The 72,089-nt window shown below is 40.8% G+C and overlaps 2 protein-coding genes and 1 pseudogene across 6 annotated transcripts in view; all 3 read left to right on the plus strand.

The window, feature by feature from the left end:
* Positions 1–12,985, plus strand: part of Gmps (guanine monophosphate synthase) — a 65,134-nt gene extending 52,149 nt beyond the window's left edge. For all 5 annotated transcript variants that reach the window (XM_076574189.1, XM_015989665.3, XM_076574188.1 and 2 more), the window contains 5 exons: positions 372–497; positions 8,467–8,582; positions 10,556–10,686; positions 11,531–11,703; positions 12,862–12,985. In XM_076574189.1, coding sequence (XP_076430304.1) covers positions 372–497; positions 8,467–8,582; positions 10,556–10,686; positions 11,531–11,703; positions 12,862–12,963 — 648 coding nt within the window. In that variant the 3' untranslated portion in view covers positions 12,964–12,985. The remainder of the gene's footprint in view (positions 1–371; positions 498–8,466; positions 8,583–10,555; positions 10,687–11,530; positions 11,704–12,861) is intronic.
* Positions 12,986–32,779: 19,794 nt separating this feature from the next.
* LOC102913983 (vomeronasal type-2 receptor 1) lies at positions 32,780–58,319 on the plus strand. The gene is made up of 6 exons (XM_006972619.3): positions 32,780–33,287; positions 38,337–38,628; positions 40,786–41,658; positions 49,298–49,531; positions 55,612–55,735; positions 57,075–58,319. Exons 1-6 carry the CDS (start codon positions 33,052–33,054, stop codon positions 58,055–58,057), a joined length of 2,742 nt encoding a protein of 913 aa, XP_006972681.3. The 5' UTR covers positions 32,780–33,051; the 3' UTR covers positions 58,058–58,319.
* Positions 58,320–62,458: 4,139 nt separating this feature from the next.
* On the plus strand, positions 62,459–63,487 carry LOC102906258 (mitochondrial nicotinamide adenine dinucleotide transporter SLC25A51-like; annotated as a pseudogene).
* The last annotated feature ends 8,602 nt before the right edge of the window (positions 63,488–72,089 follow it).

Here is a 72,089-nt window from a genome sequence, read left to right on the forward strand (position 1 = left end):
TTGCCAAAAGGATAGAAAGGTTAATTCTTTTTCAGTCACCATGTTCATACTTAAAGGGAACTGTATGAATAGAAATCAAGTATTTAACTTCAAACCAATAATGAGAAATAAATGAGTTGGGAGAATCACCAGTTCAAAAGAGAACAAAGGGGGAAAATAATACAAAATGGGAAAAAATGGGTGATAGAAAAGTAAAAATCTCAGCGTATATAAATTTAATTTATATTTCTTATCCCAGAAATTTCTGGTGTAGTATGTAGCACACAGCACATACTGCATGGTATGCTGTTAAAATCTAATTGGTATAAGTACATAAGACTATGAAGGACTTATTTCTTACAACATGAAAAATGTCTGTTTGGTTTTCTCAGCCTCATACACTATTACAAAGAGTCAAAGCCTGCACGACAGAAGAGGACCAGGAGAAGCTAATGCAAATTACCAGTTTGCATTCGTTGAATGCTTTCTTGCTGCCAATTAAAACTGTGGGTGTGCAGGTGAGTTAAGTGAGTTCCCTCACTAGGATGGAACTTCCTGCTGCTTGTCTTCACAAAGTTTGAATTTGGAGTTACTTTGGAAAATTAATTGTGAAATTATATTCCAGGTTTAGAAAGATAAAAAAAGTTTTATATGTGGTTATGGAGTGAATGAGCTTTTAAGAACTGAATGCTTACGCCAAGATTTTGTAGTTTTAGAACTTTTTTTTCCCTTCCCACCTCTAACCAAAAGTAAAACTTTCAGAGAACCATTTACTTCATGGTTGGCTGGTTTATTTCTCTTTGAGAAGCAGGACCAAAAGGTCAGGTGCTTATTTATTATCTGTACACTTAGGAGATCTGCTGTGGCTTGAGAAGCCTTTCTTTAGCTGCAAGAAGGCATCAGATGGATATGTACATGTTTAGCTTGTGGTCTACAAGCCTATGTGATTAGACTGACTAAAACAACACAAAAACATAATCTTACTTAAAGCACTGAGATTTTACTATGTTTTTTTTTAAAGTTATTTTTAATTTTTGTGTATGTGTACACACTGATTTATTACAGTGTGTGTGTGTGTAGATGAACTTTTGGCTGTCAGTTCTCTCTTTCTGTATTGTGGAGCAGGGTCTGTTGTTTCTGCCACATTTCATACAGGACCGCGGACTGTGAGCCGAGTGATTCTCCTTTCTCTGCTTCCCATCCCCCATAGGAGTACTTAGATTGCACATGCATCCTGCCATATTTCTTCATGTGACATGGATTCCAGGGCTTGAGCTGAGGTGGTTAGGCTTGTGTGGTGACCTGTCTCAGCTGCCTGTGCTTTTGTTGTAATTTAATTGTCTGTAATTTGAATCTTTGTCGATGACTGCTCTTGTGCTGCAGTGTCAGAGGCTGGATATGCCTGAATGTTCTAAGGTGATCGAAGATTATATAGGCCCAATATCATCTCATCTTTGATGTGGCATCTCATTAGCAGTGATCCATAGCTTTTTAAGTTACTTTTCTGCCTTTCTAGTTGTAAAAGCATGTGAGAATAATTGTAGTTTGGTTTTAGAATGCTGTTCATGAAATGACCACATTAAGTCTGACATGACCCTTCAGGAAGTTTCTGGTCATAAGAAGCTAAAGAAGCCTTCTGTGCTGTAATTTGCTCAGTGAAAACTAGAAAAATAGCAGTAGCTCAAAATAGTGCTTTCCTCCTTTTAGTTTTCCATTGTGTGCAGAGGGCCATCCTCATCAGCAGGAATCACAGCAGAGGGTATGGTTTCATTCAAGATGGTTGCCATTGTGCTGACCAAGCTCTTAATAGTGTCCTTTTATAGTAGAATTATTTATAGGAACATATTATTTTACTGTTTTGTCTAATGCTAAAACACACGCTGTCTTAAATGCATTGGTCTGCATTTTAAATTCTTCTTCCTTTATTGAAATCCGTGTATAGTTGTTTTCATATTGAGCATGGTGGCTCAGGTAGAAAAGCGTATGCTGTCAAGTCTAATGATGAATTCAAACCCTGCAATCCAAATGGTCAAAGAGAAGAACCAACCCACTCCTGAGAGCTGTGTTCACATGCAGATAAACACGGACAGAGCTAACTTGTTAGAGCTGATGAGCCAGTTTGGGTTGCAGAACACTTGTCTAGTTTTCCTTTCTTTTAAAAGGCTGCACCTGTACCTTAATGTTTTTAAATGTCTATGAAGTATTCTTGGAAATTGTGTGACTGATTTTTTTTACCCCCAGTGGCTTATGGATAGATTTATCATACATAGGTTTATATTTGAGGTTTTCTCTGATATTTACAGGCAAATGCCTGAAATATACAAGTAAAAGTGTAGACAGGTTTTTCTTTAAACTTTTCTCAGTTCTTCTGTGACACGTGGTGTTCTTTCTCAACACAGTTAACAATAGTAGTAAAAATTTACATTTCTAAGCAAGTCTACTCAAGAACCTTAAGGATTTGCAACTCCTGCTAGATAGGGTATTGAGTTAAAATAGTTATCCATTATGATTTTTTCAAAGAAGTTTTTAATACTCATTTGAGGCATTTGCTTGATGACTGATTTCTTTTAAAAAATTATTTAATATGTGTGGGTGTTTTGCATGCATATATGTCTATACTGTTTGAAATCAGTATCCTCGAAGGTCGGTAGAGGGAGTTGGATTCCCCTGGAACTGGAGTTACAGATGGTTGTTAGCTACATGTGGGTGTGGAAACTGAACCTGGGTCCTTTGCAATAGCAGCCAGTGCTCTTTAACCACCGAACCGTCTCTCCAGTCCTTATTTCTGTTTTGAAATGAAACTTAACTGGGTATGATGGTTCATGCCTGAGATCCCAGCACTTGAAAAGCTGAGGCAGGAGGATTGCCATGAATTTGAAGCTCATCTGGGCTACAAATTTAGATTGTTTCAATAACAATCTCCCCCAACCCCCCCCTCAAAAAAAAAAAAAAAAGAAAAGAAAATTTACTCAGGTTCTTCCAATGTTTTGTTTTGGTTTTGTTTTTTTTCGAGACAGGGTTTTTCTGTGTAGTTTTGGTGCCTGCCTTGGATCTCGCTCTGTAGACCAGGCTGGCCTCGAATTCGCAGAGATCTGCTTGGCTCTGCCTCCTGAGTGCTGGAATTAAAGGTGTGCGCCACTGCCTGGCCTCTAATATTCTTGAAGTTAAGTTGCCTTAGTTATTAGCTACCCAGTGTTATTGTTCAAGTAACCTTACAGGCCCAGATAAGTCACATGTTATGATTATTCTGGCATAGGTCTAATTTTTTTCTAAATGCCAAAGTAAACTGTCCTTGTAAAAATGTAAATACATTTTAAAAAACTTGTGTATTTTGGCTACTGAGATATTGTGTATGTGCCTTAGTTTCATACATTCTGCAAAATGTCATTGTTTCATTCTTCGTTATAGTGGAATAAAATTCCATATTGTGTAAGTATCAATTATCTATCCTTTCATCATATGGGTTACTTCTGTACTTGGCTATTGTGCATTATAGAGCAGTAAATGTTGTGTGAATATCTCTGTGGTATTGTTGAGACACGGTTTCTCTGTGTAGTCCTGGAATTTACTTATAGATCAGGCTGGCCTTGAACTCATTTAGATCTCCCTTCCTCTGCCTCCTGAGTGCTGGGACTAAAGGTGTGCACCACTCACTCCAGGATCTTAATATAGTTTCAAAAGTTGGGTTTACCTGATAGCAGAGGATGTTGAACACCTTTTTGGATATTTACTAGTGATTGTAATTTTCTGAAAATTGAATTCAGTAACTCATTTATTTAATGGCTGATTTGTGTGTGTGTGTGTGTCGGGAGGGGGGGGTTGTACTTAAGATTTTCTACCCCATTCCATGTTATTCATACTACTTAATTGTTTCCTATACTGTATAAAAGCTTTTAAATGTAATGCAGTCCTATTTGTCATTTCGTGCGCATTATTGCTCATGTGTTGGAGTCCTATTCAGGAAGTTCTTTACTGTCCATGTAGCCACTTTGACAGGATTAATTTGCAAGCCTGTGCACATGGATGATCTTTCCACCTGTTAGTGTCATCTGTTTCTTTGTTCTCTTCATTCTCATTGTGGATGTCCTTTATATTCCTGCTTTGTTGTGTTCCTAGGTATTTATGCTCTTTTGGAGTTACTGTGAATGGGTCAGTATTGTCATCTCCATGGCCCAACTCCCTATCCCTGATTTTTTAGTCAAGAAGTTTATTATATATAAAAAAGCTACTGATTTAATGTGTTGGTTTTATATCCTATTACTCTGCTGAAAGTTATCAGATCTGATAGTATTCCAGTAATCTTATGGTCTTTTCAGTATTGGGTCATGTCATTTGCAGGTAAGGATAATTTGAGTTCTTCCTTTCATGTTTGTGTTCCTTTTATTTCTTTCTAGTGTCTTTGCTAGAGTTTTGCAATATGTCTTACTTTTCTATTGCTGTGAAGAGACACCAAGACCAAGGCAACTTATGTTAAAAAAAAAATGGACTTGCTTACAGTTTGAGGGAGTGAGTCCGTGACCATCACAGTGGAGAGCATGGTAGCAGGCATGGCCCTGGAGCAGTAACTAGCTAAAAGCTCACATTTCCTTCACATCCAGGAGGTAGAGAGAGACTGGGCCTGTCATGGGCTTTTGAAATCTATAAGCACATCTCTGTGGTGACACACCTCCTAGTCTTTTCCAAAACAGTTCCTTCAATTAGGAACCGAGCATTCAAATACATGAGTCTAGGGGTATGGGGGTTGTTCTCATTCAAACCACCGTATCATATATAAATTTTATTTCAATGAGGTATATTCCTTCTATTCCTAGTCTCTTTTCAGAGATCATGAAGGGATTCTTTGTTAAAAATTAAGATTTTTCTATATAAGTTTAAGATAATCATGTGATTTCTGTTCTTAGGTTTGTCTCTTGATCTTATGTCTAATAGTTGCTTAACATTGTCATGCTCTTTTTTATTTCTTTATTGGTGTTTGAATATAATACTTCTCAGGCTTGTCCACCTTCTCTCTTATTCTGCTTGGCTGAATCTGTTTGGAATACTTTGTGCTGTGTCTTTTATTTGATTGAGTTTGTCATTACCATCATTTCTAGTTTGTTTTCAGATCGTTTCCTTATTGAATATTTCTTCTTTACTGCTGACTTCTTCGTTCATTTTCCTGGCTTCTTCCTCTATGTTGAGCACTTTCCCCGCCTCGAGATGGAATTCAATCAGCATGTCTTGAGGTCATTGATCATTTATTAGTTGATTTTGAGATCTTCATCTGGCATTTCACCTCTTTCAGTACCTTTGTGTTCAGCAGGTGGGGAGTCTGGATCTTTTTGGAAGACTCGTGTGCCTTTCTCATATTTCTTGCCTCTCTGTGTTGTATTTATATATGTGTGTGTTGGTTTGGCATTTCTTCTTACTGGACAGCCTCATTTGTTTTTGTTTCATTTTGTCTTTTTTTTTTTTTTTCTTTTTTGGAGGTTGGGGGATGAAGAGATTCATAAAGTCCAGGCTGGCCTTAGACTCTATATGCAATGGAGGCTGTACTTGAACTTGCCATCTCTTACCTCTACTTGCAAATGCTGGGATTACAAGCAAGTGCCAGCACACTTGGTTGAGCAACCTACTCTTGAGGGCTTAGTACCACTTAGAGAAGAAAACAAACTGCTTTATGAGTTTTAACATCAAATGATACAGTACATAAAAGTATATTTAAAATTGAGTAAAGCCCATTAATATTTCACCAATGATGGTAAAAAGGAAAAAATGGCAAAACTACTGTATAGTATGCAATGGAATTAAAAATCATTTATGGTAAAGGAAAAATAGTGAATGAGATAAAAAGAGGAGGAAAGGAGGAAAACAGAAGAAGTATGGTTAAATAAAAGGAATAAGAAATGGAGAAGAATGCACAAGAGATTATTTCAAAAAACTAGCAGAGAAAAACCAAGAATAGATTTCCTAATAGTGAGGGAAAAGATGCGTGACCAATTTTATATAACTAGGAGGGGAATTAAAACAACAACAAAAAACAAGCAAACAAAAACAAAAGACAGCTGTGCTGGGATTATCCCCTCCTTTAATCCAAATCTCTTGAGTTTGAGGCCAGCCTGGTCCTCACACAGAGAGTCCCAGGACAGCCAAATCTACATTTGGAAGAAAAAGCATAAAAGCAAAGGAAAAACAAGCCCCGAACCACAGTGAAACAAGGTCAGAATAACTACTATAAAACGGGCAGCAAATATAGAAGAAACATCTCTCTTTTTGTGGTGCCTCCTACGCAGTTGGCTGTATCAAGATGAATGAAGCTGAATATCCTTCCCTGCCACTGGCTGTCAGAAACTCATTCAGGTGGAGATGAATGCAAACTTCATGCATTCTGTGAGAAGCACATGGCCATAGAGCAGCTGCTGATGCTCTGGGTGAAGAGCAGAAGGGTTCCGTGGACTGAATCCGTTGTGGGAGTGACAGATAAGGGACTTTCATGAAGCAGGTTGTCTTGACCCATAGCAGAGTGTGCCAGCTGTTGAGTAAGAGGCATTCTTGTTATAGACGAAGGAGAACTGGAGAGGAAGTGCAAGCCTGTTTGAGGATGCATTGTCGATGCTAGTCGAGAGAGAGAGAGAGAGAGAGAGAGAGAGAGAGAGAGAGAGAGAGAACACGAGTGAACGAGTGAAGGATATTCCTGGACTGACAGATACTATTGTGCCTTGGTGGTTAGGTCCCAAAAGAGCTAGCAGGATCCAAAAGTTCTTCAATCTCTCTAAAGATGATGTTTGCCAATATTTTGTCAGAAGACCTTTAAACAAAGAAGATAAAAAGCCCAGGACCAAAGCGCCTGAAATTTATCCTCTTATTACTGCGTGTGTCCTACAACATGACTGCTGATGTACTGCTCTGAAGAAACAGTGTACTAAGAAAAATGAGGAGGCTGCAGAATATGCTAAACTTTTCACTAAGAGTGAAGGAAGCCAAAGAAAAAGGCCAGGAACAGATTATAATAAGAGATGTAGCCTGTCCTTCACTGAAGATCTTCTACTTCTAAGACTGAGTCCAGTTAAAAACAAGTGTTTAAAAGGAACAAATAAATAATCACTCTTTGAAAAAAAATAGTACTAAAAAAAAAAAAAAACCTACTGAAATGTAGTAGAAAGAAAAGGGAAGCACCAGGGTGGGCAAACTTTAAAAAGAAAAAAAAAAGAAGCTGGGAAGATGACTCAGTGACCAAGAACACTTGCTGCTCTTGCAGGGGACCTCAGCAAATCCTATGTCAGGCTATTCAAAATGCCCTATAACTCTAGCTTCAGGGTATCTGTGGCCTCTGGACAACCCCCCCACCCCAAAGCAAATCATTTTAGAAAGATAAAGTATTGGATCCGTCTTATTTTCAGCTTGGAGAAGGGCAGTTGCACACAGGAGGTGGAGCATCGAAGCATGTGTTCTGTGTCTCCTGTTGTCAAGCAGGTGTGGTAGTCAAATATGCAATGTCAGCCAGAGCTGCCCCCCTTCAGGGGCTTCCTTTTGTAGTACCAACTAAACCTTGCAATTGGTGTAGGCCCCTCCCCCCAAACCCTCCTTAGATTCTTCATTGTACGTTCTAGGGTGTCCTTTGCTCTCTTTGGGGTTATTTCTCAAGTACAGATCTGTGCTGTGGAGTACTGCCTTCCTGCCACCAAACCCAGCTACTGCCAAGTTTTGATGCATGTACACATTGTATTACCACATTTAAGTCTGCTCTTGAAACATTTAAATTTACTACTGCTATGTATTCAAATTATTCAGCATTAACTTTGTAACTTTATATCCTTGATCTACCCATCCTCATCTGTCTTGCACCCCCTGAATCCCTTATTCAGTTTTTGATAACTACTCCCAATTCCATAAGATAAACATTTTAAGATTCATCAAGTGTCACCCTGTGATACTTATTATCTTTTTGTGCCCATCTTCATGTAAGTGGAGATCTCTAGTTCTACCCTTATTGTTACAAGGGAAAGGATTTCATCTTTTCAATGGCTGAATAGCATTTCATTGTACATATGTTATCTTCTTAATCAGTTTGATTGAATACTTAAGTTGTTTCCATTATGTTTATTTATAAGTCAATACTTTAAGTTTATTTTTTAGAAAAAGACTTATTTAGCCAATGGATAAATATAAATGTGGATGGTAGATCTATCTACCAAACTGAATGTACTTGTTTGCCTTAGTTGGGCAGCAATTTGGAATGACATCCAAGTGGACCTCTGGTGTGTTTCATATAAATTCTTGAAATGTCCATGAGAGTTCCTTTATTACTGAATTGATCCATATGGGTTTTAATAAAGGGTGTTTTAATTTGTGACTTAACTTGTATCACTAGATGAATACCTAGGATATACTTTTCAGATATATTTTAAAAAGAAGAAGACAAATTACTACTAATAGTGTCACTGAAGAAAATTTTCTGACCCATCTTTTGACTTAACTGTTAAAATTGATTACATTTCTTTTTTTCAGGGTGACTGTCGTTCCTACAGTTATGTGTGTGGAATTTCCAGTAAAGATGAACCTGACTGGGAATCTCTTATGTTCCTTGCCAAGCTTATACCCCGAATGTGTCATAACATTAACAGGTACATTCTACAGGTATTTTAAGGTCTTTGGTTAATGAAAGGCTACAGGGCTTAATTGTACATGTATATAAGAGATAATAGATGATTGATTCTGTAGTGAGCAGCTGTTTGTAATTATGTACCTTGGTTAATTTTCTTGGTTAGGGGAATACTTAATATTCCATATTTTGGTCCTTCATCACAGTACAATTATTTTGCTTATTTAAGAAAAATATTTAAAGAATAAACAATTTGGGGGGCTTGCTAGATGGCTCAGTGGGGAAAGGTACTCGCCACTAAGCAAATGACCTGAGTTTGATCCCTGGAACTCTCTTGGTAAAAGGAGAGAAGAAACTTTCACAGGTAATCCTCTAACTTCCATATGTGATATGACATATGTATCTGAAAAAATAATTCTTTTTAAAGATAGCTATGCTGGCTAGTTTATTATATCAATTTGACCCAAGTTAGTCATTTGGGAAGAGGGACTTTGAATTGGCAAGCCTATATTGATTTTTCTTAATTAGTGATTGATGTGGGAGGGCCCAGCCCATTGAGGGGCTGCCTTTGGGCTGGGGATCCTGGGTGCTGTAAAACAGGGGACTGAGCAAGCCAGAAAGTAATGTTCTTCCATGGCCTCTGCATCACTTACTGGATTCCAGGTTTCATCTCTGCTTGAGTTCTTGCCCTGCCTTCTTTTGATGATGGACTGTTGCCTGGTAGTATAAGAAATAAACCCTTTCCTCCCTAAGTTGTCATTAGTTACGGTGTTTTATCATAGTATTAGAAACACTAACAAGAACAGCAGCAGATTGGTGCATCTGTGGGCTAGAGAACGGCTTTGGGCCAGTATGGTTGTGGCTTTTGGAAAAGGTAATTAAAATTGAATAATGTTGAGAAAGGCGATAAAGTTTTTGTTTAGAATTGTGCCCAGTGCTGCACTGTGGGAAAGGGAGGGAAGCATAAGACTAGATGGAATCTCCATGGTCTGTGGTTAGGAGACACGTCAGGCCACGGGATTCTCTTACACAGATGAAGGATCTGGAATTCCAGCAGTGTATCCTTGGAACAGGAGAGGGAGAAAATGCAGATTTAACAGCTTATCTTTAAAAAGGCTACTAATGATTAATAAATACTGCCTGTTTATTACAAAACAAATATTGTGTGTCTTTTAATGTTTACCATAATGTTGTTGTTTCAGAGCTTAAAAAGCTTACAGAAAGTTTTTATTTGACAGTCTAGAGGTCAGTGAAATTGACTTGTAATAAAGTGAATGTGGTCTCTCAAAGTAGCAATCCTACTTCCATCACTCCAGTCGTTGCTTCTCTTTGTAAGATAGGGCTGGACTTAACTCCTGATGCTCACCTCCTCACAGTGGTGAGGGTGCTCCCTCAGAGATTGGGTAACACTTAGTTTTATGTCATGGGTTATGTCTGTATGCTTACTAATCCCTGGGGAAGTCTCACTGTTTCAGAACCAAGCAGGACTCCCCTGTGTGTCTGTCTGAGCATTAGCCTCTCACAGGCAGTGGTTCAAGGTGAAGTAGTGTCCATCTGTATTATTCTTAACTATGCCAATTAATTAGAATCCCCTGAATTCAAAGTGCTTCCTCTTACAGAAAGGCAGTTTAATGTGGTTTGTCAATAATATCAAATAAAGAATATTTAACATTTTTTACTAAAAAATTCATTTATTGTCAGAAGTGCTGATTAAATCTTATTGCAGAGTTGTCTCTTTCCAGTTATTTTCATGAATATTATTTGCTTAACCAACAATAGTTGATAAAGACTTCTTTTGTCTTTTGTTTACTATAGAAACTTGAAATGTACCCGTTAGTGTTAATTCAGAATGGTTGGTGTGTTCAAGCCCAGGAGAGAGTTGGGAAAGCCAGACTTCCAAATCTACAGGAACATGCCACCCTGAACTGTACTGAGGTGAACCAGAGTTCCAAGACAATTTTTCACCTATGTTTTCTCTGATGTGTTTCCATCTAGAGTTGTCTATATTTTTGGCCCACCAGTTAAAGAACCTCCTACAGATGTCACTCCCACTTTCTTGACAACGGGGGTGCTCAGTACTTTACGCCAAGCTGACTTTGAGGCCCATAACATTCTCAGGGAGTCTGGTAAGTGGCTCGTCCTCTTTATCACTGCACACTACAACAAGATTTTTCAGATGTTTGCCCTTAATTTCTAGCAGTAGGATGTAGCTCTTGCTTTTTGTTATAGGAGGTTCCATAATACTGCTTTTCAAATAAAATTAGTTTATCTTTGTGGCCATTTACAGACACCCAGAGTAGCAAAAAATGTGCGTAGCCATGCTTGTGTTGAGAGCGGCTGAGGTGGACTACAGCAGTACTCTTCTTGTTTCAGCTTGCAGACAAGTGTTCTTGTCACTGTCTTGCTGTTGTATTTTCAACATTTGCAGGGTTGTTTGTTAATGATTTTGCTATTGAGAAATCATCCTGCAGTGTAATACTGAAGAGCTAGCTGGACCCCTGAACACGAGGAAGCTGTGGTATGCCTCATCTAAAGAACTATGTGTTAAATAAGTCAAGGCAGGTGTCATAGTCATTGATTGTGAGTTCAGTGTTGATAGATATAAAATAAATCTTAAATTAGGTGTCTATAAACAGAAATACACTTAAAGCTTGGTTTTACAGAGAGTAAAATTTGACCCACGGTTTATAGCTACCTATCCTTATATTTCACCTGGGAAAGTGGGCTGTCCCATTCTCCCACGTGCCAAGAGTACAGATGTGAACTACCACATCTACATAATAAAAGTCCTGTTGCATCCACTGTCAGTGCTGTATTTGAATTAGGTGTGTGATGAGTGTGTCTCAATGTGTGCAAGTGGTAGGAGGAGAGAGAGAGATGCTGGAGATTCTTTGTAGGGTTTCCTTGAGCTAGGTTAGAGTATTTCTCCAGAGTGTGGTGATGATAAGCACTGTATGTTCCTTTCTCTAGGGTATGCTGGGAAAATCAGCCAGATGCCAGTGATTTTGACCCCACTACATTTCGATCGAGATCCACTTCAGAAGCAGCCTTCATGCCAGAGATCTGTGGTTATTCGAACCTTTATTACTAGTGACTTCATGACTGGTATACCTGCAACACCTGGCAATGAGATTCCTGTAGAGGTAATTTATGTTACTTCCAATATTTACATCAATGCCTCATACATTACGTAGTACAGTGATACAAATAGGCTGTGACAAAGTTTATGTTTTTAGGATTGATTTTTGTAAAATAGATTCTCTCATTTTTCCTTTCTGTCTCTACTTATTTATTTATTATTTAATACAGTGTAGCTGAAAGGGACTTTACATCTAATACAGCTTCCAGATGTATGCTTATTTTGGTTACTACATGGAAAGTAACCTAGTCCTGCTGACTTTTAGTTGCTATAAATAGTTTTCTTATATAAAGGACATAATCCTAGGAGTGGAGATGAGTTGGTTTTTTTAAGAAACAAGAATGAGATTTGATGGTATTAACAATTATTTTCTTTATTTAAAGATGGAGTCTTATGTATCTTGGGCTGTAAAGATGGGAGTCTTATGTATCTTGAGCTGTTCTTGAACTTCTAGCTGAGGATAACCTTGAACCTCTGAGGGATAACTTTGAACTTCTGATTCTCCTGCCTTCTCCTAAGTGCTGGGTTCTAGGAATGTGCTACCTTGTGGGTGATTGAATCCAGGGTCTTGTGCATGCTAGATAAACACTGTAGCAATTGAACCCTACGATTCTATTTTTTCACCACTTTCCTTGTCTTTCCACCAAAGTGTTCCAAGGGAGTTATTTATATAGCAGCAGTGAAAAGTTGAACTGAGACTTTAATTAGTTGAGCTGTTCTCTAGTGCTCTAGTGTGTTAGGCAGGGTCTTGCTGGATGGCTGGTTGGGGAATGTTTAGCATCTGTTTTTCTTATGGCCCATTTTGTCAGATCTTCAAGGCAGTCAAGGGATCAAGCTGTCTTTGACAAAGGATATTATAGAGTGCTTCGTGTGACATTTGGTAGTGTTGGAATTATTTGTTATACAGTGACATTGCTTGGATGCTGCTGCCATGTCAACACTTTGAGGAGTACTGACTTTAAGTCACTGTACCTATAGAGAGAAATAATCTACGTTTAATCAAAGCTGTCCCTCTTAAATGGAGAATGATAACCAAAATAGTTCCTTTAAATTTTAAGGTACAAGAATAAGCCCTTTAGGATTATTGAATCATATTATTATTATTATTATTATTATTATTATTATTAATCATTCTTTCTTGTAATCTTTGTTTTGTAAACAGGTGGTATTAAAGATGGTCACTGAGATAAAGAAGATTCCTGGAATTTCTAGAATTATGTATGACCTAACGTCAAAGCCCCCGGGAACCACTGAGTGGGAGTAATAAATGTGTTATTGTTGAAGAAGTGTGTGCAGTTGAGGCTCATTAGAAACCACTTGTTAATGACATGCAGTGCTGTGAACAATGTTGCTGAAGCAGCTCCTTCATATCTGAGTTCTCATAGCAGCGATACATGGCTTAAGTGCTGAGAGGGCATGATTAAAGGGAATGAAGAGTTTGTATGTGTGGGTAAATAATCAAGGCCCCATTGCACATGCAGACAGATTGCTTGCTTCTGCCTCACTCTCTTATGAACTCTTGATGTCTGTCTATGACGATAGGTGGCTGTGGCTTCTGTCTACTTGCTATTAGAAACATCCTTTAATTACCATTATGGCTTACTATGTGTGCCTTTTGGAGAATCCGAATTTTCCTGTAAGTAATTTTATTTCTCCAAAGGGCAAGGAAGAGCTGTACATACCATAGAAAGGAATAAGAAAGCTGTTTAGACACTTTTAGGCAGGATACTAGGGAAGTAAAATGTAAGATTCTTCCACGATGTAGAACACCAGGAATTTATCATGGAAGTTCTTAGAGTGTGACTATGTTGTCACAGCCATGGCAGGAAGGACCTGAGTGCTGTCAGCCTTTCAAACCATGTTTCATACAGATGCCATGCTTTTCACGTTCGTCTTGTTGATATAAACAAGGAGTTTATCCTCCAGCCTTGTGTCACTAGCTCCAGCAGCTGTGTAGAAGGAGTTTTTACTCTCTTCTCACAAGAGGCTTTCTCAAAAGGTTAAGATGAGAATGTGTTCTTTTTGTTTGCCTGGTCAGAGGACTCGGTCACAGAAGCCATGATCCATCCCTGCCACATCTAAGTGGGAGAGGAAATATTTCTATTACTTAGGAAAGAGCTGTAAATGACACCTAGATCTGCAGACAGGCTTATTGCTTCCTGCGCAGAAGTCTCAACTGATGTCAAGTATTTGCCAGCCCATTTTCTGCTGGCTTCTGGGGAGAGTTCAGGGCCAGTGCAGGACTTGGTGCCATTGCCAACAGTTCCTTACAGGTTCTTTATGACAGTCATGCAAGCCTGGGAAAGGCAGTAAAAAGACTCACTTTACCTCAGGTTGCTGTCTGTTGCCTAGTACCAATTTCTATTTGGGATTCAGTGTTAAATAAAACAAAAGGATATATAGCAGAAATCATCTTTCCTGGGTAGTCCAGAGGATAGCCAGAAACTACTGTTGAACCAAGAGGGAAAGGTCCCTCTGTAGCAGACATCCAGACCTGAACAAAGTATTTCCTTCTACAGAAGGTTAAGTGTTCCTTGTCTGTCCTGGTGAGGATGCTCTCCTGACGGACTTCTAAAAGGAGGATGTGATAGATTTAAGCAGATTGAGAGTTGTATTATTTCTGAATGGGAACTAACCTGTATAAAATGCTTACCAAGGTGTCAGTGCATGTTCGATACATAAAAACCCTTCCTGTTGTAGCAAAAATGTCTGTGGTATAAACAGCAGGAATTCGGAAGAATATATGAATGTTCTTTCCCTGAGGTCTGTTTTATGGCTCACTGTTTATTGCCATACTCTGTAAAACTGGTCATGTGGTTATATACATTTAGAAGTGCTGCTCACTTGTAGTCTTTGCATTCTGGACATTGCTGGTATATATGATCCTCAAATCTCAGACCTATTAGAATTAAAATGTATTTAGTGTTTTTCTAATGCATTCTCTTAAATGTCTTTTTATGTAATCCTTACTCTGGAAAAAATAACTTCTTCAAAACATACCTGCACATGACATAGAAACTTTCTGGGATTGAGAGATTATTTTCATCTTACTGTCTGTCTTCTTGTGTGGTCATTTTTGCCTTGTACTGTATTGCTTACTTGATAACGTCATAGTAGTTCATCTGAGCTGCTGAAAATCTTACAGTCAAGGAGACAGACTCATCTTGGAAATGGTTACCAGTGACTCTAAGAACCAACTGCCAGGTTTTCTTGGATGTTGCCATCCTTCTATTACATGTATTCCAGCCCTCAAATCATATGACCTTACAGGTTGCTCAGATAATCTATCTAAATGACAGGATTGTACTGTTTCTCCATCTTGGAGTAACTGTGTGCAACCATAAATCATAAAAGTTGATTTCCTTGCTTTGTTTGGATTTAGCTATTGATGGCCAGTTTCAATGAATAACTGAAGTCTACTTTATATTGAAAATAAGGATATTCAAGTGAAATAGGCAACACTGTCCATCTGGCTTTTTTGCCTTGCTGTTAAATAGATGGTGGACCTGGACAAGTCATGTTTAATCCATTTACCTCATCTTACGAAGTTCCAACATCAAACCAAACCCTGAATATTCATTCTTACTCTCCTTGAGACAGAATTTATGTAGCTCAGTCTCAGGTTCATCATGTATTAGAGGATGGCCTTGAATATCTGACCTTCCTCCACCTCCCTAGTGCTGGAATTAGAGGTATGTACTCCTGTGTCCAGTTTATGCTATACTGGTGATTGAACCCAGATCCATGTGTACGCTGGGCAAGCACCCTACCAACTGAGCCACATGCTTAGGTGCATTCTTAGTTATAAACAAGAAAGTGTAACAGGAGACAGTGGAGAAGCTGGATAGTTCTTATACTTTTAAAACCCACATTCACCGCCCCACCGCTGCCAGCTGAAGAACATACATACCATCAAGATTTGGTCGTGTCAGATACCTGAAAATGCTCATTACAGTGTTTGTGGACCAGTCTCTCTACTATGTTTTTAGAAGAGCTGCCAGAGTGTGTTTCAGCTTTGACAACAAATACTAGTCATAACTATTAGCTGTTGGCAGAGCAGGAGCTGGAATTCAGACTTTCTGATTCTGTGTTCAAGAGGTAGACTTTATCTCTGTACAGCTAATCGGATCAATGACTGTCATGGTATTGTCTCTCACAGGAGTTCTGGATGTCCCATTGCCTTTCAGAAATGTCACCATTTCTGACATTTCTCACTCCCAGTGTTCTGACTGCCTCTCACACTGTTCTCTCGCATGACACCCCCCCCCCCCACACACACACACAAACACACTCTTGTCTTTTCTCTGAGGATCTTCAGAGTGCTGTTGGAAGGCAAGCCTTCATGGTTACCCCAGTGGTATGTATTCTTTTAATTGGCCCAAGTCTAGATTTAACTGGAAACTGAGTACAGGTTCAGTGTTTTCGACCTGGGAATTCTCTCTTGTCTTGATTGAAGTAGCTGTACCAGATGGCAGAGGAAAACTCTTGTCACATGAGGCTTTCACCACAGTAATGGCTTTATGAACATTTAACAGCTAGATGAGGAGTTCCCAGAGTGTCAGGATGCTACCTTTCAACAGCAGACATGCTGTATACAGAAGTCATATCCCATGGAAATATTAACCTTAAGTGGATTCCATCCTCGGTTGCTGTTGCCTGAGGAATTAAAAAAACAGACAAAACTCAGATGTGACTAAATTAGAGTTGAATGGGGATGGTCCCCACCCCCAGTTTTAAGTTTCTCAGTGGGAAGACGTTACTTTAAGGGATATACCTGGCCTCTTGTTAGAGTTTAAACTCCTATTCAAGGTGAGGAATGAAGCCTGGAGAGTTTTGCTGATATCCACATTAACTAAGTTCAGGTCATGGGGCCACATTTTTTTGATTAATTGCATCCATGCTTCAGAAGTCAGCGTACTAGCCTGTGTAGGTAGGGAATCTGTCAGACAGCTGACATCTTGACCCACGTGAGAGTCGAACAACTGCATGGACTCACCCTCTGTTTTCCTACTCCTTTTCATTTTCTCTTGACAAGAAGGTGTCTACCCTGTGTTGTCGCCATCTCCGTTCCAAGACTCCTTTGTCATGAACTAAGACTGCTATTCCTGTGCCAGCTGAAGAAGCTTTAGGAGTGTGCCTTGTGATTAGCTGTTAGAACTAGAGATGCCTTCTCAGTTAGAGTCGTTTAACGGCACCGTCATAACTTATTTAAGGTCTTTGTTTCCTGTAAAACTTGTGGCAGCTTTGGGCCTTGTTTATAGTAAAGTCACAAGACTTTAGGGAGGCTGGTTATTTCTTTCATATGTTACATTCAGAAGCACCAAAATGAGTTGTTGAGAAACCTGAACCTCAGTAATCTAGTAGAGTCACATACCTTAAGTTAGTTTTGTCTTTACATTGACTGTGGTGACTATTACAACCTTGACATTTAGATGAAATGAATGTAAACATCCTCTGAACGTATTTTTTATAAAGCACTATTTTGTTAATTGAAATGAATAGTATAGTTTTTGTGAATCACTATGTAATTGTTAGTGACATGCTGCCATGTCTTTTATGTTGCAATGATTTGGCTATAAAATCAATTTGCTAAATTAATGTGAAATGACTAAAATTTCTTCTGTCTTCAGTGAAGTTCATAAAGGGGGAAATGATGATTTCATAATTTGTCACTAAGTCTTGGTGTTTATAAAAATGGGAAGCAAGAACAAAAAGAACAGGACATGTTCAGGTTGTCAAGAAATTGCATATATCATCAGGAGTTCTGGACAAGAAACTTAATCAACTTCCAATAAGTGTGTAGGGATATGTCAACATCTTGTTCAGTGTTAACAGTGGACACAAATCTTTGGGTAGCTTTTTAGTTAAATGAGCAGCTAAAGATGTATAGATGCATGTGTGCTTTTAAGATTCGCCATAAACATTGTGTTCTGAGTAGTCATGTAAGTCTTTAGTTTCTCAAAATATAGATTAGCCTTACTCATCTGTGTATTTATTTTGTAGTGCTGGGAGTCAGACCCAGTGTGTTTGGCCTGATAGACAAGCATTTGTCCACAGAGCTGCATCACCAATGCTGTGTTCTTTACTTGTCGGAACTGTGTTATGAGCGGTACAAACCCATGTCCTGTTAGAGATTAGAGGAAACCATGGGCAGAAACCATGAGCTCATGCTTGCTGCCAGCCACAGGGCTCTGCCTTGTTATTGCTCCAGTTAGTGACCTGGTATGGCCTTTTGTTGTCTCAGAAAATTAGTAAGTTCAACTATATTTTGGGAAGTTTTACTATTTTACTGCAGCTTAAAGTGAGAAATGTTTCTGAGTTTAAATTTGAACATTTCATAAATTAAAATTTGTCACTCTCCATTTTAAAAATACTGTGTTTAGTATCAGGGGTAAGTTTTTTGTTCATTTTGTAAATTACTTGTGACCAATATTAAAGAGTGTTTATAGATTAGGTCTTAAGAAGAATCCAGGGATCCTAATCTATCCTTGATACTATGTTAAGTCTTTAGAGTACTGTGCCTGTGTTTTAACACATCACTGCCAAATTGTTCTTTAAATTAAACAACGCCAATGACGACCATTTACAAATTCCCACTTAATGTGGCTATGTAAAATGGTAGAAAACCAAGAGCCCCCTGTCAAGGAGTCCTTGTCTAATTACATTACAATGATTGTCATTCACTCCAAGAAAAATGTTTGTGGAATAAAAAAGTGTTTAGCTAAGTGCAAGAAATTTCCATCTTGTGGTTCTTTCTGATACAGCTTCGGTTTGATTGTGAGTGGTGAAGACTTAATAAATTGAACTAGATTTTTATAGTGTTTTATTGGGGAAGTACCAAAAATGACATACATACATGGGTACACATATTTAGTGACTGTGTTAAACAAGCTTCTAAAAAATTGGAAGTTTTTAAACAAAAAGAAAATGTCTAACATCTAACAGTGCAATTCGGGTCAGTCTCCTCTTCCTGTCATCGGGCTCAAGAATGAGACACAATTGTCAACAGTGACTGCCCATAAGACGCACAGCTGCTTGTTCCCCAGCGTTGGTGATCAGTTTTCAGATGTTTAAACTGATTCAATGGGTTTGAGTATTTTTGTCTTACAGGTTCTGCTGCCTTCTAACCTGTTTTCGCTGTAATTTTTCTTAAAGTAAAACATGAACTATGAATTTGTTATTGAATAAGAAACTTTTGTTCTTGTAAGACAAGGTTCCCATGTAGCCTAGGCTGGCCTGCAAACTGGCTATGTAGCCTCAGGCTAGCCTTGAATTCCTGGTCCTCCTTCATGCCTGCCCCTTCTCAGTGCTAGAATCACAAGTCTGTGCACCTCACTGAAACATTTTGACTGATTTCGTTGCTTTCTCCTTTTCTGATCAGGCTCTTTCTACTTTGCCAATATGGTGTAGGGGTTTCCAGATACTCAAGGGCTCTAAGTGAGTAGGAGTTCTGCTTACTGGATGGCATTTGGTTTTTCTCTCACTGGGGTCGAGTGGGGAGTAGGGAGCAGTATTGAGTCACACCCAGTGCCTGTGTGTAAGGCAGGCAGTACTTCTGTGTGAACTTGGAGTGTGCATCCTAACTGTGGCTGTTTGAGAAGGGCTTTATGTACAGGAAAAGAAGAAAATGTTCCTCTTTTGTGTTCTCAACTGGGGTTGATTACTAGTTGGATGCGTGGTCTACAACCATTGCAATCTCATGCTGATGTTTGTAGTACTATTTCTGAGGCTCAGAATAGGAATATTTGTGTTTGGAGCTGCTGAGCAAAGTTAATTGAGGTATAGATGCTCATTAAAATGTGGCCTTTCCTTGTTAGAGTCCCAGGAAGATGAAGAGAAGCCTGAGTCCTAGTCCTCATGAACACAGTGAACTTAGGAGCAGCCTAGAGAAAAAACGAGAGAAGATGCCACTGAGAAGCAAAGTAGCTCTACCCACACCACTAATTGTGGGAATGAAAGACATTTCTTTTTACCCCCCCCCCCCTTCACATACACAAACTTTGGTTATAGGTTATATTAACATGTTTACAGAAGCCTTTCCATAGTCAGGGTCAAGTGCATACACAAATAATAGTGACTGAGGGTTCCATTTACGTTTTCATCTGGAAGTTGTGCAAATGTTTGATCCATTTATTGACAGTTCATAGATGTGCTAATTATAGTGTTTGCAAATAATGCTCTAAATAGAGTCTGCTTGAAGATACTCTTAATGCTATACCCTAAAAAGCTGTCTCCATATCATATTCTGTATTAAAAGAACTGAAACCCTTCCTTACATTCTTTGGCAATTGTGTCTTTATGTAACTCATCCAATAGTGCTCAGTTAAAAGCCGTATGGTCTCTTGAAGTGGCCTCTTTTTGAAGCTGTTACACGAGCAGGTTCAGAGGAAAAAGCAAAGGTTCCGAGTTAGTGACACAGGCTTTAATCCATAGACCCTGGAATGAGTTGTTAAAACTCATTCCAGGTAGTGATGAGGTAGTGATGGTGGCATTTGCATAGTTTCAGAGGGAGTAAGGGCCTGTGGGCTATAAGGCACTCAGTAATTAGGATATCTACTCAAGATTTGTATTTCGAATGTGCTCTGTTTAGTCACACAAACTTTACTTATAATACCATGTTAATATAAAAGTTAAATAGACATCTCACCAAGCGAGGAACAGTTGTTTGGGTAGAAAGGCTACTGCAGGGTTCCACTGGGGAGTTTTCTCTAGTGAGTATGCTTCTGAAGCTTGCAGACTCGACCCATGTAGGTTGTGAAGTCCTTCAACTGTGGCACCCTTGGAGGATGGCATTGGTAGAGGTCCTGGAGATCCTTGAGAGCATAGGCCAAGGGGCTAACACTGACAGGCAGGCCTGTGTGGGTCCAGTCCGTGATGATCATTGAGGCCAGGCCACGCACAGGTTCTCCAGTCCTCTCACCAGTGGGTATAAACACAGGCTAGCATTTTACTGGACCTGTAGCTTTGCTCACAGCTTATGGCTGGTTCTCTAGCATAACAGCACCACCTTGAGGTTAGTTCATTAACACATCAAGGCCTATCCCAGGCTACCTGAGCTGCCTGGTGGCAAACTTCTATCTCACATTCATTACATTACTCCAAGTCACATAATAGTCAATCATTTCTAAGCTACACTGGATGGTTTTTAAGCTATATTCTTTACAGTATTGGATTCAGAATCCTCTGGGGGTAAGAGATGGGAACCTTTTTCTTACTGTGTTGTTATTAGTATATCTCTGAAGCTGGAGGTGGTAGTTCACATCTGTAATCCCTGAACTATGGAGGCTGAAGCAGTAGGGACATGAATTTGAGGCCACTGTAGTTTAAGCTATACAAACCTGGAAGTCTGACCTCAAAAGAAAGAACAATTCCTCCTTCATCTCTGGTGATAGAAATTATCCCCAAATGGAGAAGCAGCTAAAAAAAGGGCAGTTGCTGGGAAGGCAGGCCCAGGCTTTAGCAATCTTGGGAAGGAGATGGTTCTGGACATCTGGTAGAAGTACACTTATTTTTAGCTGGAACCTCAAAGTTTATGCTTTGGTGGTGAGTCAAGTAATGCCATAGGGTCTGACAGTGACCTATTGTGTTGAAATCAAAGTCACAATCGTCACATCAGGACAGTGGCTTTGTAGGGGTTTTGATGTTTTACATGTGTGTGCGCATACATTTTTGCACTCCATTGAACTTGCAGTGAACTCCAGTGCTTGCAGAGGTGTTTCAGGCCGTGTGAGCTCCCTGAAGTGAGTGCTGGGAACCAAACTCAGCTCCGCTGCAAGAACAGCAAGTGCTTTTAGCTGTTGGACCATCTCCCTATTTCTACAGCTGCAGCTTCTTTGCCTTCTAGGAAGTGCTAGTGCTGTTGGGAAGCCTTGAGGTGATGCTGCAAACTTGACTTTCTTATGAGACTGAGCCAGTGTTTAGGGAATAAGGTAAATCCACACATGGTGACAGTGAGAGAAGGGGGCTGATTAGAAATGGTTTAAAGAGTCAGGGCCTGGGGGCCCACAGTCCTTTGCTGTGGAAAAGCAACTAAGCAATCAGTTGTAGCTGAGGAGGGACTTGACCCCAGGTCTTGTTTTGCCTGTTATGACTCTTTCACTCTGATCATCTCTAATTGAGTACATGCATGGATGGGCTTTAAAAAGACACAGATAGCTGACTTGGGCAGGCCTTCACTTCATGCAGGATTAATTATGTGTATGTTTGTGGACATGTACACTTGAGTGTGGGTGTCAGTGGAGGCCAGAGGTGTCAGATCCCTTAGAGCTGGATTTACAGGTGTTTGTGAGCCACCTGACATGGGGTGCTTGGAATTGAACACAGGCCTTTGAAGAGTGGTACACTCTTTTAACCACTGAGCCAGACTGGGGATGCTCTTAACTGTATGGCTCAAGGAATGTCAATTTCCTAGGAGCTCCTAAGTCCTTTAATATATACTTGGAGGAGAATAACTAAGCTTTTGGACCTTTCCTTGATCATTTTTCCTGTGGCAGGGTGTTCTTGGGGTGAAATTGAAGACATCTGTACAGCTCTTTAAACATTTTTTTTTAAAAATAAACTTGGGCAAGTCCCAACTTTACGTATTGGAGACAAAAACATTAATTTTAGTTGTTTTACAAGTTTGATGATAAAGTGGAAAAAAGATGTTACTTCACTGTATGAAATTCTTTATTGGGAATGGAAGAATACGAAGCATGTCATGACAAGCATTTTTAGGGGTTTCTGGAAGATCAGAGTACCATTTAATATTCTTCCTATGAAGTTAGTTTTCCCCGTGTGATCAAGATGCATCAGTGAACATCATCAGAAACACACTGTAGTACAAAAAAATTAGACATTTTCTTGCTTCAGCAAAACTAATGATACCCAAAGAATTGGATGGAGTTTTCATTTATTCATTCATGCATGCATTCTTTCATCTATTCCTATGTTGCTGGAGGTAAACCCAGAGCGATGTCATGCCTGTTAAATAAGCATTCTACCAATGAGACCAATCTCCTTCCCACACAAAGAAGCTTACTTAGGATTTGGGTGAGTGCTGGATACCAACTAAGGACGTGAGGACCTATTATTTGTATGTTTCAAGAAAGCAAGTGCTGGTTCTGTGTTTGTATATCTCAACCATCTTTGTAGGAGAGAGGTTTTCTGGGTTACATAAATGAGCAGAAGTCACTCATCCTGGATAGAAGAGAGGAATGTTTCATCATTCTGGGGTCATATAGTATCCTTGCCTCTGTCTTTGTCCAATTAAGGGCACAGAATAGGATGAACCTTCAGTGGTTTCTGTTCTATGAGAATGGTTTGATTCTTTGGGAACCTCTGGCCTGGGTTTCCTGCAGGGCTGTTTCACCTTCTTATCTGGTCTTAGGTTCCTTTATTCTCTTCTGGAAGCAATAGGGAGTCATTAAAAGAACATTAAGATAGAGGGCTCTAACTGGGTTTTAATGACTTTGTAAAGAACAAGAGATAAGTTGCATAACCAAATCAGGAAATACCACAAACATAAACCAAACCACCAATAACCATGTGAATGGTTGCTGTTCCTGTAGCATTTTATTTGGTGCATGCAGCTCCTCACACATGCAGGAATTTGCACAAGGGTAACTTGGAAGCCAAGGAGGGTGAAGAGAATTCCTATTTCCTGACTTCAAATCCTGCAACCAGATTTGCTCTCCATCATGAAGGCCCCCTGATTATCTTCTTAGGATGTCCCTGTACACATATGTTTTTAAATATGTGTAATATATGTATGTACGTGTGTGTGTGTGTGTGTGTGTGTGTGTGTGTGTATACATGTGCACATCAGATTTCTTCTACTCTTTACCATACTCTGGAGACAGGGACACTCACTGAACCCGGGGCTCGGTGATTCAGCTATAGTGCCTAGTTAGCAAGCCCCAAGGATGCTCCTGTCTCTGTCTCCCTAGTACTGGGAGCACCAGGCAAGTGCTGCCGTATCCAGCTTTTTACATAGATGCTGATGGCCAGAACTCAGTTCGCATGCTTGTACAGCAAGTACTAAAACGTTTTTTTCCAAATCCTTAACCTTCAGTTTATGTAGACAACAATGTGGAGTAACTATTGACCCTGGTTACTTCTGGGAAGTGAGACTTGAATTTAGAGAGAGGTCACCATTCACTATTTTTTTTTATAATTTAATTTAATTTTACATATCAGCCATGGATTCCCCTGTCCTCCCCACTCCCGCATCCGTTCACTATTTTCATACACTTATGTATAATTTAAACTTCATGGACTCACTCATTTTAAAAATTAGATTAGTACCTTCTACAGATACTTGTTTTTATATGTGCATAGATCCTTTTCCTGTTATGTTTTATCTAACTATGTACACCATGTATGTGCAGTACTTGTGGAGGCCAGAAGAGGGCATTGGGTCCTCTGGAACTGGAGTTAAAGACAGTTGTGAGCTGCCATTTGGGTGTTGGGAATTGAACACTGGTTCTTTGGAAGAGCAGCAATGATCCTAATAACCCCCGGATGAGTATCTTGGGGGAAAAAAGGCTAAGAGGCAACACAGACCCAGAAAGACAAATATGATATATACTCACTTATAAGTGTATATTGGCTGTTAAGTAAATGATAATCACACAACAGTCCACAGACCTAGAGAAGTTAGATAAAAAGGAGAGGTCTAGGGGGACACATGGATACCCTGGGAAGGGGAAATAGGATAGATTTTGTGGGTGGACTGGGGGCAGATGAGGATGGAAACAGGAGAGATCAGGTGGAAAAGGGAGGGATAGAGGGAAAGAGTACAGGGAGAGACAACTGGAATTGGGGGACTGTATTTAGAGAATGATGTGGAAACCTAGTGCAGTGGAAACTTCCTGGAACCTATGAGGTGACCCTAAGGAGGAGGACTCCTAGTAATGGAGGATTTGGAGCCTGAACCAGCCATGTTCTGTAACCAGACAAGGCTTCCAGTGATGGTACTGGGACATCAACCCAGCCACAAAACCCTTGACCCACAACCTGTTCTTCCTGAAAGATGTTCTGGGGCAATCGGGGCTCAGAGCTTGTGGGAGTGGACAACCAATGACTGGACTAACATGAGGCATAACCTATGAAAGGCAGCCTGTAGATGTAATTCTAAATGGTCTTATTAAATAAGAAACACAGAGCCAAATAAAGAGTTAAAAGCCCAGAGATCGAGCAGTAGCCGAGAGCTAAGACTACCTTATCTTACCACTCGATGCTGTCCTTCCTGAGAGAGAGAGAGAGAGAGAGAGAGAGAGAGAGAGAGAGAGAGAGAGAGAGACTTTCTTCCTTTGTCCTGTCTTTTTATTGCCTTTCTGTTCTGCCTTCTCATTGGCTGTAAATCCAACCACATGACTTCCTTGTCACTGCCTGTCTATACAGACCTCTAAGGTTGGTACTGAGATTAAAAGTTCGGTTACCGCTTGGCTGTGTCCTTGAACACACAGAGATTCTGCCTGCCATGTCATTGGATTAAGGGCATGTGCTACCACTACCAGACTTCTGCTTAATGGCTTGCTCTTGGCTCTGATCCCCAGGCAACTTTATTAACATACAAATAAAATCACATTTCAGCACAAATAAAATATCACCATAGGAGCCCATGCCAACACTGCCTGGATGGCCAGGAACCTGGGAAGAGCTAGGGTAGAACCAAACAGGACTGATAAAAGAAAAAAAAAAGTCAATGAAATGATTCCTAATGATATTCTTATATACTCATAGATCAATGCTTAGCCCAATTGTTATCAGAGAGGCTTCCTCTGGCACCTGATGGGAGCAGATGCAGAGACCCACAGCAAAACATTAGAAGGAGCTCAGGGAACTTTGCAGAAGAGGGGGAGGAAGGATTGCGAGAGTCAGAGGGTCCAGGACACTTGGAGAACACCAAGGACTCATAGGGGCTCACAGAGACTGAAGCAGCAACCACAGAACCTGCGTGAATGCATCAGGCCCTCTGCATACATACTGTGGTTGTTCAGCTTCGGGTTTTTGTGGGACTCCTAACAGTGGGAGTGGGGTGTCTCTGACTCTTATACCTGCTCTTGGGACCCTTTTCCTCCTATGGGGCTGCCTCATCCAGCCTTGATAGGAGGGCTTGTGCCTAGTCTTACTGTATCTTGATATTCAGTGTTCAGGTGATATCTCTGGGAGACCCGTTCTTTTCTGAAGGGAAGTGGAGGAGCAGTGGCTCTGGGGGAGAGGGAGGATGTGTGGGGGACAAGGGGGAATGGAAGGAAGGGAAACTGTGGTTGGGATGTACTGTATGAGAGAAGAATAAAGAAAAAAAATGGGGACTTCTTGTGATGGAGGGCTTCAACAGAAGAGGGAGGGGTATGAAAGAGGTATGGAGATGAAAAAGAGTAAAAATGCTGTATACATGTATGACATTTTCAAAGAATAAATTAAAAACAAAGAAAAAAAGCTAATATGGTGAATGGTGTGATTCACTGGTGATATCCTCTGATGGTTGACTTTAGAATGAGTATTTCCCTTTTTTTTGAGTGAAAATTCAAAATTCTTTTTTGAAGTTTGTCTCTTTTAAGATTTTATTTATTTTATTTTATGTGCATTGGTGCTTTGCCTACATGTAGCTCTGTGTGAGGGTGTCGATCCCTTGGAACTGGAGTTACAGATAGTTGTGAGCTTCCATGGGAATTGAACTCGGGTTCTTTGGATGAGCAACCAGTGCTCTTAACCACGGAGCCATCTCTCCAGCCCTTAAGATTTTATTTTCAAAAACTGTGTGTATGTGTGTGGTTACGTGCACATGAGTGCAGGAGCTCGTGCAGTTCAGGGGAGGGTCAGACACTCAAGCTAGAGTGACATGGAGTTGAGAGTCATCAGTAAGGGTGCATCAATAACCAAGCTCTGCAAGAGCCATGTGTGCAGAGTTACATAGTGAATAACTGACCAAAGCCGGGAAGCTACTAATGTCCCAGCCCAGGAGAGAACAGCATGCTTATTACTTTATTTTGAGATTATAATTATGATACTTTCCCTCCAAATCCTCCCATATACCCTCCCCTGCTCTCTTTCAAATTCATGGCCTCTTGTTTTACTAATTGGAATAACATTTTTAATAAAAATTGAAACAAGAAAAAAATGGCCGAATGTAACTCTGAATTGAAATTTTTAATGTTCCTGTCCATTCCCTTGAAGAAGCAAAATTAACCATTTCAATCTCCAGATAGTTTTTCAACTTTCTAATTTTACCATATTAATTACTTGTCTGATGCTGTGATAAAATACCGTGACTGGTAACAATATAGAGAAGAGAGAATTGATGTGGGCTTATAGTTCCAGAGGGATAAGAGTCCATGATGAGCCAGGCATGATAGTGCATTCCTTTAATCCCAACACACATGAGGCAGAGGTCGATGAACCTCTGTGCAGACAAGGACATCCAGAGTTGCTTAGTGAGTAGTAGGTCTATATAGTGAGTTTCAGGCCATCCAGAGCTACATAGTGAAACCCAGTCTCAAACAAACAAACAAACAAGCAAAAATAAATAAATGAATGAATGAATGAATGAATAAAAATAAAAAACAAATAGAAATCCATCGTGGTGGCAGAGCTGCAAGTTCACATCTTCAAATGAAAGCCCCCAGCAGAGAGCAAATGCAAAGTGGAGCTGGGCTTTAAATTCTCAAAGCCCACCCCCAGAGCTGTACTTCTTCCAGCAAGGCTGCGTCTGCTAAACCTCCGCCAAACAGCGCCACCAACTGGGAACCACACGTTTAAATGCCAGATCCTATGGGGACATTTCTCATTCAAAGCACCGTGATCATGTAGTTTATGTAGCACAAAGAGACTCATGCAGAATCATAGATTGTTTGGGGACAGATACACAAACACTACCACACTGATTTAGATGAAATAGCTCACAGAAATAAGTTAGAAGAAGTAAGATTTATTTTAGATCATTTCATAAGACCCTGTGTAGGGAAGCATGGTGACTTCAGCTCTTTACTGAGTTTGTAGCCTAGCCTATGGTTGGCTACGATGTGACAGCAGATGAGAAGCAAACAGAGGACAGAAAACAGAGCCAGGATGTAAGACCCTCCCCGAGTTACCTACTTCCTACAGTTAGGCCTCACTTCCTAAAGGGCCTCTAATCTCCCCAGTCAGCAGCCGCAGTTGGGAAATCAGGCGTGAGCTTAGAGGGGACGCTTCACACTCAAACCGTGGCAAACACTCAGCTTTTGTTAATGAGGTGGTTGGTTTTTTTAGAGCCTTAATGGGCTCAGGTGTTTTCGTTGCTTGGAGGCAAAGACAGGTCTAGACAGAACCTGTCACTATTTCTGGAAGAGGGCCTGACTGCCTGTGCCCTCAGAGAACTTCAAGGATCAAACCAGGCTGGGAGAGTACGGGGAAACAGTCACTGTCTTGGTCCAGGAGTCTTGTCTGTGGATGTGTGATCAAACCTTCAAGGTCATTTACACCAACATTTTTTTTCTGAATTAAGGGTTCTTGAAGTCAGAATTCTGTGGAAATTGTGCTTAGGCTCAAAGTACCATGAAAGAAATAATTCCATACTGCAGGTACTGGCAACATTACTATTAAAGTGCCATTCAGTTTGAGCCTTGGAAAGGTTTGCCCACAATCAGAATATCGCTGGTTCATTAAGCCCTCAGTTTCTGAGAGAAGGCTGCAACAATCCACCTCCTGGACCTGGCTTGCTTCCTTTCCACAAGGTCTAAAGTAGATGACAGGTTTTGATGTCTGCCAGAGCGTATTAACCATGTGAACTCATGTCTCTTCATTTGTGAAATAATGAAAACCAAAACAGTCACCTGAGGTGTTGTGTTGGGAAATGGGGCATTGAGCATCCATCCACGTGCATTTCACAAGACCCCTCCCTGTGACTGCAGAGGTGGCTTTTTGTTGCCTTTGCTTTATCTTTGTTGAATTCTATGGCACTTGGAGGATGCAGTCACTGTGGCCCTGATAAAAATATACCAGTGTTCTGAAGATTCCCAAACGGGATAGCAGATGGGAATCTGCTGCACAAATCAGGAACCTCCTCACCTAAATCCAATTCCTGAGCTAGAAGAAGACTAAGGAATGTGGAGACCATTTGAAAGTATAAAATACTAGTTTTAAAATACTAATATAAGGTCTGGGAAGTTGGCTTAGCAGTTAAGAGCATTTGCTGCACTTCAGAGAACCTGAGTTTGGTTCCCAGAACACATGTCAGGCTGCACACAACTATCTGTAACTTTAGCTCTAGGAGATCCATGTCTTTGTCTTCTGAGGACACCTGCACTCATGTGCACATAATTCCATGCAAACACACAACTACACATAATTAAAAATAAATCTTTGAAAATATTAAATATTAAGACAACAAAATATGCTAACCATGTTAAGGTCTCTAGTACAGCATTTCCTCAAATAATTAGGACCAATATTCCTGGGTGATAAACATACCTTCTCTAAGAGGTAGCCTTGGCAACCAAAGGTTAATTTCTCAGAAACAGTCGCTGAGATAAGAAAGGGAGGCCAGCTATACCCTTCCTGAGCATATACCCAAAGGAAATTCCACCATACCACAAGGACACTTGCATAACTATGCTCACAGCAGCCTTATTTGTAATAATCAGAAACTGGAAACAACCTAGATGTCCCTCAACCGAAGAATGGATTTAAGAAAAAATGTGTTATGTTTACACAACAGCTGTTAAAAACAGTAACATCTGGAAATTCACTGGCAATCCTGAGTGAGGTAACCCATAACCAGAAAGACAAACAAGATTGTTGCCTAGCCCAGCTGTCATCAGAGAGGCTTCATCCAGCAACTGATGGTAACAGATGCAGACTTACAGCCAAACATTAGGCAGAGCTTGGCGAATCCTGCAGAAGAGGGGGAAAGAGGATTGTAGGACCCAGACGTGTTAAGGATAACACAAAACCCCCACAGAATCAAATAACTTGGACTCACAGGTTCACAGAGACTGAACCGACAACCAGGGAGCCTGCATGGGATTCACCTAGGCTCTCTGCATGTATGTTACAGTTATGTAGCTTTGTCTTTATGTGAGACAGTAAGAATGGGGGCTGTCTCTGACTCTGTTGCCTGCTTTTGGAACCCTTCCCTCCTGCCAGATTGCCTTATCCAGCCTTAACAGGAGAAAAGGTGCCTAGTCTCACTGCCACTTGATATACCATAGCTGGCTGATATCCATGGGAGGTCCACCCTTTTCGGAGGAGAAACAGAAGAAGAGAAATGGGTGGGTGGGGAGCAGATGTAGGAGGAGGACTGGGAAGAAGAGAAGGAGGGGAAGCTTTGGTTAGGATGTAAAAACAAGAAAATAATAAATAAATGAAATGAAATGGAAGGGCCAAACATGAGTGACGAGTTATTCCCAGACATTCTGAGAAAGTCATGAACTAAGCCTTTATTAAGCTCAGGAGGGATTCTTACGCTGTTAGCAGTGAGGAGTGGTCATTTACCCAGTCTTTCATCCAACTTGGAAGCCATTCAGGGAGACTCTCTTGAGACTGTCAAGTCACTCAGTCTTGCCACTAACATGTGGAAGGTATGATGGAAGAATATGTAAAACTATCCACACTTCAGAAAAGAAGACCAGTGAGGCATGTGACAGACCAAGAGACAACTTGGTTAGGGTCAGGAAGTCACCCTTGGGGTCACTTGGGAAGGCCAAGCCAGCTGTGGGAAAATGAGCATGGCCCCATAGTTCACCAGTGAAATAGGAATGAGAGGCTCTCCCTGTGTCAGTGGGAGACTGCTTAGCTAACTACTGAGAAATCTTATGGTGGGGATGAAGTGTGGCCCAGATGACTGGTGATAATAATAGTAGCATGTGCAAAATGTGTGCTGAGGGTTATAGTTGAAGGATGCATGTAATCGAAAAAAATTTTCTGTTAGCATATTTTTTTTATACAATAAATATAAGATACTGTGTTATGTAGGGTGTGTGTTTGTGTGCATGTGCGTGGGCAGGTACATGTGCACATGTGTGCCTATGGTATCAAGGGCAGAGGTTGACATTGGCTGTCTTCCTTGGCCACACACTACTTCATAAATGATGGCAGCCTTGCACTTGAACTAAGAGCTGATTTGTCTAGGGTGGCTTGCTGGTTTCTCCTTGGGATACTGCTTCTACCGATAGGCTGTCTGCCACACATGCTCATCCCACATTTATATGAGTGCTGGGAAATCAAACTCTGGTCCTCATACTTGTATAGTTTTCACCACTGAACCATCTCCCCAGTCCCACGCTGTAGAGTTTGTATAGGAAAATATAGAGAAGTATAAAGGAGAAGGCTAAAAAAACAAAAACAAAAATCATACATTAACCTAACAGTATTGCATGAGTACTGACTGGGTATAGGAATGAATGAGGAGTCATGAAAATGATTGGTCTGTTAAGATAATGTGACAAGGAGGTTTTCTCTTCTTCTGATTTCTATTTGGCAGTGGTTTCTTCTAAACTCTAAGATGGAAATAAACAGATGAAAGAGAGTTATAATCTCCTGAGAAATTCTAGAAATCTAGACTGTACTTTCACATGTGTTAACATTATACACATATAATGTTATCACCCCTTGAAGTAATGAGCAAGGGGCAGGGCCTCCTCTGCCTTCACACCCTCAGGGCTGGCTCTCCCACATCTGCATCATCAGGGCCAGTTCTACTGTGTTGCCCAGGGGAGGTGTAGGGGCCACTTTCCCGAGTGCTGCAGCTGGTGAGGGGCAGGGACAGCTTTCCCGCTCTTATGACCTCAGGGCCAGCTTTCCCAACCTGCTCTAGGTGGTGAGGGGTGAGGGGTGGGAGGGTGGAGGCATGAGGGGGAGTAGGGAGGGCATCTCTCGTCCACCCACACAATCATATGGCAGATGAGGGACTGGGCCGGATCTCCCCTGCTTGCTTTGTCCGGCTGATTCACTGGTACCCAATAGGATCAGTTCTATTCTGCTGCCCAGGCGAGGTGCAGGGCCTACTTTCTTGAGTGCTGCAACTGGTAAGGAAGTGGTTCAGCTCCTTTGCCCATCACAGGTGACAGGGCAAGGGGGAGGGCATCTTTCCCTCACCCTCACCACCACATGGAAAATGAGGGAAGTGATACCAGCTCTGTTCCTCATACCCTCAGGGCTGGCTCACCCACATCCCTGTCTACAGTGCTGCCCAGGCGGGGTGCGGGGCCCGTTCTTCTGAGTGCTGCAGCTGGTGAGGGGTTATACTTTTGTTCTTAAGAACGTGACCTAAAAGGCTGTGCATTCCGTCATGTAACTAGACCATTTATGACTCAAAATCTCCTTATTGTGCACCTTTTGCTTGCTCTGTGTCTTAGGATGGCAATTAAAGCTATATTCATTTCCAGTGTACATCAAGTTTGTGTGGGTTTCTCTCGCATCTATGAGGAAAGTGCTTTGGAAAAACGTTGCATGAGAAAAAGGTCTACACTGTTTTCAGTATCTAATACTTTGGCTGGGCTCCTGTCTGAAACTATTGTGAATTTTGTACTTGAAGGAGAGATGTTTGAAACAGGGATGAGAGGGCAACTGGGGAGGACTAAGAAAAAGGATAAACTGATCTTATAAGAGAGGTTTGTCTCTGAGCTGGGCCTGGTAAGAAAGGAAGCAGATGGACTAGAGGTGTGGCTCAGCAGCAGAATGGATATGTGTGGGTGAATAGACATGGGAAGGGAGAGGGGAGAGGAAGAGAAAGGGGGGAGAGAGAGAGAGGATGGAGGGATAGGGGAGAGATATTTTTTTTTTAGGAGAAACCAGAGCTATGAGCCTCAATCTTTAGAGTGGGTCTTGAGAATAGTGCTGCACGTGGTATTAAAGGGGAAAGGAAATGGCATGGATGAAAGAAGTTCATTAAATACATCTGGGCCGTACAGGTTTTTTCTAAGGTACTTTGTTAGCTTCCTAGTCATCAGTGGGGTAATGATACTACTGTCACACTTTGGGTACTTTATGATGAAGCAGGATGCTTTCTTCTCATCTTTGGCACAGAGAAGACCCCCCCGCCCCGCCCCGAATTGACTGCAGTGAGAACTGATGAAGCCAACAGTGCTGGGAAAGAGAGGGACAGTTTCTACAAAACAAAATGACTCAAACTCAGAATATTCCAGTCATTTATTATTACAAAGCATAAGGGGGTTTTCAGAAGCTTCTTCTCCAAGGGTTACTCAGCTCCCAGTCCAGATCCACAAATTGCAAGTGATTGCAACGCCTGTGATTGAGACAAGAAAATTATATAGCAAGTAGTGGCAAGCCGAGTCCACTGGGACACATACACTCTAGTGCTCAATCAAGATGCTTCACTAAAACGTGTGTGATTTCCACACTAGTCAGTTTCTTTAGACACCCTATTAACATGGCCAGCAGAAAGATATGCTTGGCTCTAGGATTTCTTGCATTTTTATGGGCTGAATTTGGTGCTCAAAACCAAGAGGAGGAACTACAATGCAGGTTGATGGGCAAGTTTAATTTGACTGGATATGTAGATGCCAAAAACCATTCACTTATTATTGCAGGACTGTTTCCTATTCATTCCAGGACCATCCCAGTAGATGAATCTATTCTGGAGCCAGTATCACCTATATGTGAAGGGTAAGCCATTGTTTAGTCTTCTTTTTTGTCAATTCAGGTGGTGGGGAAGGAGTGATAATCATGGGGTTTGGGTATCCAGCTGGACTCTTGATGCTATACAGAATGGTTGTTTCTCACAGAGTGCTCTGTGGTGCAGCAGCAGTAGCAAGCAGTAGCAGCAGCATGCATGCATGCATGCACGCAAGCACGCATGCATGCATGCAAGAGCTTATTAGTTATGTAGAGTTAGGGGCTGCATCCCAGACTTGAAGAATGAGAGAGCTTGTGCTTTGAGAAGATGCCTGTTGATTCATGTGCACACTGAGGTCTGAGAAGCACAGATGCAGAATTATGTAGCACTGCGATTTACTGTTAATTAGCAAAGACTAAAACTCTTTTTAAGAGCAGCACATTGCAGGGGAGCACTGATTTATCCGAGCAAGACCTCCTCCCCTGCTGGAAGCTTTTGCTCTTAGTGTTTGCACCTCCAAGTTGCCGCCTCAGGAAATAAGATCCATGCCTGATACTAGAATTTGCCAATAATCAGTTGTGAGAAATTCAAAGCACGGATAGGACAACTATCTGTACATAATACACTCACACACATACGTACACACACACACACACACACACACACACACACACACACAAAACCACTTTAGTATGAAAAGAATGCCACAAATTGAAGAAAGCAAAGCAAATTACCAACAACTTATTGTTATCAGAAAGCAATTTTTCATTTTTTCTGTATTGTTTCTTGCCCCACCCTTATATAATATAAGGGGGGACTTAAATATTTGTAACTGTAACACAAACATAGTTTTAGCTGGACTTTTACCACTAGGCATTTCCATGACACTTCATGGCCATAAAAGTTGTCAATGTATACTGTAAACATTTAGCAGTTTCTGACAACTTCACATCTTTACTGATCACAACTTCTTTCCTTTGAAATGTTTCATGCTCCATATTTGAGATGTCATTGTGTGAAAGATAATAACCATCTCTATGTCTTCAGAAAATACAAAGGTTTCAATTCTTGCCTTCCTCAAGCCTGGGACTGCTGTCCACAAAAGGGAATGGAGGAAGAAGACATGGGATTTTACTTACAAATAGATTACTGTAGAGTCAAGTTTTATTTATCACAGGAGTTTTTACTTCTTTAATCCCCAATAATTGAAATGAAAACTTAGAGTTCACCATAATTTAACCCACTGATATTTTATAAATGGAATTATTTAACTTGTTCCCCACCCTTCATTGGAAATTCTGAAGGTTTCTCTCCCAGCAATGTTGGATGGTAAAGATAATAGACAGATTTTAAAATATGAATTTCCCTCCCAAAAATAATGTGTTATTACAGCATAGTGGAAACAGCAGAGATCTGTCCTATTTAAAATAATTCCCTGACGAGGGTTATTTTGGGATTTGTGTAATCATTGAAATTAGGATTTGAGTGGCTACATCTTGGTCTTATAATGTTAAAAAAAAACTACATTTCTTTAAAATTAGATCTTTAGGATTATTTTCCACCAGTGTCTGTCAATAGTTCCAACCCCAGTGTTCTCAAAGCCTCTTATTATTCTTCCAGTGGTCTGTGTAGTGTTCATAATCCAGGGTCAAACTAAACAATATTCATTTTATTTTTTGAATCATAAACTTTAACTAACTGATTCAGAACTCCAACTTGGGGTTTGGAGACGTTTCCTTCTGCAATAAACAACTTCAACACAATACTCATTTTAGTTGTCCATCTGTTAAAAGTATACAAAACAGGAAGACTTTGTATTGTTTTGAAAAACGTTGCTCAGAACAGAGGAAAATAATGAAATGGAGAAAAGAAAGGCATATTTAAGCTTTGTTTGATGATCATAAAAGGAAGATTTAGATATAATGAAATATTGTGAATCTCATAAGAAAAATTAATGAATGGAGGAAAATTTATCATAAATCCCATCTTTTTAGTAATTATCCTGCAATGATTTAAAATGATTTCCCTGGTAATCCTTAAAATACCTCACACGCAGCTTTAATTATAGAAAGTGTTCACACTGCCTGTTTCACCCACAACTGTTTTCTCACTGCTGTATCGTTTCTTGGATCATTGTTTTGTAATGATGGGAAATATTCTCATACAGTTGAGGTTCCATCAGTGGTCACATTAGTTTGTTCTAGTTTTCCAGTACTATAATAATCTCTGTGGGTTGGAGCGATGGTTCATTAGTTAAGAGCACTGGCTGCTTTTCCAGAGGACCCAGATTCAATTCCCAGCACCCATATAAGAGCTCACAACCATCTGTAACTCTAGTTCCAGGGGACCCAACCCTTGTGTACAGATATACATGCTAGCAAAACACCAATAAAATAAATAATGTTAAAAAAAAACAACAACTCTGTACTGCCCTTTGGGAGTAGATAGCTTTCTTTGTTAGAGTTTTTTTTTTTTTTTTTTTTTTTCAGTTAACTTCTCAAGAGCTCAAGTTACTGGTTCAAAGCAGGCAAATGTTTTTCTAGCTCTTGAAGTGAATTTTTAATCTTACTTAAAAACAATACTGCTACATTTATTTCAAAAGTTTGATGATATCACTGTTGTTAATCTGGAAACAGCACTGTGTGTCCTCTTCTCTCCTTACCCACGCCGCTCCAACTGAGCTCTCTCCTCTAATCATACCAGTCTTCCCATTCCTTGACACTAACTACTGTGTTCCCCTGGCGAAGAGCCTTGACTCAGACTGCTCCTTCTGTTTGAAGTTCCCTTCTCTTTCTGTGTCATCGTTTAAGCCTCAGCACGCCCGTGAGATCCTCCAGGGCTGGGTGTCCCTTTGAGCATCATCTACTCAGATGGCTCCTTTCACCATCTTGTGTTGTTACTGTTTGACTGTGTCTCTGTTTCCTACCCAGAAAGTGTTGTGCTTATTCTTTCACTGTTGTGGTATACTGTCTTGAGACACCAAAGAACGACCTCCTATATGATAATTCAATCAAAGTGACGTGGAAGAAAATTCCAGTGTTCCAAAAGTGTTATTTGATGTTGATTTTTTTAATTATTAGATTTAATTTTTTTTATGTGTGCATGTTTTGCCTGCATGTATCTATGTACACCAGGTACACTCTTGGAGCCTGTGGAGGCCAGAGTTGGACATCAGATCCTTGAGAACTAGAGTTATGGATGGTTGCATACCTTCATGTGGGTGCTGGGAATTTAACCTTGATCCTCTGAAAAAGCAACAGTGCTCTTAAATGCTGAGCCATCTCTCTAGTTTCCTGTTGTTCAGTATTTAACTAAAAAATTACTGAACAGAAGACAAAGTTAGATATCTACAGAAAATTTAATGCATAAAGCCATGTTGCAGCACTTGCCTTTAGTAAGTTAAAATATGCTTTCACATTGAAGAGAGAAAGAAGAAAATAGAAGAGTTAGTTGACATATATAAGAGGAATTGAAAAAAATGTAGCATTGAGCTGCAATATCCATTTTAATGGCTAGAGAATGAAAAGGATGATGTATCATATTTGTGTTTATATGTGAGAACCAATCAATATCCTTCAGTATTAAAAATAAAAATCTCAGAAAGATTATGCAGTTGGAGTTGTATTACACATAATTTTTGTAATGCTTTTCTGTACTCCTTTAAGAGTCTTAATGTATTTTAGTAAATTGTATAAAAAGAATTTCTTTTCTTTTCTTTTTTGTTTGTTTGTTTGTTTGTTTTTACATCCTGACCACAGTTTCCTTTCCCTCTTCAGAAAAATGCAGGCCTCCCATGGATATCAGCCAGCCATGGGATTTCAATCTGTAGTACGACGAGGCACCTCCTCTCCTATTAAGGCTGGACTCAATAGAAGTAGGGTCCCAAAAGCCGGCAACAGAGTCAGAGACAGGCCCTACTTCACTGTTAGGAATCCCACAAGAAGACAAAGCTACACACTGTAATGTGTATGCAGAGGGCCTAGGTCAGTCCCATGAGCCTGATTGTTGGTTCAGTTTCTGTGAGCCCCTATGAACCCAGGTTAGTTGACTCTGTGGGTTTTTCTTGTGGGGCCTTGACCTCACTGCTCCTATAATTCTTCTTCCCCCTCTTTCACAGAATTCCCTGAGGTCTGCCTAATATTTGGCTGCATCTGTTTCCATCAGTTGCTGGATGAAGCCTCTCTGATAACAGTTGGGCTAGGCACCAATCTGTTCTTCTGACTGCTCTTAATGTATTTTAGTGATTTTTATAATTATTATTAATGTTTAGAAGAACCTAGGTCAAGCTAAGGGGAATCATATGGCCCTAGGGACTCCCTGATGGGTGATGTCTTTCTGTATGCTGTGAAAATATGTTGCTCTGATTGTTTGATAAGTAAAATGCTGATTGGCCAATAGCCAGGCAGGAAGTATAGGTGGGATAAGCAGACAAGGAGAATTCTGGGAAGAGGGAGGCTGGGTCATGAGTCACCAGCCAGACACATAGGAAGCAAGATGTGAAGGCAGAACTGAAAAAAGGTACCAAGCCATGTGGCTAAACATAGATAAGAATTATGGGTTAATTTAAGTGTAAGAGCTAGTCAGTAATAAACCTGAGCAAATGGCCAAGCAGTTATAATTAATATTAAGCCTTTGTGTGATTATTTTATAATAAAGCTGTGGGACTGTGGGTGAGAAATTTGTCCCGACTGCAGTCCAGATGGGACACAGAAAAACTTTCAGCTACAACTTCCAATGAGAAGGGAAAAGGAAGGACTGTTGGTGAAGAGAATTCTGACTAGAACAATATTTTTATGACTAAGAGATAATTGGCCACTTGAGGAAATCATAACATATAAACGATATATATATATGTATAGGGCAAGAAAAATCCAAAAGTTTGCTTCCCAAGATTACTAATCAATAGTGAATATGATTCATTTGAATATTTTAAGATTGTAATGTCAGGCTAGCTGACGACTGAGGTACCTGCTGCTGCTTTAGCAAAAAGCTGTAATCACACAACTGAAGCTCCTTCCTAGAAAAGCGTCCCACTGCCCACCCTCTCACCTACTCCCACTCCCAGTGTCCAGTGCCTCACAAAAGCTTTTCCTTTCCAGATTTAACTTCCGGGGTTTCCGCTGGATGAAAACCATGATCCACACCATCAAGGAGATTAATGAGAGGAAAGATATTTTGCCCAACCACACTCTGGGCTATCAGATCTTTGATTCCTGCTATACCATCACCAAAGCAATGGAGTCGGCTTTGGTGTTTCTGACGGGGCAGGAGGAATTCAAGCCCAATTTTAGAAACAGCACTGGATCAATTCTGGCAGCACTGGTTGGATCAGGGGGATCGTCCTTGTCAGTTGCAGCTTCAAGAATTCTGGGGTTGTATTACTTGCCTCAGGTATTTCAAAATACTGTGCTGAATACTTACTTGTAAAGAAATAGAAACGGGGCCTGGAGAGATGGCTAAGAGGTTAAGAGCACTTGCCATTCTTGCAGAGGACCTAGATTCAGTCCCCAAGACTCATGGTGGTTCACAACCATCTGGAACTCCAGTTTTAGGGGATCTGAAGCCTTCTTTAGGCCATCATGGGCTGCTGCACGCATGCAGTGCACATAAGCTCATGCAAGAACATGCACTTAAAAATGGTGGTACACAGAGCTGGAGAGATAGCCCAGTGGTTAAGAGCACTGGCTGTTCTTCCAGAGGACCTAGATTCAATTCCCAACACCCACATGGCAACTCCAACCTGTCTGTCCATACCTCCAGTTACAGGGGACCTTACACCCTCACACAGACATACATGCAGGCAAAACACCAATGCACATTAAAAAAAACAAACAAAAATATTTAAAGAAATACAAATAGCGTGTAGAAATTGTTACAAAGTTACAAAGACATCCTAGAATGGGTATGACAGAGTTCCAAGTGACCCTGTTTAAGCAAGCCTCAGCCATGAGAACTGAGACTTCCTTAGAGGTGATTTGAGATTACTCTACCCAGAGCATCCTGCTGGCACCGATGGAGTTGTGATGCAGAGAATATTAACTTCTCACTAGTCACCATGCTCCTTTAGTACTGTGGGTTGATCCATAGCTGGAATAAGGCACATGTTTTGGTTTTTGTCTCTGTTGATGCTTATTAATCATGGCCTAAATCATTACACAATCTAAAATGGGTCTGGGAATTTCACCAAACGGATATCCTTTTGAGACACTACCAAAAGCTGAAACAACTTTACAGGTTCTTGCACACGAGCAAGCATACGCACACATGACTGCCATGCATAAGTGTGGAGGTTAGAGGACAACTTTGGAGAGTCATTTCTTGCCTTCCACTCAGTCGAGGCAGGGTTTCTCTTGTTACTGCTGCTGTCGAGTCTACTCGAGGCTAAGTGTCCTGCAAGCTTATGGTGAATTCTCCTTTCTCTGCCTCCCATCTTGCTATAGAAGTGCTGAGATGACACATGTGTGCCACTGCACCCACTTTTTTAACCTGGAATTTGGGAATTGAACTCAGGTCATCAGGCTTGTATGGCAAGCACCCGACCCACGGATCCATCCCCTCAGTTCTGTCCTTGCTTCTTAAAAATGTTCTTTCCAGTAGATAGCTTCTGTGATGTAAATGTTAGAGGATGGAGAATGATCAAGAATGAAACGAAAGGCTGAGGAAAGAGAACATTGAGTAGATTGACTTCCTGAAGGAATTGACAGTTCTGGAGCTGTGGAACTGGGATATACAAGACCCTACCAGAAGCGATGCATTAGTAAAATGATAAGGAGAATGAGTGATGTGGAGCGTTGAGTTACAGAAATGCACAAAAATGGTCACCAACACATGGTGACCTCAGTTCCACGATCAAGTCCCTAGAGATGGGAAATACATACAAGGGCTACTGACAACATGACAAAAAGGGTGTCTTCCTGCGTGTAGTCACTGGCCTATAAAGTGAGAGTGTCAAGGGACTGTGTTGGAGAAAATGCTCCCTTAGACCTAAGGTTTGTACTGCTTTTGTCAGTATAAGACTTAGCATTTACTGCCGCAGAAGTCCTGGCAGAATGAAATAAATAAAGAGAAAAATAAAAAAAGGGAAGAAAAGAACAAAACTAACTGGGGTGGTGGAGAAGTGACACAGTGTAAGCAAGAGAAACCGGTGCTACCAAATAGAGGGGGAGTGGACCCATTCCATCATCCTTGTGCATGAGATACTGAAGTTGATGAACAGTCTGGATGTCGTGACTCAGGGGAGGTACCATACCTCCAGGGAGGATACAGGAAAAAGCAAATGACCTCACTGTCAGTGCCATTCATGAAAAACACTGCATTGAATTTTATCAATAATAGGTTGCCCTAACCACCCCCCCCTTGGGGTTGACAGCATAGACCAACAACTTCCATCAGCAGCCCCGACTCATTGAGTAGGAGTAGTCATTTTTCATAGAAAAATGTGAGGAAAATGAGAGAACTATTCAGCTCCTCCCCTCACAGACTATTCCGAGGCTGTCGTTTAAGATTTGGCTCTGGCTTCCTAATAACTATAAATATTTTCTACTGTAGGTGGGCTATACTTCTTCCTGCTCAATTCTTAGTGACAAATTCCAGTTTCCATCTTATCTTCGTGTAATACCCAGTGATAAGATCCAGTCTGAGGCCATGGTGAATCTTATCAAACACTTTGGTTGGGTCTGGGTAGGCGCTATTGCAGCTGATGACGATTATGGAAAATATGGAGTAAAAACTTTTAAGGAAGAAATGGAGACTGCTAACCTCTGTGTTGCTTTCTCTGAAACCATTCCCAAAGTCTACTCCAATGAGAAAATGAAAAAAGCTGTTGATGCAGTAAAGGGTTCCACGGCCAGAGTCGTTGTGCTTTATACCTCTGACATTGACCTCAGCCCCTTTGTACTGGAAATGATTCATCACAACATAACAGACAGGACATGGATAGCCAGCGAAGCCTGGATTACCTCAGCCCTCATTGCAAAGCCTGAGTACTTTCCATATTTTGGAGGAAGTATTGGATTTGCAGTCCCAAGAGCCGTTATACCAGGACTAAAAGAATTTCTTTATGATATACACCCTAGCAAGGATCCAAATGATGTCTTGACCATTGAATTCTGGCAAACTGCTTTTAACTGTACCTGGCCCAACAGCAGTGTGCCTTACAATGTGGACCACAGAGTGAACATGACTGGCAAAGAAGACAGACTGTATGACATGTCTGATCAGCTCTGCACTGGAGAGGAGAGGCTGGAAGACCTGAAAAATACCTATCTGGATATATCTCAGCTCAGAATCACGAACAATGTCAAACAAGCTGTATATGCTATAGCTTATGCCTTGGATCGTCTCAGCAGATGTCAAGAAGGACGCGGGCCATATTCTCCAAATAATACTTGTGCATATATACCTACCTTTGAATTATGGCAGGTAAGTTGTTTTCCTTCGTGATGTAGCGTGCCATTCATGAGTATTCCTGATGTTAAAGTTCTTTACCTTTGATGGTCTCATTTCCTTGCATGACCACTTAAAGAAATGGTTTGCCTGTTTGGCTTGGATGTGTTTGTTTTTTTTCTTCTGAGACTGGGTTTTTCTGTAACAGCTCTGGCTGTCCTGGAACTCACTTTGTAGATCAAGCTGGCCTTAAATTCACAGAGATCCACCTGCCTCTGCCTCCCAAGTCCTGGAATTAAAGGCATGCGCCTCTACAGCCCAGCTGGAGGTGTGTTTTAAATCCCCATTTATTAACAGAATTGTTAGGCTTATTTAAATGGAATCCATGTCCTCCACAAAAGGATTTTTTTTATTTTACTAGATAAGCTGGTTTTCTTTAACATAAATAAAAGTTAAAGGTAAACCTTCTAGGACTAAATGAATGGCTTAGAGACTCCAGTTTCTTCTAGTTTGCCATTTCTGTCTACAATGTGTGGCTTCACTTTGTCATCTAGGATGATTACTTGTGTTCAAGACACGATGCTCACATTTGAAACAAGAAGGAAAAGGGGACTGAAGACCATTTCTGGAAATTATATACAATTCTTCTTACACTCACATAGCATATTTTAGTCATGTGGTCTTATCTAGCTTGAAAGGAGCTGGACTATGGAGTCTTCCTGTAGTGTGAGAACTGTAGAAGATTCTGGGGCATTACCTGGGAGACTCATTTCTGTGCCTCCCATTTTTGGTCTCATGTTAAGCAATTCATGTTGGCTCAGAGTAGCCTGTGCGGTCTCATCCACGATCCTCCCCTTACCTGGAAATACAGAACTTGAGCATCCCTGCCCTGGTTCTATCAGCCCTGCGGGAGATCCAGTTAGCATCTCTGTGGTAGTTTGAATGTATCTGACCCCCATAAGCTCATAGGGAGTGGTACTATTAGGAGGTGTGGCCTTGTTGGAGGAAGTGTGGTCTTGTTGGAGGAGGCTGGATGACACATGCCTTTAATCCAGACCTTGAGACTAGAGGGCACACCTTTAATCTGGCCACACCTTGTGTTGGAAGTGTGCTACTGTGGGGTGGGCTTTGAGGTCTTTCTCTCAAGTTTTACTCGGTGTGACAGTCAGTCGACTTCCTGTGGCCTCTGAGTCAAGATGTAGGACTCTTAGCTCTAGCACCGTGTCTGCCTGCACACTGCCATGTTCTCCTTCATGATCTTAATAGACTGAACTGTAGCTAGAGTTTTCCTGCCTTGCCCACAGTCAGGACAAATCTTTGTCACCCGCCAGTCCCACAGCCGCTCAGACCCAACCAAGTAAACACAGAGACTGATATTGCTTACAAACTGTATGGCCGTGGCAGGCTTCTTGCTAACTGTTTTTATATCTTAAATTAATCCATTTCCATAAATCTATACCTTGCCACGGGGCTGGTGGCTTACCGGCGTCTTCACATGCTGCTGGTCATGGCGGCGGCTGCAGTGTCTCTCCGCCTCAGCCTTCTGCTTCCCACAATTCTCCTCTCTCCTTGTCCCACCTATTTCCTGCCTGGCCACTGGCCAATCAGTGTTTTATTTATTGACCAATCAGAGCAATTTGACATACAGACTGTCCCACAGCACTGAACCTCTGAAACTGTAAGGGAGCTACCATCAATGAAATGTTTTCTGTATAAGAATTGCTATGGTCATGGTGTTTCTTTCCAGCAATAGTAAACCCTAACTAATACGATCTCTAACTTGTTACTTTTTCCTTGATGGATCATCCTCACTTTACCCTTATATAACTCCCATTCAATACAGCAGAGGTTGCAGTGGCTGGGATTTCTCTTTGACTTGCATTTTCAATCGTTTGCCTCCTGCTTTCAATCTTACTACTCAGTCTTAGTCTTACTCCGTCTGTGGTACTTTTTCCCTTTCCTTTTTTTATGAACTTGATAATCTGATCAGGATTGGTCAGATCGTTTTAGAGTGGCTTCAATTTGGCTTTGTCTAATATTTTATGATTTGGTTGAGTTTATGCATTTTTAGCACAAGTAACACAAAAGCAATATTGTGTCTTTTCAAATTCCTTCTATCAGAAGGCATATCATGGGTTGGAGATACAGCTCAGTTTGATAGTGCTTTTCTAGCATGCACAAAGTCCTGGCTTTGGTCCCCTAGACCACATAAAAATATGGTACTTGGTGCACACTTATTATTTTAGCACTTAGGAATTGAAGGCAGGAACATCAGAAGTTCAAAGCTATCCTCAGGAACATAGTGACCAGCCTGGGTTACATAGTCTCATCTCAAAAAACAGAAAAAAAAGGAAGGCACATTATGTAAGCATCTCTAATTATTGCTAATATTATTAACTTTGATAATTTAATTACAGTAGGATCCCCATTTTTTCTCTATAAAGTTGCTGTATTTCCCTTGGGAAGTAATAATTATCTTGTTGGGCAATATTTTGAGGCCCTGAAAATGTATAGCTTTTCATTACACTTTTGCCCACTGGTTTTTAGCATTCATTGACAATTATTCTTTACATTTTGCTGTTATTATTATTGTGCATGTGTGCCTTTCTGGTGGTGGGGTCAGTTCCTTAATAGGATGTATATGGGTAAAAAGACAATGGGCAGGTCCCTGATATGGTACTACGCCATATTTGGCTTTCTTATAGAAGTAGAAACATATTTTAACTAAATGTAAGTGATTACCTCTGTCCAGAGATAATCTAGAAGACCCCTCTGAACAAACGGGTCTAAAATGAACTCTTCAAACTCAGTTGCCGGGGGTGGGGGTTGGGGTGGGGTTGGGGATTTAGCTCAGTGGTAGAGCGCTTGCCTAGCAAGTGCAAGGTCCTGGGTTTAGTCCTCAGCTCTGAAAAAAAAAAGACAAAATAACAAACTCAGTTGGGTCTTGTTTATTAAGACACTGAATAATTAAGAGAGAGACAAAGTTTGTAAAATTATATCATAAAGCTCAGTGAGATGAGGGAGTATCTTAGCTACTCACAGAGGTATTAGGGTATCTGTGGATGAGTTTCACCTAGGTCTTGCCAGAAGAGGAGACAGAGCTCTCCAAGAGACTCAGATAAATAGGTTGTCTGAGCTTCTGGGTGTGGAACAGTCTTAGCTCTAGACAGATGAATCCACAGTGACAGCCCTTGTAGCTTAAGATGGAGGGAAGATTTGATAAGGTCCCATTCTCATGGCTTTGAGTGGTCATGTATCATGCAGGATGATTTTAAGATAGACCTAGTCTCCTAACCTAATGTAAGGAGGTGATCCTGAAAAAGTGAAGTCACACTTGAGGCTATTCTTGTCCTGGCCTTCAGTGACAGTCTTGATTATTTATCTGAAAGGTATAAAATACTAAAAAAAGATAGTGAATTCTGGGTCTAGCAGGAGGTCTGACTGGAGGAAGGGCTTAAGTGAGGTTGAGGTAGGCTGTAGACTACTGTAGGCTGTTGAGGTAGATCCTGTAGAGTAATACAGGATCATTACAGTACAACTAGGAGAAGACTGGGGCCAAGAATGTGATCTTGAGTGCAAGTTTAGTAAGATCTCTCCCAAGAGTTCAACTGGCTCTTTCTACTTTCCTGGAAGACAGAGAATGTCAGCTATGGTGGTTCAAGCCTTTAATCTCAGTAATTGGGAGGCAGAGGCAGGTTGATCTCTGTGAGTTCCAGGCCAACCTGGTCTATATAGCAAGTTGTAGACAAGCCAGGACTACACAGTGAGACCCTGTCTCAAACAAAGCAAAATCAACCAACAAAAAACCCCAAAGATGAGGATGTCAGGATACATAGAGATAATACTTAATTTTGAGAATGATATTAGAAATGAAAGCTGGGTGATTATCTGTCTTTGGAGACCAGAGGAGACTAAAGTGAGGGATAATGTATTCTATAAGGATGATGATTATCTCTGAGGCCCTTTTTGATTTTTGTGGGGAATGACTCCATCCATCTGGTGAAGGTATTCACAAGAACTAATAGGTATTTGAGTCCCTTGCATGGAGATAGGTGAATGAACTCTACTTTCTAATCTTCCTCTGACATACTTCACTATGTTGGTCAGGCTGTAAAAGAAAAGGGTCTGAGGACTCCCTTAGGATTGACTAGAAAAGCTTTGGAAATGGATCATAAGGAACTCTGGTGTCTGTGAAAAGAGCTCAACAGGGTTTCTCTGTGTACCTCTGGCTGTCCTGGAACTTCCTCTGTAGATCAGGCTGTCCTTGAACTCCGAGATCCGCCTACCTCTGCCTCCCGAGTGCTGGGATTAAAGGTGTGTGCCATCATGCCTGTCTTTGGTGTCTTAAGTATTTATTGTTGAGGTATTTTACTTCTTTGGTTAGGTTTATTCCTAGGTGTTTTTCTTAAAGCTAATGTGAATGAAGTTTCCCCATTAATTTCTTTTCTTTTCTTTTTTTTCCCCTTTGGTTTTTTGTTTTTTAAGACAAGGTTTCTGTTTCTCCCTAGCCGTCCTGGTCCAGGCTGGCCTTGAACTCAGAGATTCATTTGCCTTTGCTTCCTGAGTGCCACCACTGCCTGGCAAATGTCTTTTTTCCTCTTAATTCAAGTTACTGTATGACTCCCATTTTATTTATTTGAATTAATTAAACAGATCTAGTTACTGTTATGCTAATTACATATAATATATTTCATTTTGACATTTTCATACATGTACAATCATATTGACCTGATTATCTTCCCTTGACCCTCTCTCCCCATGTCTTTACTTTGATTGTGTGTGTGTGTGTGTGTGTGTGTGTGTGTGTGTGTGTGTGTGTGAGACCCAATGAGTTTCATTAGGGCTGTTTGTAGGATAAGTGAGAGTTTGTTCACAGAAACATTTATATTTAACCAGTGGGGACTACTGAAGAATAAATAAACCTCTTTCTCCCTAGCAACCATCAACTGTCTATACATCACTAGGAAGAATTAGGGCCAAATGAGTTTCTCTTCCTTTCAGGATAGGGGTTGGTCTAGCTTTGTGCAGATCTTGTGCAGGTAATATGAGCTGCTGGGAGTTCAAGAGTGCTATTTTAAGTCAGGAAGTCAGCATTCCTTACCACTCCCCACAAACCCCTCCAAGGTCCTGTGTTTGTGTGTTGTGGTTTGAATGTCTCTTCTGGTTTTATTTCAGAATCCTTTCATTGACCGGGCTACTGCTAAAGCCTCAATCCTCAATACCACTCAGTGAGGAGAATTCAAACTGTTGTAACAGCAATAAAATAAACTCATGAAAGGTATAGAAATGTGCATGGCATCTCATGGAGCCCGGCAATCCACCATCATTGACCATAAAACTAAAAATGGAAAAACTACTAAGGAATATGCTATAAGCTAAAAGTAATATTTAGGGCAGATGTAGAAATTGTAAATGGATGAGATACAAGAAATAGGCAGAGAAAATGGAGAAATAGAGGGAAAATAATAGAGGAAGAAAAGAAAACAAAGGGTGAAGAAAGATATATGGAGGGAAAGAGAAACAAGGAAGAGATTTGAAAAAAATCAAAGAAATGAAAAAAGAAAACAACAAAACCCATTAATGAAAAACTTCAAAAACAACAGCAAATAAATGTAAGAATGGGCATAAACCAGGTGGTGGTGGTGCACACCTTGAATCCTAGCACTAGGGAGGCAGAGCCAGGCAGATCTCTGTAAGTTCGAGGCCAGTCTGGTCTAAAGAGTGAGATCCAGGACAGGCACCAAAACTACACAGAGTAACCCTGTCAAAAAGAAGGAGGAGAAGGAGGAGGAGGAGGAGGAGAGGAGGAGGAGGGGCATAAAAATCACAAAGTAAAAATATTTAAAAAGCAGTAAGTTAAAGTGGAAAATATTAAATGTAGAGGGGGTTGGAAAAAGCAGAAAAAATGATAACAAGTAGCCACCCAACTAAGCAAAAAACATGTACAGATACAGAGAAGGACACCAATGAAAAAATTAAAACAACAACAAAAAACAGTCCCAATAAGGAAAACATTTAATACATTATTAAGGAGAATAACAACTAGAAATACAAAAAGTTTAAATAATACAATAAAGTAACAAAAGTGATAAAAATATAGTAAATAGGAAAAAAATCAAGAGAGAATACATAGAGAAGGAGAGAGAGGAGAGAGAAAGAAAGAGAGAGAGGAGAAAAAGATATAGAAAAGAGGGAGGAAAAAGGAGGGAGGGAGGGAGGGGGAGAGAGAGAGAGAGAGAGAGAGAGAGAGAGAGAGAGAGAGAGAGAGAGAGAGAGAGAGAGAGAGAGAGAGAGAATGTTTCTTCTTCTAGAGTTTTAGAGACTTCCAGCAGTATGCACAGGGCAAAGGTGTCACTTGAATTTGTGGGCTTATCTTTCCTATGGTTATGCTGTTGTGGTCAGTACTGGACAAGTGTCTTGCACCCATCCGAGCTGTCTTTACCTCACTAACATTCCTTCTTCACTTACAGGTACCTCTGCCTAGCTTTGCGATCCATGGGCTGGGGGAGGCTCTCTGCACCCCCCCCCTCTCCCTCCTCCCCTTCTCCCAGGAGACTTCCTGGATTATGTTCTCTAGGGTGGCTTATGGTTTAACTGAGGTGTGTCCTATGTATACAACTGAGGCTGATGCAGGGTCTGTGTTCACACCTTCAAGAACTAGAACCCCTCAGTCGCCCTTCTGGCATCATACATACCCCTGGAACTTCAGTCCCACAGCCCAAGAGAAGAAACAGGGGGCTCCAGAGTTTGATAGACCTCCTGGCCTCAGCCTGAGAGCTGTCAAACTCCAGGGTCAGTCTCACCTGCTAAAATCTGTTGTTGACCTAGGCTGGGGCTATTCCCTCCCCATGCACTTCCTAGCCAATGCGGAGGCTCCTGCTACACACTCTTGTCAGCCTCAGCTACCCTGCTCTACACAACTGACTCCTTTATCCTTCTCCTTACTCAGGAGCTGTGACAGGCCAAGTTGAGGCTTCCTGATGTGTGGTTGTTCCCTAATCTTAGGCTCCCAAGGTAGCTCCATTTGAACAATAGGTCCCCTCTGGAACAATAGGCACCCCTCAGGTGCTAGCCTCTCAGACACATAGAGTGACAAAATGGGCTTTTCCTCCACCACTAGCCAGTCTGCTGGAGGGATGAAAGCTACAGCGTGGTCCTGAGGGTAGGACTCTGTGCCTCTCATCTGTCCTCGTCCCTTCGGAGGTAGCTTCCTCCTGCCACGCAAGGTGACTTCATGGTGCAAGCTGTGTTTGGTTTCCTGTTTTTTCTTTTCTTTGCACTTTTCATGTATTCTTTCATTTCCTCTCTGGATTTCTGAAGTCCCCCCTTTCTTTTCGTTTTGGTGTTGAGTCCATCCCCCCCCCCCGCCCCCCCCTCCCACACCTTTATTCTGACTTTCACTAGTTTACAATCGGCAGCGTCTACCCCGCCATCTTCTCAGGAAGTTCGGAGTGAAATCTTCAAGTTTGATTTTGGACTTGTGGCTAGAGGTTGTCGTAGCTAATTAAAAAAAAAAAAAAAAAAAAAAAAAGTAGAGAGACCAAGAGGAAGCACTACAATTTCATAAATTAAATATGATTTTGAAATGATTTTCTTTATAAAACTATTTTCTAGACAATTGGAGTTTTACAAATTCTTTTCTTCTCTCTTTTTCCCCCTCTGTGTTGCTTTCTAGCTAATGTACTATATGAAGGAGATTTCATTTGAAATGCATGATGGAAAACGGATGGTTCTGGATGAAAATGGAGACGTGTTCAATGGACATTATGATATCCTAAATTGGCAATTAGATGATAATGGAGAAATTTCCTTTGTACCAGTTGGGAAATTCAACTTCAAAAGTACTACTAAGTTTGAGCTCATTATTCCAAATAATTCTTCAATATTTTGGAACACTGAGTCATCAAAGGTTAGTTGCACTGATAGATTATTTTATTTATATTTATATATTTTAAGGATATCAATGAAATGTAAAACACTTAGAAATTATTCTAATTGAAAATCAGTTTTCCTTGGTACAACACATTTTAAAATATATGAAAATTCAGATTTTTAAATTTTGGAATATTTTCTTGGATTTTAGTATTAAACATTAATTTCAGTATGTTATCTTTTCAAGCACTTTGACCATAGTTATTTTGACCACTTTTGTGTTTTATTTCCTTTTTCTGTCTATATTGTGGTGAAGGGTGTGCATGTACGTGTGTGATACACATGTATGTGTGCCTGTGCTTGTATGTATGTGTACATGTGTGTGGAAACCAGAGGCCGATGTTGGGGTCTTCCTCAGTCATTCTTCATGTTGAATTTTTTGAAATGGGGTCTCTCACTGAACTTGGGACTTGCCTATTTAGGTAGGCTGGCTGGCCAATGAGCACTAGTGATTTGCCTGGTTCTCTCTTCAGTTTTGGGGTTACAGATGTATTCTATCATGCCAGCTTTAATCTGGGTGTTTGGGATTTGAACTCAGGACTTTGTGCTTGACAAGCATTTCACCAAAGCTGTATCCCTAACCCTCTTCTGTGTTTACTTTCACCCCATCCACTCTCTCAGTGGCTTTTTCTTTATCTCATTTCTGTTCTGGGTTATTTTGCTGCCCTTTGCTCAATAGTTCTTATTAGTTTCTTTGGAATATATTCTTCTTTTCTTTTTCTTTCTTTCTTTTTTTTTTTTTAAAGATTTATTTACTTATTTATTATGTATACAGTGCTCTGCCTGCACATGTCCCTGAAGGCCAGAAGATCTCAATACAGGTGGTTATGAACCGCCATGTGGTTGCTGGGAACTGAACTCAGGACCTCTGGAAGAGCAGTCAGTGCTCTTAACCTCTGAGCCATCTCTCCAGCCCCTGGAATATATTCTTTAACACCTTGTTACTTCTATCTTAAACCCAGAAACATTGTTTTGTTATTTCTTTCACGTAAAGTCAACCCTTTTCATTTCTTTGAATTTTATATCTGCTGAACAAACTTACATTTCTGTTTTAAAATTAAGTCTATTTTTAAAAGGATACATAAGAACATAAAAGTTTTACTTATTTATGAGCTACTCTGTGATGTTTCCATGCATATACATAGTCTGTAATATTTGGGTTAGCTATCTCTATCTTCTCAGATGCTCATCGTTTCTTTATGATGACAGGATTTAAAGTCCTCACTTTTAGAAGTGTAAACACAACCAGAGTCATCTTACTATGCAAGTGCACACCAGACTTCCTACTTTTATCTAATGGTAACTTGGTACCCACTGACGAGCCTTTCTTGATTCTGCTCTTTCTGGGAAGTCTGTCCAGCCACTGACAATCACTATGCTAGGATCCTGATCTCTAATGAGATCTCATTTTAGACTTCATGTATGCATGAATCAGAGAGTACTTACCTTTCTGAGTGTGACTTACTCCCCTTACTATGTAAACTCCAATGCTGTCTATGTTGTGGCAAATGTCAAGATTTAATTCTTTTGCTACGACTGAATAATATTCAGTTGTGTTTCTGTACTACATTTTATTTATTCACTCATCAGTTCATGAACAGAAGTAGTTTTTTATCTACTGTGGATAGTGCTGTAATGACATGTGAGTGCAAATATTAGGAACACTGATTTATTTTCCTTTGGATATATAGCCAATATTGAGATTGTTGAATCACATGGTAGTTTTATTTTAAGTTTCTGACATCCAGCCATACTGTTTTCATCAGTGCCTGTACCAACACACATTCCCTGCGGCTGTGTACAGTGTTCTCATTTCTCCAGAACCTTACCCACACAATTTTTGTCTTCAAAAAATATCTTTTTAGGGTGGACATAAAATAATATTTTAAATTTATTCTTTCAAAATTTCATACATGTATAGAAAATATTTGATTTTTTTTTTTTATCCTTTCCCCCGCTTCCTCCCTCTACTTCGCCCTGGGACTTACCAACCCATCCCTCTCACAAATGCATGTCCTCTTCATAAATTACTTTATTATTAGGAGCTCCTGAATCCAATTAGTGCTGACCACATGTGCATGGGTGTGGGGCCATCTGCTGGTGCATGGACCACATCCCCAAAGTAAAGTGACTCTCCAGCACAGCAGCCATCAACTGTTAATAACTCTTCAGCTAGGGGTGGAACCTTGGGAGCTCATCCCCTATCCACGCTGGAACTTTGATCGACATGACCTTTTGTAGACAGCCACACCAGCTGTGAATTTATGCATGGGACAGCCATGTCACGTCCAGAGGACAGCACTTTCTGGCACTCCTCCCATCTTCTCCACCCTTTGGCTCTTAGGGTCTTTCTGCCTACCTCTTCGGGATGTTTCCTGAGCCTTGAGTAGGGGGAGGCTGATCCGTGACCCTTCAATGGCTGAACACCCATCACTGACTTTCAGCATTTTCATCATGGATCATGTACTCAACCTTTTGTCTTTAATGAGATAGGAATTGGGGGGAAGTTGCACAGTAGCGTTTCGGCAATATAACTTAGTGTTTCCTATGTAGTGACTTGTAGAAGTGTACAAGTGACTCGGTAACACAGACAATTTAAATCTTCCATGTGAATCTCAGGATGGAAGACTGGAAAAAAAAATCACAGAAAGATGAAAGTGATGTCACTGGGGCCAGAGGGAACTGCTGCTTTGGAAGCTTTCTGAATGAGAGTCTGGGAGGAGTTTCCCACCCTCCCACTTGAACTTTCCTCTTGCCCCGAAGTCTGACATCCCCAAATAAGGGTTTGAGCTCCTACCCTGTGCCTCACATAGATAGGATCTTTTTCATCTCTCAGTACTTGCTCTAAGATTTCTATGCCTAGCAATATACATGTAGATTTACACATATTCGCAAAACTGCACACACACCTCTTCTTACACCCTACTCTCTCTTTTCTTGGTGCATCCTTAAGCAGTACTTGGATATGTTATGGCTGGAAATCAAAATAGCATATCAGTGTGTGCTACATGGGGAAAACAGAACTATCCTCTTCATTTCCTTCTTTCCTTCTCCCCTCCCTCCCTCTGTTCCTTCCTCTCTCCTTCCCTCCTTTCCTTTCCTCTTTTTAATTTTTTGGTATTTTTGAGGCAGGGTGTTACTGTGTAACCTGGCTTGCCTGGAACTCACTCTGTAGACCAGACTAGCCTCAGACTCACAGAGATCTGTCAGCCTCTGCCTCCTGAGAGCTAGGATTAAAGGCGTGTGCCACCAGTCCCTGCATTGTGTCTTTGTTCAAGAGCTGTTTTGTCCAACTCAGTAGTCCCTAACTTCAGTTAACTTTTCGAATGTACATTAATTACAACAGGGCTGGTAGACTGCTTGCCTAGAATGCTTGAGGCCTTAAGTTTCATCTCAGAATTGCACACAAAAAGTAAATAAATCAAAATTAAATAAAGTGGAAAAAATAAGGAAAAAAATTCTTTAGTTGCATTAGCTATATCAAGGGCTCAATTGCCACAGGTAGCCAGATACCATGTAGGCCAACACAGAAATGTGACCCTTCTATAACTGCAGAAAGGACAGAGCTGCCTTAAGCTTAAGCATCTGTGGTGCTGAGCTCACTGCTGGAAGGTGAAGTACTTTAGAGATGAATCTTGACACTTGCTTTTCATGCTCCTTGAGCTAGGTGTCCAGTATACTATTTTCATGAAAAAGGAAAATGTTTGCCCATACAAGGTTTGCAGGTTCCTATTCTACTCTATTTGAAAGAAAACTAATAAAAGTATAATAGTGTATTTCTATTTTTAATAAGGTTTCAGTAGAGTATAGTCATCTTATTTTTCTTCTCTATTAAAATTGGTATTATATTTGTATAATGGAGTGCTTCAAATGCAATTCAACACTAACTTAATGAGCATTTGCTAATAGCACCAGTCATATATGTTTATATCTTAAGGATGGAAAGCCTCATAGGTTTACATCTTCTTTTGTTTTCTGAGACATGATCTTACTATTAGCTAAGACTAGCTTCAAATTCATGAACCTCCCTCCTTAGCCTCCCAAGTTCTGAGATTACATTTAAGTATTACTCTTTCAGAGAGAGTATTTTATCTGCCCTTTAAGAAACTGATCCTAGAGCCTCAAGTGAAAGGGTTTGATGGAGACATCTCATTTAGGACGGAGTGTTCCAAAGTCTCTCACTCTTTGCACATTGTCCAGTTATGGGTCTCTGTGTTAGTTGGGAGGAAGCTTCTCTGATGATGCTGAGAGAGACACAGACCTATGAGTACAGCAGCGTGTCATCATCAGGAGTCATGTTGTTTTGCTATGTTCTTTAAACAGAATAATGGTAGTAGGTTTTCTCTTAGGCTCATGATCTATGTAGTCCCAGGTTCATGCCACTTCAGCAGTATTAGTTATGAGGTCCATCTCATGGAGACAGCCTTAAATCTAATCAAAAAGTGGTTAGTTTTTTTTATTTTATAATTTAATTTAATTTTACATGTGGTTAGTTATTCTTACAACATTTGTGCCACTCTTGCATTAGTATATTTTGTAGGGAGTTGATGCTATAGGTGATAGGGTTTGTAGTTAGATGATATTGATGATTACTTTTCTTCTCCAGTAGCATGCCGATTACTTTCCAGCACCATGAATGCAAGTCAGTAGGGGCAAAGCTTCTAGTCGGGCATCAGCTCGACTTTACTGTGTTTGGTAGCTTAAGTGGTGTCTTCAGCAATAGGGCCTTACTCTCAGGTTATGGAGAGCAGCCAATAGCCTTGGCAATAGCCTGTGGTGTTTGAGGGGTCCGTTAGATCCCTTTGGCCAACAGGGATCTGTGCAGAAGAGGAGCTGAACAGATTTGAAGAGCCAGAGGTGGTGGATGACTCCAAGGAATGACTTTCAGACACAACATGTCTCATGTATATATAAACTCACAGAGACTGAGGCACCATGCATAGGAACTGTACAGATTCAAGGCAGATGGGACCCAGCCCTGAGAGAGGGGAGTGAGTATCATGTCCATCCCTTACCTAAGTGTTATTTGCAGTTGATATGCACTGGAGAGAGGAAAACCAATTTTCTCCAAAGGAGTGTCACTGGGTCTATCAACCACACATCAGGGCAGGTCCCATGCCCAGAAGTGGTGGCTGACCAACACAAGAGGTGTGTGTGTGTGTGTGTGTGTGTGTGTGTGTGTGTGTGTGTGTGTGTGTGTTAGGGGAGGGGCTTTGTTTTGGAATTTATTCTGTCTTATTTATTTTTGTTGGTTTTGATTTTAACTTTTTTCTTCTTTCTTAAAAAAGGGAGAGAGAGAAAGAACATGAGGTTAGGTGGGTAGGGAGGAGGGAAAGATCTGAGAAAGGAGGTAAAACACCATCAAAATATACCCCATGAAAAAATTAAGTAAAAAGGAAACATCCTTCTATCCTCAGATTAAGATATGAATTTATCTGCCAATATCACTCTTATTCTGTATTTCAAAGTGTAACATTCTTTGTAAGATACATGATATGGAAGGAGGCCTGTGTTTGCTATAAAATTTCTAACCCAACTTAGCAAGAAAATATTCTTGGACTATCCTTCTTCTTTAATTTCTTTATGCCTTTTCCAATTTCCTCCCTTGAACTTTTGATTTTTTCCTACCATTTAGGAAACAACTTTAATTTTAATATTATGCTGAAATGATTTTGCTGAGAGGAAATATATTTCAGGTTTTTCAGGATGATTATTGGAGTTTTAAGTTCTCGGAAAATGGGAACAGACTTAGTCAACTGTCCCGTCTGCAGCATATCATGTGATACTAGTTTGGTCTTGATCACCAAGATGACAAAGAAATCATTAGAGTTAGTTCAGCATTTCCAGAGTCAATCAAAGGACTGTTCTTCAGTAGAAGTTCTTTCTACACTGCCCGTATTCTCATGCTTTGACTGATATCTTCACTCACTGTCCTGGGTTCATCTCCTCTATAAATAGGACACCCATCTCCCTGGAAATACAATTGGGAACTTTCTCAGTTTCCCAAGAGGAAAAGTTTCAAGGCGTTGTTACACCCACTGTCTTTGTCTTTGCTAGCTTCCCCACTCAGTCTGCACAGACGTGTGTCCTCCAGGGACCCGGAAGGGAGTTCGCCAGGGGCAGCCCATCTGCTGCTTTGATTGCATCCCATGTGCTGATGGATATGTGTCAGAGAAACCAGGTAGAGACGGTCGCTCTTTCATTAGTAGGAATGCAATTAGATTAAACGTTTATTGACAAAAAGGTCCTTGGAAACATTTTTTAAATAAAAGATGTAAGTAATGTATGGCAAAAATCATTAGCGTCTATCAAATTATTGATTGTCTTGTGCAGTGTGGATAAAGGATAAAAACATATAAAATGTGAAATATGAATAAATTCATAAAATCTTCCAACTGCTTGTTTCTAAAATACTCAACACTAATTATAGTCTGAGAACAGTCACCCACTTGTCTTAAGGTTCTAAGCACTGAGAACACATGCGTTGTGCAGCTGCTGCTGCGTGAACTCCTACCACAGCATGCTCAGTTGCTGCGCTCTGGAGGTGACTTAGGCAGCTTGGTTTTGTGAAGTGTGTTGGAGCAGGTTTATTTATATTTCTACTTTTTGTTGTTGAAGGAACAAAAAATGCACTTGTCTTTTGTCACATGACCCTTAAGAGTAACCATGTAAGAAGGATAAAATGGTCAGTGATGGAAAACAAGCATCCTGTAACCTGCACAACTCCCTGGCTCCAGGTCCCCGGTCTCCACCCAGAATTCCATCCAGAGATGTCCAGACCAGGAGTCAGTGACTGACAGGGAATACCAGTCTTTACCTGGACCTTTAAATTAACACTGAGTAGACCCATCCCCTCATCTGCCACACACCCTCACCTCAAGTAGCCTTTCCTGTTCACCAGTGCTTCCTCTAAGAGCCTCCATCCAGACAGACTTAGTCTTCTTAGCCTCAGGGACCATGGTTGGTGGTTTGTTTTCCTTCTTACCCTCATCCTCACCACTCACTCAAATGAGCATCTGGAGTTGGGGACATTTGAATGGGCACACACACAATTCTCCTCCATGAGGAGATATTGACTGGGGAACTAAAAACACCAGGGGTTTAACCAGATGTGTCCCAGTCCTTTTGATTGTTTTACCTCAGGAGCCATGACTTTCTCATTGGTGGGCAGTTCTGGGGTTGATAAGGACACATGCCTCTTTCCTCAATAGATAGATGGAGGAGAAAGAGAGGAGCACACCACTGAAAAAGACCAATTCAAGAACGCCTGAGATTGGGAAGAAATGCTCAATTTCTAAAATTGAAAACAACTCTCAGGCTTTCACAGCATTTGTAGGCACCAAGGCCATTTTCCACTACTAATTTTAAGATCACACACACACACACACACACACACACACACACACACACACACACACACACACACACCTTGCTCAAGTCTTTAGCTGTCCTGGGCTGTTCACAGTTAAAAGTGACAAGTGGCTTTTTCTTGCAGTCAATTCTCTGCCCTTTCTCAATAGGTCAAAGGGAATGTGATCCATGTGGGGAAGATGACTGGTCCAATGCACAGAAGAACAAGTGTGTGCCAAAGGAGGTGGAGTTCCTCGCTTATGAGGAGGCCCTGGGCTTCACCCTTGTCATCCTCTCCATCTTTGGGGCACTTGTGGTCTTGGCTGTCATCGTGGTGTATGTGATCCACAGGCACACTCCGTTGGTGAAGGCCAATGACCGGGAGCTGAGCTTCCTCATTCAGATGTCTCTGGTCATCACCCTGCTCTCATCCATGCTCTTCATAGGCAAGCCACTCAACTGGTCCTGCATGGCCCGCCAGACCACTCTGGCACTGGGCTTTTGCCTTTGTCTGTCTTCCATTCTTGGAAAGACTATTTCACTCTTTTTTGCCTACAGGATTTCTGTATCCAAAACTCGGCTTACATCCATGCACCCTGTTATTCGAAAACTCATTGTGCTGACCTGTGTTTTAGGGGAGATTGGTGTATGCTCAGCTTACTTGGTGTTGGAGCCTCCGAGGGTGTACAAGAACATTGAACCTCAAAATGTAAAGATCATCTTTGAATGCAATGAAGGTTCTATAGAGTTTCTGTGCTCCATATTTGGGTTTGATGTCCTTCTGGCCTTACTGTGTTTTCTTACAACCTTTGTGGCTCGCCAGCTGCCAGATAACTATTATGAAGGGAAATGCATCACTTTCGGGATGCTGGTCTTTTTCATTGTCTGGATCTCTTTTGTCCCTGCTTACCTGAGCACCAAAGGCAAATTCAAAGTGGCCGTGGAAATATTTGCCATTTTGGCATCCAGCTATGGCTTGTTAGGATGCATATTTCTTCCCAAGTGCTTCATTATCTTGCTGAGGCCAAAGAGGAACACTGAGGAAACTGTGGGTGGGAGAATTCCCACTGTAGACAGGAGCATCCAGCTGACCTCAGCTTCTGTGAGCAGCGAGCTTAACAACACCGCAGTGTCGACTGTGCTGGATGATTAGAGTTGTGAGTCCCACGTGATATGATGACCTGGTTCAACCTTCCCTTTCAGGTTGCTTCTGAAGCAGCTGCTTGATGCTCTGGGGTACTATTTTCTTGTGGCTGTGATAGTGTAAGGTTAACATGGTGAATGAAATCTCTTTCTGTGACATGCCATTGAGCATGGATTATAATGTCATTTGTGATTGAAATAAGTTGAAATAAGAAGCCATTCCATTTAGAATTTTAAAGTAGAGGATATAAATAAACACAGTTTATCAAAAATGGTAGTAAAATGGCTCATGAATATTTTTCTTTAATAATGAGTATCTGTCCTAGATGTTTAAATGAAATAAAAACACATAAGCAGGACACAGAGATCTTTTCTCATCCTGTTGATACCTCCCTGAAATAGTTCTATTTTTAAGAATTACAGCTCTGATGGTTGGGGAGATAGCTTGGTTGTTAAGAGCACTAGCAGCTCTTCCAAAGGACCTGGGTTCAGTTCCTAGCACCAACATGGTGGCTCACAACTGTTTACAACTATAGTTCCAGGGAGTCAGTGCCCTCTTTTCGAGTGTTTGGGTACCAGACATGAATGTAGTACACAAACATACATGCAAGCATAACACTAATACACATAAAATAAAAGAGATGAAAAAAACTGAAGCTCTGAAATCTTCCCTGGGAGCAGAAGCTCTAGAGAATTCTTGGAGGATAACTTGTGCTTTGAAGCAGTTGGTGTATAGGTCAGATTGAGGGGATTGAAACTGAAAAGAAAATTTTATTGATAAAATTCAATTTCTTCTTAAGCTATTAATGAGAACAGATTAGCTTCTCTGAGCAAGGTATGATCCTGTTTCAGGCTTTCCTGGAAGAGAATAAGTGGTAAAATGTCTGCAGTTCAAAACATTCCTCTGCATGAGAAATAAATGCAAAAGAGTTGAGATGCCAACCTGGCCATAAGTAGATTACAAGTAAAGAACTATGGCAAAGGAAGCAAATGTTTACATAGGCCAGGGATTAGAATGCAAGACTTTTTAAAGAGATTTTTAAAAATGATATACAATGATAGATAATCTACCCTCTGATTATACAGTTACTGGAATTTACTTCCCATCATTTCAGTGCCCTTGACATGAAATTTAATGACCTTCACTTATTTGTATGCATATGAGTTAAATGTGCTGCAAACAGAACTTATAGAAATGCAGATAGTCTCAAAGTGCATGTGTACACTCAGTGTTAGAAGTACACCAGGACCAGAACATGCTCTATTTTCAAGTGAGTTTAATATTTGTGAATTTCACTCCCTCAAACTTGGCAGAGATTTCTTCTGCAGGTGTGTTAGAGCAGAAAGTCAAACCATGATGGCCTTCTTTTTTTTTTTTTTTTTTTTTTTGGTTTTTTGAGACAGGGTTTCTCTGTGTAGCTTTGTGCCTTTCCTGGAACTCGCTTTGGAGACCAGGCTGGCCTCGAACTCACAGAGATCCACCTGCCTCTGCCTCCCAAGTGCTGGGATTAAAGGCGTGCGCCACCACCGCCCGGCCCATGATGACCTTCTTAGCAGGGAAAGTTGGGAACTATTTACTGGTTACAAAAGGAAAATCATTGTAGACCAGATAAAGGGAATGAGCTTCCCGTAATTTAAATGGGAAGTTTATATCAAGCCTTGGCAAAACTCAAAATTGATTACATTTGTTGGAGGGCCAGTGCACATAAGTGTTTTCTAGATAGACATCTATTCATCTAGTCATCACTGAATACTTTCCCAGCACTCATCATAGCCCTTATAACCATTAAATAAGTTTATATTACAAGTATGAAGAGGAGGGAAAGCGATTTCTTTGTCCATCATTGCTTTATTGTGTTTGAATATTTATTTGGCTTTTCATTCACAAGGCTACATTCTAGGAAAGAGAAAATGATTTTTCAGACCATAGAGAAATACAGAAAATGAATCCATAAGTCAACTTCTTTTTCAATTATACATACAGCTTGGATGTTCTTAATGATCCATATCAATGTTCAAACAAAGCTAGAAGGTAATTTATTTGTAATGATGTGACTTGCTTTTAAACTCAAAATATTTTAATTTCAATGTCACCTATTACTTTTCTGAGATATAGAATATTGAGCATATGCTCTCTATAAAGTTAGTACAGAAGACCATCTGGTTAACATCTATGTTGTTTTAAAAATGATAAGCAGTGCTGATTACCATGCAGGAAGGTCATGAGGCACGAGCCATGACAAAAACCAGTATCAGAGCTTTATTAGGAGGAAGGGGGGAGCAAAAGAACCAGGCCTGGGAAAGAAACATATGCAGAGAAAGAGAGAGAGATAGTGGAGGGAGGAGAGAACAGAGAGGGAAGAGGAGGAGTCTGTGTCTGGCTCCCCGCGCCCCACCCCCATATAAAAGCAAAGAGCCTTTATTTTAAGCTCCAGAGCTTGGCCCCTCTGTTTGTCCAACATACAACGGTGAGAGCAGAGAGCCCTGAGCTCAGTTGGGGATGGGTTTCTTTCTTTCTTTCTTTCTTTCTTTCTTTCTTTCTTTCTTTCTTTCTTTCTTTCTTTCTTTCTTTCTTTCTTTCTCTCTCTCTCTCTCTCTCTCTCTCTCTCTCTCTCTCTCTCTCTCTCTCTCTCTCTCTCTCTCTCAATCATAGCAGAGGTTTGATTGATTGGTGAGGGGATTTCCAGAGTTCAGGACCTGGATTGGCTGACAATTGTCTAGGGGTATCTTTAAAACAAAAAAAAAATAGGTGCGTGTTAGACTCAAGAACATCTGGCCACCTTATCTAATGGTTGGAATATTTGGGATATTAGGTACTTCCTCATCCCTGGCTTTTTAAGGATTCCCGTGCTCATGCGCAGGTGGGCTTATGGAGCTATGCCACATAATATGCGCTGATTGTGTGACCGCGCTGCATGCATTTGCGTGATCACTCAGCGCACTGATCAGACCCCCTGCTCAGCTGCTGAACTGTGTGGTCATGCAGCTGGAGTGGCGGCAGAATCCTAACAATCGGCTCTATATTTCCTTCCTACCATCTCTCTCAGTAATACTGTCTTATTAATCTTGTACTCATTACAATTACTTTTCTAATCAGCATTAAGTTCAGTAAATCAAAGGTATAAGTCTTACAAAAACAAAACAGTAATTTGACTCACACATTTAATGGCAATGTTTGTTTATGTCACTTTATACCTTCAAAGTGAAACCATTTGAGGTTATTTCTTGCTCATTTGGCACCAAAGTATTGTTATAGAACTGGCTGATGACAGTTAAAATTAAAGTATGTAATTGTCAAAATGTTATAGTTTAATTTGCAGTGTTTTAATTTTGTTATTAATTATATATCAAACATTAAACTATTTCTCATAATGTTGGAAGATTTTTTGGATTAATATATCATTTAAAAACTATATGTAGCATAAGAGCAAGCCAGGCAACATTCAGCCTGGAGGAGAAAGGGGCGCACCAGCCCCCATCCCTAGCTGACGAGCTTTTGACAGTAGATGTATTCTGGGAGAGGGAGAGATACTTTTCTTCAAGGGGAGGACCTTGACAGGTTGATCATGCTCCAGGGGATGGTCCCATACCCATTCATATATGGGCAGGACAAATTGGACTCAGGGTATAAAAACTTAAGAGGAAGTTGGGAGACAGTAGAGGAGTGGAATGTGGGTCTGAGAGGAATTAGGGGAAGGAATGGGGGATAAATATGACTAAAATACATTGTAGGCGTGTATGAGATTTTCAAAGAATTAATAAAATTTTATTTTAAAAATTATTTCTAGTGAGTGACTGAAATCTTTGTTCACCTGCATATGATGCTTTGTAAGAAAATCTTAACTAGAATATGGTAGGGATGTTCCTTACTGTGTCTGAACATTTGCTTGTAACCGGTGATGGGCTCTAGGGAGAGGCCTGAATAATCTCAAGGTGTTGCATCAAAGTCATTGCAAACTAGCCATATGGCCCTGCCTGGGTCCAGCCTGGTGTGTGCCTGCGCAGGCTCAGGCTCACTTGCCGGCGGGGAGGATGCCCAGGGCTGTGGGAAATACAGTTATCAATACTGACTCCAGAAGAGAGAAAGCTAACAATGGAAAACATTGGGAAAGTTACCAGAAAGCTCTTCATCATCAATGCCAGCTCGGTCAATGTCACAGGATACGACCTGAGGAATCTATACATCAAGTAAGTACTTCAGAAAAGAACAGCAACATAGTTCAGCTTTGTTGAGTACTCCAGACTACTCCAAGGTGCTCTCGATGTATTAACTCAATGAACTGAGCCAGTCTCGGAGATTCACTGACTAGGCTTCAGCTTTAGTGTCTTTGAGGATCCAATGCCTAACAGAAGACCACAGTTCACAGTTTAAAAAAAAATTTCCTAGAGAAGAAAGATCATAAGCACCGTGATGGACTCAGAAGCGCATGATAAGAGACCCCCAGTGTTGACTTCTTCAAGCCAGGATTGGTCACCCCACATCGCAGACATAGGTGAGATAAAGCATTACTTCTGTGGCTGCTGCGCAGCCTTCAGTAATGTGGCCATCACATACCCGGTTCAGAAGATCCTCTTTCGGCAGCAGCTGTATGGCATCAAAACCGGCGATGCCATACTCCAGCTGAGGAGGGATGGGTTTCGAAACTTGTGTTGTGGGATCCTCCCCCGACTGATGCAGAAGACAGCCACGCTGGCACTTATGTTTGGTCTGTATGGGGACCTGTCTCACCTGCTCCGCAAGCATGTGAGCAGCACCCCGGAGTTTGCCATCAGAAGTGTGGTAGCAGTGCTTGCCGGGACAACAGGAGCCGTTCTCATTCCATTAGAAAGGGTTCAGACTTTGCTTCAGGACCACAAGCATCATGATAAACTCATAAACACTTACCAGGCCTTCCGGGCCCTGAGAGGCTATGGAATTGCAAAGTATTACCGAAGCTTGGTGCCTATCCTCTCCTGAAATGGATTCAGCAATGGCCTTTCTTCCTTCCTTCCTTCCTTCCTTCCTTCCTTCCTTCCTTCCTTCCTTCCTTCCTTCCTTCCTTCCTTCCTTCCTTCCTTCCTTTCCTTCCTTCTTCCCTCCCTCCCTCCCTCCCTCCTTTCTTTTTTTTTTTTTTTTTGGCTTTTGGGGGCCCATTAAGGAGCATCTGCCTACTGCCACACTATGAATAGGACGCATTTAGTCAACAACTTTATCTGTGGTGGTGTGCTGGGTGCCATGTTGGAGTTCTTAAGCTTCCCAATTAATGTTGTAAAAGCTCTAATACAGTCTCAGATCGGTGGGCCGTTCCAGTCTCTGCCCATGGTTTTAAAGACAATCTGGCTAGAACGGGACAGGAAACTGATCAATCTTTTCAGAGGTGCCCATATGAATTACCATCGCTCTCTCATCTCCTGGGAAATAATCAGTGCAACTTAGGAGTTTTTGTTAAAGACTGAATGATAAGGTCACTACGTGAAATGTTATTCTCAACCAACTAGACCCAAAGAAAATGCAATGTGGTTTTGCTCCTAATTGGCTTAGAGGTTGGTGTCATTAAGTCTAGGCCATAATAAATTATGGACAAAGTGTTGGCAAAAACAAAATGTTTCAATGGGCAGATGGCAGGGTTTCGGTTTGATCATTACTCAAGAGCTTTAGGCTGTTACCTGGTAACTGGACGCATATCTTTTCAGGGCAGCTGTCAGCCAAGATAGATTCCTTTTCCTCCTGGAAGGGGCTGCCAGGCCTTCTGTATGAAAACAACGGCATCAGCAGCCGGGGCACGTGCTCCTACCCCAGGGCTTTCTCACCTCATGTATTGCCTCTCTGCTCTTAGGACCTCTTCATTAAACCCAAGCATTGCATGGTGGGCTGGAGCAGAGAGATGGAAGACAGCATCTAGGCTGGATAGTTCCAGGAATTGTTGGAAGCTAAGTGCTGTTGAGATAGTCATTATCCAAACTCTTTAGATTTGATAGAACTGAGCAGCTAATGAGAGCTTCCACTTCACTGTTCAGCTTTGAACATTTTCTGTTTAATTCTGAATGTGACTTTAAGCCCTTCCAGGATGTCCTTGTGCTTTCTTACTGAATTCCTTGCCAAAAGATAGGGTGAACTAGTTAACTTCATCCTGGAAAGCCGGGCACTGCAAGACTACTGTTTTTGCTTGGCTTCTCTGTGCTACTGGTGCCAATGTAGCCGACCAGAGCGGGCATTGACCCTTGTGAGTAGTAAGTGTCATGTCTGTCTATCCTGTTCTCTGGTACTAGACTTTAAAAAAGAAACACTTCCATAAAGTTAAAACAAACAAACAAAGAAAGAAAGAAACACAACTAGCTGGGCAGTGGTGGCACACGCCTTTAATCCCAGCACTCAGGAGGCAGAGGCCAGCCTAGCCTACAGAGTGAGATCTAGGAAAGGTGCAAAGCTACACAGAGACACCCTGTCTCAAAAAACAAAAAAAAAAAAACAAAAAAAAAAAAAACAAAAAAAAACCAAAAAAAAAAAAACACAAAAAAAACCCCCAAAACCCAAACCAGCCATACGGAGAATGAACCAGACATGCATTTTTCCTAGTCTCATGCTTCTAACATGGCAATTGTCAGTGTGACACCGTTCCTGCTGTTACTAAAATACAGTGCTGTAGGACTATGTGCCTCCTTCACATCTCTAGCCATTTTGTGCCTCATGCTAGCGTCGTCCACTTCCATTTCTGGCTGCTCTTGTCACGCTATAATATATTTTGCGAACTGAACTTGAGATCTACCTTTTAATTCTCTACCTTTGTCTTTGTAGCCTTATCACCTGGAAGCATTTATCTAATTATTCTTTACCAATAAAAACTTGGGTGTCAGATATCAGGGTGAGAACCTGAATGACCAGAGAAGTTGCAGAGAAGCAACCAGTGACCTCCTCTCTTTGTCCCTCTCCCTCTCTCCCTCCCTGCCTCCCTTTCTCTCCCCCCCCCATATCTTTCCTTCCCTCCTCCCCACCTCTTATTCCTCAGTCCAAAACAGGCTGAGACCCTCTCTAAACCCCACCCCACTACTTCCTGCTTCCTGTCTCTCTATCTGTCCTCAGTCCTCCAAAACATCTGTGGTTAGTTTTGGTCAGCTACTAGCAAGCTCTGCCTTCTGATTCAAAACATTTTTTGTTTTGTTTTTGTTTTTTAGAGACAGGATTTCTTTGTGTTTTTTTTTTTTTTGTTGTTGTTGTTTTTTTTTTTTTTTTTTGGTGCCTGTCCTGGATCTTGCTCTGTAGACCAGGCTGGCCTCCAACTCACAGAGATCTGCCTGGCTCCGCCTCCCCCTCCCGAGTGCTGGGAATAAAGGTGTGAGCCACTGCTGCCTGGCTTCAAAGCAAATTTTAATGGCAGTCTTGGAAGTGTCAGAAAGTGATCAAAATATCATACAACATTGTCTAGAATACTCTTTGATTTTAATTGGTGCTCAGTTGTTATGATGCTCAAATTTTTGTGGCTGAATGAGTAAGTTATCAAAATAGCTAACCTTACCTTACTAGACATAGAGCAAGGTTTCCAGGTAAGATAAGCAGGACAGGCTTGGGGCACAACAGGGGAGGAAGAGGTGGAAGGAGCCTTGTGGGGACACAGTGCACTTCCAAGGTATCAGGGGCCAGCGAGAGCAATGTGCATGTCAGTGGCTCAAGAGGGCAAGAATGAGACTGAGAAGGAGGTCTCTTAAATGGGAGAAGGCTCCTCTTTCAGTTAGCCTTTGGTTAGCCTACAAGGAAATGGTGTCGTCATGACGTTTGCGTACCAACTTCAGTACACTCTGTCCTTACTCCCACCGCTCTCTCCCATATCTCCCTCTCTGTTTTCCTGTACCTTCCTTCCTCTCCAAGTTGTCCCCTTCTGTTGTAATTCTCCCCTGTCTGCTGCATAAGCTCTGCTCCTCTCATATCCACCTCTTTATTTTCTTTTTCTTTTTTTTTTTTTTAAAGATGTATTTATTTATTTATTATACAGTGTAAAGTCTGCATGTATCCTTGCAGGCCAGGAGAGGGCATCAGATTTCCTTACAGATGGTTGTGAGCCATCATGTGGTTGCTGGGAATTGAACTCAGGACCTCTGGAAGAACAGTCAGTGTTCTTAACCGCTGAGCCATTTCTCCAGCCCATCCACCTCTTTATTTTCATGTCACACACATAGGCATACATTTTGCATATAAGAGAAAACATGGTATTTATTTTTCTTTTTAGAATTTTAATAGATATTTTTATTGAAAATGGATTTTTCTCCTATACAATAAATACATCCTGACCACAGTTTCCTCTCCCTCCACTCACCCTCTTCCCTTCTTCCCCAAATCCACACCCCCATCTATCTCCCATTGGAAAAGAACAGGGCTCTCAGGGACAACCAAATACAACAAAACAAAACACAGTAAGGCAAGGCCAGGGCCCTCACACTGAAGCTGGCAAGGCAACCCAGTAGGAGAAAAAGAGTCCAGAGCAGGCAAAAGAGTCAGAGACACACCTACTCCTATATTTAAGAGTCCCACAAAAACATTAAACACAACACCCACAACATACACGCAGAGGACCTGGTGCAGACCCATTTATGCCTTGCGCTTGCAGCTTCCGTGTCTGTGAGCCCATATAGTCCCTACTTAGTTGATTCAGTGGGCCATGTTCTTTTGCTGTTCTCCATTCTCTCTGCATCCTAGAATCCATCTGCTCCCTCAGATTCTCTGAGCTCTAGGGGAGGGACCTGATGGAAACCTCCGATTTAGACTCTCTCTCCACATAATGTCTGGCTGTGGGTCTCTGCACCCTTTGCCATCTGCTGCGGGAGGAAGCCTCTCTGATGAGGACTGAACAAAGCACCCATCTATGAGTATAGCATAGTATCATTAAGAATCATTTCTTTCTTTCTTTCTTTCTTTCTTTCTTTCTTTCTTTCTTTCTTTCTTTCTTTCTTTCTTCCTTCCTTCCTTCCTTCCTTCCTTCCTTCCTTCCTTCCTTCCTTCCTTCCTTCCTTTCTTTCTTTCTTTCTTTCTTTCTTTCTTTCTTTCTTTCCTTAACCAGTCGTGTTTGATTCTAACCTAGATCTCTGGGCTATTCAATCTCCGGCCCCTGGTCATCCAAGCAGTATAGAGCATGGGTTCCCTCTCGTCCGGGTTGGGGTCCGTGGTTTCTCTTTTGGGAGCTTTCAGACTACCTTCCTGCACCAAAGAGATTATAATGTAGGGGTGAAGCCCCCCCCCCACATTCAATGAGCTGTGCGGATGTTATCCTTGGCAATGGGGCCTCACTGTCAGTATGCAGAGAGAAGCCCTCTGGCCTAGCATCAGCCTGTGATATTTGGAGATCTCCACAGGACCCCCTTGGCCAACAACTCAAAAGAATGCAACCCAGTCCCATCACTGTAAGCCTTGCTTGGCTACAAGGGATGGCCAGTGGAGACTCTGTATCCCCTATTACTAGGAATCCTCACTAGGATCACCCTCATAGATTCCAGGAAGTTTCCACTGCATTAGGTTTCCATACCACCCCCCAAATGCTCCCCAGTTCCACTCATCTCTCTTCACACTTTCTCCTTTCCTCTTATCTCCGCCCCTACCTGATTCCTCTGTATCTGCCTCCGGTAGACCTGTAAATTCTATATTGGTGAAATTATTATGGGCATTCCATGTAGTTAAAAGGAAGATTTATTTAGTGGGTAACTTACAAAAAAGGGAAAGATAAGTTGTGGGGTCTGGGGAAGGTGTATCGAAGTCCAGCAGTGTTCTCTGGAGCTCTGCTTGGTCAACCTCCACTGTCTAGGGTCCTGGAACCAAGAGAGCGCTGGCCCATCCAGATCTCCGGTCTCCAGGCACCTCCCCTGGCCCTGCCTCATAGGCGTGACAGTTGCCAGAGTCTCAATGGGGGTTGGAACTTCCAGATCAAAGCTGGAATGGCTACCCACTACAATTCTATTTCTCCTTCCAAGAGAGATCCATGCATACCTAACCCCTCTGAGTCTAGGTATTACAGTTTGTTATCATTTACATAACATCTAATGTCCTCTAATACCATATTTGTCTTACTGGGTCTGAGTTACCTCACCCATATTTTCTAGTGCCTTCCTTTTGTTTGTGAATTTCATTCCATTTTTTAACAGCTGAGTAATACTCCATTGTGCAAATGTACCACATTTTGTTTATTTATCCATTCTTCTGTTGAAGGACATCTAAGTTGTTCCTGGCTATTATGAATACAATGAACACAGTTGAGCAAGTGTCCTTGTGGTAGGATGGAGTGTCCTTTGGGTATATGCCCAAGAATGGTATAGCTGGGTCTTGAGGTAGGTCAATTTCCAATTTTCTGAGAAACCTCCAAAGTGGCTGTACAAGTTTGCACTCCCATCAGCAATGGAGGAGTGTTCCCCTTGTTCCACATCCTTTCCAGCATGAGCTGTCACTTGTGTTATTGATCTTAGCCATTCTGACAGGTGTAAGACAGAATCTCAAAATAGTTTCGATTTGCATATCTTTGATGGCTAAGTATGTTGAACATTTCTTTAAGTGTTTCTTAGCCATTTGAGAATCATCTACTGGGAATTCTTTGCTTAGATCTATACTCCATTTTATAATTGGATTATTATTAATTTTTTTTGAGATCTAGTAGAGGATGTGGAGTTGTTGAAAATCTTTTCCTATTTTGTAGGCTGCTGTTTTGTCCTATTGACAGTCCTTTGCCTTTGCTTTTTCGCTTAATTGAGGCCCCATTTATTAATTGTTGATCTTAGTGCCTGCCCTATGGGTGTTCTGTTTGGGAAGTTGTCTTCTGTGCCAATGTGTTCAAGGATATTCCCCACTTACTCTTCTATCAGGTTCAGCACATCTGATTTTATTTTGAGGCCTTTCATCCACTTGGACTTGAGTTTTGTGCAGGATGATAAATATGGATCTATTTGCATTCTTCTACATGCAGGCATCCAGTTTAACCAGCACCATTTTGCTGAAGATGCTATCTTTTTTTCCAGTATGTATTTCTGACTTCTTTATAAAAAAAAAAGTCAGGTATCCAGAGGTGTGTGGATTTATGTCTGGGTCTTCAATTCAATTCCATTAATCAACCTTTTTTTTTTTTTCTTTTAAACCATGGCTCAGTAGTATAACTTAAAATTGAAAATGGTGAGAACTCCAACAGTTCTTTTATTGTTTAGGATTGTTTTAGTTATGCTGAATTTTTTCCATATGAAATTGAGAATTGTCTTTTCAGTGTCTATAAAGAATTGTGTTGGAATTTTGATGCGGATTGCATCAAATCTGTAAATTGCTTTTGGTAGAATGGCCGTTTTTACCATGTTAATCCTACCAACCCATGAGCATGGGAGATCTTTCCATCTTCTAATATCTCCTTCATTTCATTCTTCAGAGACTTTTTTTTGGTTTTTCAAGACAGGGTTTTTCTGTGTAGCTTTGGAACCTGTCCTGGAACTCGCTCTGTAGACCAGGCTGGCCTCAAACTCACAGAGATCCTCCTAACTCTGCCTGAGTGCTGGGATTAAAGGCATGTGCCACAACCACCCAGCTAAGATCTGAAGTTTTTATCATACAAATCTTTCACTTGCTTGGGTAGAGTTACACCAAGATCTTACATATTATTTGATTCTGTTGTGAAAAATACTGTCTCCCTGATTTTCTCCATTTCATTTTTTATTTGTATATAGGAAGACTACTGATTTTTTAAAATTGATCTTGCATCCAGCTACTTTGCTGAAAGTGTTTATCAGTTGTAGGAGTTCCTTGGTGGGATTTTTCTGGTAGTTATGTATACTGTCATATCATCTGCAACTAACAACACTTTGACTTCATCCTTTTTTAATTTGTACCCACTTGCTCTCTTTCAGTTGTCTGATTGCTCTAGCTGGAACTTCTAGTACTATCTTGAATAGATATGGAAAGAGTAAACAGTCTTGTCTTATTCTAGATTTTAGTGCAATTGCTTTGAATTTCTCTCCTTTTAATTTAATGTCAGTTTGCTGTAAATTGCCTTTATTGTGTCTAGGTATGTCTCTTGTATCCCTAGTCTCTCCAGGACTTTAATCATAAAGAAGTGTTGGATTTTGTCAGAGGCCTTTTCTGCATCTACTGAGAGGATTGTGTGTGTGTGTGTGTGTGTGTGTGTGTGTGTGTGTGTGTGTGTGTGTTTTTCTTTCAGTTTTTTTTTATATGGTGGATTATATTTCCTGATTTTCATATATTGAACCATCCTTATGTATCTGGGATGAAACTTACATGATCAGTGTGGATGATCTTTTTGATGTGTTCTTAGATTCGGTTTGCAAGTATTTTATTGAGCATTTTTGCAGTATTTGTTTTTCTGAGTCTGGCTTATTTCACTTAACATAATGGTCTTCAGTTTCATTCATTTTCTTACAATGTCATAATTTTATTCTTGTTTATAGTAATGTGTAGAATATAAGAAGAACTAAAAAATTTAAACAAGAAAGTAAACAACCCAGCTAACAAATGGGCCTAATTAATCAAAAGACACAATTCAAAAAGTGAAACACAAATGGCCAGTAAATATATGAAAACTATCCATCTCCATCATTGAAAGAGAAATGTAAACTGAAACTACATTGAAATTTCATTCACCCAGTCAGAATGCCAGTCATTAAGAATGCAATTACCTTCAAGGATGGCAAAAAAGTGGAGTAAATGGGCTGTTGGTGGGAGTTCCCCAACTATGGAAATCAGGATGAGGCTTCTCCAAAAATGAAAACACATTAACCATGTGATCTAGCTAGGTCACTCCTGGGTATTTATTCAAAAAGTTCCAAGTCAACATATCACAGAGTTTTGCATGCTAATGTTTTTTGTAGCTAATGAAGCCAACCTATATGTCCAGCAACAGAAGAATGTATAATATATATCTATCTATCTATATATATATCTATCTCTCTCTCTCTATATATATATTTATATATATACACACACATATGAGCTGTGGTGTAGATATATTCATTGGAGCTGGGCTCCTAACTATTGCTTGAGCTCTGCATTGTATCCAGTTCATGTTTTGCTTTGTGTGTGTGTGTGTGTGTGTGTGTGTGTGTGTGTGATGGTTTCCATTTGCTGTAAAAAGAAGCTTCTTTGATGAGGGATACACTTATCTGTGGATATAAGGATAAGATCTAGAAGGTATTAAGGCATTATGCAGGTCTAGTAAAGTGGTGTAGTAGATTCTCTTCTAAGATCCATGATCACACTAACCCTGAAAAGTATGAGGCATCATTCCCACCCTGTTGAATGGGACTTCAGTCCAAATTGATACCTGTTCGTTACCAACATGTGAGTGCCCCTATTGCACATTTAGGTATATCTTGATCAGTAGTTTCTAAGTCTCTTGATTTGTATAAAGGGGCTTCTGAAAACCCAGTTAGAATGCTTTTTTAGACAGGGTTACTCTGTGTAGTTTTGGTGCCTGTCCTGGATCTCGCTCTGTAGACCAGGCTGGCCTTGAACTCACAGAGATGTGTCTGCCTCTGCCTCCTAAGTGCTGGGATTAAAGGTGTGTGCCACCACCACCTGGCCTTAGAATGCTATTTTTTTGTGATGTTTCCTTAAATTAGAGATAGCAGGGAGGGTGTAGGCTTCTGCATGAGTGTTACTGATGGTTTGTTTTTCTCTTTTGCTAGACACTTAAATATTTTTAGAGAGCTTTGCTCCCTTCTTTATAAATAGTGATGTTTTAAAATCTGCTGGAGATGAACTGCATTTTCTTTTTGTAGATTTTGTACCAGAGAAGTGCCTAGTGTATTAATATAGCAGAAATAAAATAGGAATCCTGTGACTCCCCAGAGATACATATTTAAAACATGGTACAAATGGTCCACAGTAATTCACAGTGAGCAAATTAACTGTAAAGAACAAATTATGCTGGCACTGGGCAGCTAAGAAAAAGCCTAAGACATTAATGAAGCTCACAGTCAGTGTGCAGTTTAGAAAAGTAATTCACAGGGGTTATGTTCCAAGAACCCAATGTTCCATTAACCTTGAATAGTAACAAATAGTAAATATGCTGTTTCCCCCATATACATGCCCTGGT

This window comes from Peromyscus maniculatus, chromosome 6 (assembly GCF_049852395.1).
Source record: "Peromyscus maniculatus bairdii isolate BWxNUB_F1_BW_parent chromosome 6, HU_Pman_BW_mat_3.1, whole genome shotgun sequence".
In the NCBI taxonomy this organism is placed as follows: domain Eukaryota; kingdom Metazoa; phylum Chordata; class Mammalia; order Rodentia; family Cricetidae; genus Peromyscus; species Peromyscus maniculatus.

Excerpts from the sequence above, each read along its gene's own strand:
- LOC102913983 (XM_006972619.3), top strand. The coding sequence starts at position 33,052 with ATGGCCAGCAGAAAGATATGCTTGGCTCTAGGATTTCTTGCATTTTTA. Across the intron at positions 38,629-40,785 it reads GGTTGTATTACTTGCCTCAG|GTGGGCTATACTTCTTCCTG; the intron begins GTATTTCAAAAT and ends TTTCTACTGTAG. Across the intron at positions 55,736-57,074 it reads ATATGTGTCAGAGAAACCAG|GTCAAAGGGAATGTGATCCA; the intron begins GTAGAGACGGTC and ends CTTTCTCAATAG.